Source organism: Heterodontus francisci, chromosome 16, assembly GCF_036365525.1.
Source record: "Heterodontus francisci isolate sHetFra1 chromosome 16, sHetFra1.hap1, whole genome shotgun sequence".
Classification (NCBI taxonomy): Eukaryota; Metazoa; Chordata; class Chondrichthyes; order Heterodontiformes; family Heterodontidae; genus Heterodontus; species Heterodontus francisci.
This window is the reverse complement of record NC_090386.1, coordinates 60,997,136-61,069,224: the sequence shown is the minus strand read 5'-3', so window position 1 is coordinate 61,069,224 and position 72,089 is coordinate 60,997,136. Positions and strand designations below refer to the sequence as shown.

The following is a 72,089-nucleotide window of genomic DNA, read 5'->3' as shown; positions in this document are numbered from 1 at the left end:
GCATTCTGGCCAGGAGTTCATTGGAATTGTCAAGTCTGCAGGGGACTAGGGCATGGATGAGGGTTTGAGCAGCAGACGGGATGAAATATGGGTAGAGGTGGGAAATGTTATGCAGATGGAGGGCAGACTTTGTGATGGACAAAATATGGGTTTGGAAGCTCAGGTCAAAGTTGTAGAGGATGCTGAGGTTGTGATCTGTCTAGTTCCCACCTTGTCATTCTCGTCCTCTCTGAAACTTTTGACACAGTTGTCAGGCAAACCCCCTACCTGCCAAGAATGAGGAAAATGAATTTCACCACATGAACATTGATTTTAAACAGTTCTTGGTGAAGAAAGAACTTGTTTTAAAAAAAAAAAACAATTGGAGACTTTGGCTGGAGAGAGACATTAGCATATCCACAGACAGTACGTCAAAGAACAAAGGGGCTATTTCCTGTTCCAATTTAATCCACAATGGACTTTTGATTACCAAATGTTGAAGATGGAAAGGCTATCATTCCAGGTTAACTGCTGAGGTGACTGAATATACAAACAGACATGGTCGGGCCAGTTTGATCACATGGCTGGCTGACTGTTGAAGTTTTTTTTTATTTGAACTTCCAAGAAGGAATTTGAAAACAGAAAGCTGTTTTCTCCTGGGCTGAGAATACCTCTCTCCTGTCTGCTCTCATCACGCTTTCACCAGCTTCGGAAAACATTGAAAACACATGAACTCCAAAAGAGAAATGTCTCCTACAGTGAACAAGGTTTAAGAAGAATACTGGGTCCCAACGAAAAACAAGACTACCTACAATCAAGGACCCTACAGTGAGCTCGAAGCACAGTAAAAACACCTCTTTATAGATTGCCTCAAACCCCTCCATTTTACTTTTCTTCTCTTTTCTATTTGCATGTGTGTATCGCGTGTGCATGCTAGCGTGGGTGCATCGTATATCTGTGGGTTTAATATATTTCACTTTTCTTTAAACCTAAGAAAAACCTGGTGTGCTAATTTCTTTGCCTTATAATTGGAAAGCTGTGAACAAGGATTCACAAAGCTATGTGGCCTGGTCCAATCTGCACCTTCTCCTTTGTTATCTCTTGCCCCACCCCCACCTCACTTGCTTATAATCTGTGACTTTTCTAATATTTGTCAGTTCCGAAGAAGGGTCACTGACCCGAAACGTTAACTCTGCTTCTCTTTCCACAGATACTGCCAGACCTGCTGAGTGATTCCAGCATTTCTTGTTTTTGTTTCACAAAGGGGGAGCTCAAAATGCAGTGTGTTTAAAAATAAAACTCTTTTACAATAAGACCAGGTGAAAACAGTAAAAGATCCCGAGACACCTTTTTCACCTGGTCGTAACATTAGGTTAAATGAAGAGGGGTGGGAGGAGACTCATGTGGTGTATAAATGCCAACATAGACCAATAAAACCAAATGGCCCATTTCTATGCTGTAGACTCTATGGCCCCAATCTTGACAGATGTGGGTTGCGAAGGCTGGGGGAGGAAAACCCAGAATTTCAGATTTCCTTGCATCCTGTGGAGTTTTGACTTCATAGCGTTCATATTTTTTTTCTGCCAGGGTTCCTGCCCAGAATTCTGCCTAATTGACATACTTGGCTTCCAGTCAGACAGGGGACACTTCAGAGCATGCTGTAACTGCAAGTAGGACGCTTGCAGGTGCAACTGCGGGTGTGGTAGGGGGTCCAATCCTCGATCCTGGGTTGTGAGGTCCGTTTCCTGACTCCATGGGGGTCTTTGCTTTGCAGGGGGTGGGGAATGGGCGGAGAGTCTGATTCAAGGCAAGAAGGATGCCTTCCTGGTCAACAAGCAGTGATGTAAAGATGCTTACTCTTTTCTCGAAGCTGTCCTTGCTTCCCTTCATCTGCCAGGTTTCCCATGCCCTGGCCAGCCAGGGTTTAACCTACAAAACCAGTTAAATCTGAGGCTGCCAGCCTCATTATAATATTTAAATGAACAAATCATCTCCTGGGAGCAGATTGGCTGCCTGCTCCTGTATCACCTTTGTTAAACTTGGAAGTGGGTAGGTTGGAGGCTGGTTGGGTCGGATTTGGGGGTTATTTTGGTGAAAGGGTGTAAACAGGTGCTAAGTGGTTAGTGTGATAATAAGCCATGTCTGTTTGAAAGTTTGGTTTTAGCACACAGTTTTGGGCCTAATTGCTGCTTACCATAATTTGAACTTGCCTGGAGGTGCCAAACCAGAAACCTGCAGGTTTAGTACTCAAGCACTGTTTAGTAGCAGTTTTCATGGAGCATTATATGTGGGCTCCACACATTCACTTCCACTGAAGATGTGGAGTGTACTGGCTGACACAAAACGGCACATTTCAGGATAGCTCAGGCATCGAGTGAGAGGGTGCATAGGTACTTGGATGCAGCACTGGAAGTCTTGGTTGAGGAGGTCCAGAGGGGCAGGGGTGTCCTGTACCCACAGGAGGAAGGAGTCCACCTCTGCTTCCTGTCCCTTGTGTCCCTCTTTCCTGCAGCAGCTGGTGCTGCTCTGCCTAGCCTTGGATCCTCCTCCTATTCCTCCTGCAGACCAAGGGGGTCCCCTAGCGAGATGCTGATTACTAACCACTCCTTTGGTGACTCCTACTATAAGTTCCCTAATGAGGTAGAATAGCACACCACTTACTCTTTTTAGGCAAAGTCCTCAGAAAATCTCCAGAATAAATGTTGATAGAATGTTGGTTAACTCTTGACAAACTGACCCAGAAAGTTTCCTGACGTGTTTCAAAGGTTTTCTTCAAATTTCCTGCAGCAAATGAACAGTGAAAGGTGAGATAAAAACAAGAAATGCTGGAAATACTCAGCAGGTCTGGCAGCATCTGTGGAGAAAGAAGCAGAGTTAACATTTCAGGTCAGTGACCCTTCTTCAGAACTGGCAAATATTAGAAATGTGAAAGGTTATAAGCAAGTAAAGTGGGGGTGGGGCAAGAGATAACAAAGGAGAAGGTGTTGATCGGACAAGGTCACAGAATAGCTGACCAGAAGGTCATGGAGCAAAGGCAAACAATATGTTAATGGTGTGTTGAAAGACAAAGCATTAGTACAGATAGGGTGTTAACGGACTGAAAATGAACAGCCGCAAGTACAAACATGAAAAAAACAGTGGGTAAGCAAACTGAACAAACTAAGATGAAATAAAATAAACACACAAAAATATACATATAAAGAAAGAAAAAATAACTAAAAATAAAAGTAAAATGGGGGGCCTGTCATGCTCTGAAATTATTGAACTCGACATTCAGTCTGGCAGGCTGTAGTGTGCCTAATCGGTAAATGAGATGCTGTTCCTCGAGCTTGCGTTGATGTTCACTGGAACACTGCAGCAATCCCAGGACAGAGATGTGAGCATGAGAGCAGGGGGGAGTGTTGAAATGGCAAGCAACCCGGAAGCTCGGGGTCCCGCTTGCGGACTGAGCGGAAGTGTTCCACAAAGCGGTCACCCAGTCTGCGTTTGGTCTCCCCAGTGTAGAGGAGACCACATTGTGAGCAGCGAATGCAGTATACTACATTGAAAGAAGTACAAGTAAATCGCTGCTTCACCTGAAAGGAGTGTTTGGGGCCTGGGATAGTGAGGAGAGAGGAGGTAAATGGGCGGGTATTACACCTCCTGCGATTGCAGGGGAAGGTGCCATGGAAAGGAGAGGAGGTGGAGGGGGTAATGGAGGAGAGGACCAAGGTGTTGCGGAGGGAATGATCCCTTCGGAATGCTGAAAGGGGAAGGGAGGGGAAGATGCGTTTGGTAGTGGCATCACGCTGGAGGTGGCGGAAATTGCGGAGGATGATTCTTTGGAGATGGAGGCTCATGGGGTGGTGTGGGAACAGAACTATGGGGATAGAACAATGGGAACATTTAAAGTGAGCTGCAGAGGCAGCTTGTCAGCAAAAGCAGACTAACAAACAGAAACTACCAGGACAGCTGTATACTGCTTAATAATAACCCTTTGTATAACAGTCAGCCTAACGGTTCACAAGGAGATAAGGGGATGGGAAACTGGAGTAAGAAGTTAAAACAAATTGGCAAGGCAGTACCCCAATCAGGCCCCGACACCAAGAAACTGCAGAAGTTTGTAGACCAATTGGGAACAAAGAGTAGGTGTTACTGATTTGCATGAATAACTATAATAAGGCTTGATTTGGCGTGAAAGGTGGGTTAGTTCAGTGTTAGTTCAGTGTGTGTGCTGCTTTTAGTTTTAGTTTAGTGCAGTTTAGTTCAGTTCATTGTTAAGTTTTCTGAAGATGTAACAATTAAGTACTGCAATAAAGTTTCTTAAAGCTACAGTCAGACTTCATCTCTCTTTGTGCAACTAATGGTATCCAACAACTTGGCGTAGTCAGCAGGATTGCTGGAGGATTAAAACTGAAGCCATAGACATCGGACCTATATCAGCGCCCCAGAGGTAAGGACTCTTCTTTACGTTAAAAGTCCTCGGTCGTTGTCTAAATTTCGGTTCCCTGCCACGCGATCTCGAACTTTTCTTTAGCGGCTCAAGACCCCTTTATAGACATCTAACTTGGCGGTATTTGGCGAAATACCTACTCGGCGGAAAAGCCTAACGGCTCGAGACCTGCTTCCCTACTCGAATTGATAAAATGACAGACGAAGGCAATCGACAGTTACCAACTACCGTCAAAGGGGGGCGAGCCCCACCTGACGTTCCCGAAGATGAAATACTCCGGCACTTAAAAGCATATGTGGAGCAACAGTTTAATTTGGCTAAAACGTACACTGAAATTTGGCAAAAATATGACACCTCCACGGGACAGTGGTCCCTGGAAGAGATAAAGAGAGTTTGGGTAAGGATAAAGAATGGACCCAATGGTCCTTGGCCGATAAAGGCCAGAGGGCTCCATGACAAAGTTTATGGCAGAGTGACATAAAGGACTATGTTTTAGAGTAAAAACAAGTTACTGTGTCTTTGATTTGAATGTGTGAATGTTGGAAGCTTCCACGAATGGATTGAATGTCTCTGGGATGGATAGCTTGTGTTCTGTGGAACTGACTGTCGCTAACTCTTTGTTGTCTGGCTTTGATGTTGAAAGCATGGGTCTATTAAGTTGTTTGGAATTGATTGGGTGAGAAAAGTGATTGTTGAGTGTATTAATTTCAATTTAAGATTGTACACCCAATAATGGGATATAAAATTGAATTATATTTTAAGTTAAAGTTTTATTTTTATTTTAAAAGTTGGTTTTGCAACCGTGAAAAGGCAAGGAACAATTTTCTAAGAGATAAGCTTCAACCTTGAAGGTCTGAAGATGTCTGGCAAAAATTCAATTTGAAGTTTAAAACACTGCTTTAATTGGAAACTATTAAGGTTAATTGACCTGTTAAGTTGAAAAACTGGAAATTTCATTTGTGGCCACAATGAACTTTCAAGTTTATTATGTCAAGTTTTGGAGGAGTCTTCAGCTCCGGACACAAGACTCGTTCATATAACATTGGCAGTTTTGATTTTTAAATATTTATTGCAGTGAATTGGAATTTGGAATCATCTTTGTTATAAAAAAATCCTGGCATTAGAAACCTCTTACAAAAGATGCTAAAAATTTGAAAACAATTGCAGTTTGATCTAAAATGCTGTCTTTCCTGATGGAGGTGCTTTCCTTTGAAGTTGATAAGTTACTAATGATTTTGTTGTTTTCAAACCCTAAGGATACCAAAAGGATTGAAAAAAGTTTAAAATGGAGTAGTTCTTTTCGATCAGAAAAAAAGGTTATGTAAAGTGACGCAGCTGAGAATGTTTTTCTCTGCCCCCCCTACCCCCCCCCCGGAGACAAACAAAGAAATTAACCCCGCTGCAGCTATTGTTTTCCCATTTAATCCACCACACAATTTTTGCATTGCTGAGAGTAAAATTTATATATATTGGTCATTATTAAATTTTTCTTCTTTCTTCTTCTTCTTCTTTTGGGCCTCCTTATCTCGAGACCCACTGGGCTCAGGGGCGGAGCCACAATGGATTCTTTGTTTTTTTAAAGCAGGTGACGGCAGGTTCCAAGGCCACGTGAGAACTGATGCCACAGCAAGAGATCCAGCAGCTTTGAGAATTTAAGAACTTAATTGCAGACATCAAATGTCACAGCATCTTTATCAATGAGACAAAGTGCTTGAGAAGGAGAGATAGTTGTAAGCACTTCTGTCTTTAACATACAAAAAAATACCACCAAGTCTGGGCATAAGAAATTGGAATCAATAAACAAAATTTAATTGATATGAGTGGTTATTTAAAGCACTCAAAGGGAAATTTATGTGATATTTAAGAGGACAATCAAAGTTTTAGAAAATAAAAAACACAAAAGTCTAAGTGGTTTACTGTGTTGGATATTAGCAATGGGTTCTTTACGTTTACATTCCAGGGACAACAGTTCACCTGGACGTGTCTCTCCCAGGGATTTTATAATAATCCATTGATATTCCACCTTCCTCCAGAAGGTCAGAGTGAAAGTTAAGCTGAAAAAGGCACAGATAATGAAGGAAAAGGTTTCTTATTTGGGAATAGTAATAACACAGGGAAAGCATGAGACAGAGCAAAAGTGAATGCAGACAATCCTCGAACTCCCCCTAGCGCAAGATATTAAAGCTCGAAGATAAAAAAGTTCAGTTCCTATTCCAGGTTGTGAGATTAAACGGACAAGAAGCACCAACCCCCATGGTTGCCCCCACATCCAAATTACTGATCAGTAAGGTTACGACCCAGCAGCCACAAGTGACTGGTCTCCCTTGCCCTGCCTTAACTGCAGACCAGAAAATGGACTTGCGATAATAAAAACTAATAAAATTGTATATGACAATATAAAGCTTGAGTTGGTACCGGTAATATTGAATATCTCAGATTGGAGGCAAATTGATGCGGGACATGTACCAGGTTGGATCAATGAGACCCAGTTGGAATATTTAGCTAGTCACACAAATGATAAAATTACCAGGTGCCAACTCAGAAAACTTAAGGTATGGAAAGGTCAGGAATGTGTAAATACAGGATCTATGAGTATTGGAGTAGTGTTGGGAATACCTGTAATTCTGAGAGATAAGTTAGGGATGCAATTACATGAAGTAGAAAATATAGGGGCAGAATCAAAATGTGGATTTAATGCACATTTGCAAATTGCACCATGGAGACTAGGAAAGCATTGTCAGGGCTAACCCATGTGGCCTATATGGAAAAGGGGAGATATTGCTTAGCCACCACAGCAAAGAAGTGCCAGTATGGACATAACCGTACTTGTCCGGTGAGCAACAGTACATTTTGGTTCAACCCACAATTACCAACCTGAGTAGGGAAGATGGAGTTGGTAGAGATACATAAACAAAAGACAGAAACGATAACTGTGACAGAAAGTATTAAGGAGGATTTGACAAATTACCTCCGGGAATATGAATATACTATTCAGCCATTGCCCAGATGCTTGGGTAAAGAGAGACAGCAGCTAGAAGTCATTGCTGTATTATACTACAATCTGGAACAACAGTCGAAGATGCTACAAGATGAGATTGACGAGATAAATGATTCTACCTGGTGGGAGGACTTATGGAACTGGGGGCCAAACGTGCAGATACACCCCTGGTTTAGAATTATCTCCCATGTCCTGATAGTGGTTTTGGGTATCATGGTGTTATATGTGACCTACTTAATTTGGCAACTTAAGAAATTAATTAGGCGATGTAAGAGGATGTATGAACACAGGTTGGACAGCTACCCGAAAAGCAATTAGTGTTCAAACTTGTTCTATAAAAGGAGAGACAATTAGTTATGCCATAAAAGGGTAATTGTATAACCTTTTCATATATACTTAAAATGAATTAATGAATGATCAATGGACTCTAAGAATGGAATGTTTGTACAATCGATTATGTAATAGTGATGCTTAAATAAAATTGTAATTGTACAAGTGTACTACCTTTTATGTTTTTGCTTATTAAGTGCTGTTGTAAACAAGTAATTGAAGCCCTTGCCAAGCTTATGCCCTTACAGAGTTTCCGCAGGCCCCTCTTGTGGCACAAGCAGGCAACATATTGAGTGCGACCCCTCCGGGTGTTGAAGGCTGTTTCTAGACAAATAGATACCATCAAAGACACCTAGGTGGGATCAAGGGAATGATCCTTAAAGGTGTTTGAAGAATCAAAGGGGGGACTGTGGGAACAGAACTATGGGGATAGAACAATGGGAACATTTAAAGTGAGCTGCAGAGGCAGCTTGTCAGCAAAAGCAGACTAACAAACAGAAACTACCAGGACAGCTGTATACTGCTTAATAATAACCCTTTGTATAACAGTCAGCCTAACGGTTCACAAGGAGATAAGGGGATGGGAAACTGGAGTAAGAAGTTAAAACAAATTGACAAGGCAGTACCCCAATCAGGCCCCGACACCAAGAAACTGCAGAAGTTTGTAGACCAATTGGGAACAAAGAGTAGGTGTTACTGATTTGTATGAATAACTATAATAAGGATTGATTTGGCGTGAAAGGTGGGTTAGTTCAGTGTTAGTTCAGTGTGTGTGTTGCTTTTAGTTTTAGTTTAGTGCAGTTTAGTTCAGTTCATTGTTAAGTTTTCTGAAGATGTAACAATTAAGTACTGCAATAAAGTTTCTTAAAGCTAGTCGGACTTCATCTCTCTTTGTGCAACTAATGGGATCCAACAGGTGGAAAGTGAGGACAAGGGGAACCCTGTCGCGGTTCTGGGAGGGAGGGGAAGGGGTGAGGGTAGAGATGCGGGAAATGGGTCAGACACGGTTGAGGGCCCTGTCAACCACAGTGGGGGGGGGGAATCCTCGGTTGAGGAAAAGGGAAGACATATCAGAAGCGCTGTCATGGAAGGTAGCATCATCAGAGCAGATGCGTCGGAGATGGCGAAACTGGGAGATTGGAATAAGTCCTTACAGGAGGCAGGGTGTGAAGAAGTGTAGTCAAGGTAGCTGTGGGAGTCGGTGGGCTTATAATGGATATTAGTAGACAGCCTATCCCCAGAGATGGAGATAGAGAAGTCGAGGAAGGGAAGGGAAGTGTCGGAGATGGACCATGCAAAGGTGAGAGAAGGGTGGAAATTAGAAGCAAAATTGATAAAGTTTTCCAGTTCGGGGCAGGAGCAGGAAACGGCACTGATACAGTCATCAATGGTGAGTGAAAGGTGAGCGTGGCTTTAAGTAGCACCCAAAGTCCTCAGTAATGGGTTGCTTTCTCCTATTCAGCTGCTCGCACTAGGAGAGGGTACTAATTCAAGTGCTAACCAGCCAAATGCCATGCATCCTCTTTAATGACATGCTAGCAGGCAAATTAAGTGTCCTTTAACGTTTCTCTGGGGGGCTGTTCCTAGTGCGTGCTACCAAGATGGCATCTTATGCTAAACCTGAGTTGCAGCTCAAGACCCCATCTTGGCCATCTGAGAGGCTCTTTAGAAAGATTGGGAAAATTGACCCCTTAAAATTTTAGCATCTCACTTAACCCCAACCTACCTGTTTTTGGATCTTAAAAGTCACCTCTATGTAATTTTACATAATCATCTTCTAACACCTCTCCTTTGTTCTCTGGCTTGCTGGGACTGCCTTCTTCTAGTTTCTCTCTTAACAATACAAGCTTTGAACATGGAATATTGCATAGTGTGATTTCAAAGTATTTGTCTACATCACCATAATTGCACTTTAGTTAGCAACACCTGAGTATTTGAAAGGTACTATTTAAATGTAAGTTCTTTATTTAATTGTCTTTGGATGCTATTTAGGTCTGGAATCATCTCATCTCTTGCAGATCTAGCTTCGTGCTAATATCATGTACTGTATCTCCAGAGTAATGTGTGATGTATTCTATATGAAAAGTGAATTAATTGATCAGTAGCTATGTGATTATGTTAAATAATGCTCTTCGTCCTTAACACAAACGCATTCTGCATTCCATCTGAACACTGAAAATTATTAAAGTGAGCATGAAAATTATCTGTGTGATGCAGGCTTGCCCTGCCACACACCTTCTGTTGAAGTATAAAATAAGAACACTCCATGTTGTCAGGTGCCTTAGCAATGAGACAAACTGTCAGCATTCACTGTCATTACTGGCCTCTGAAACAGACCGCAACTTCAGGATGTCGGGCATGTGCAGATTAGCGTGGAAATCCTGAAGTTGCAGCCAATCACTCTGTGCTCTGCCACAGGCTAGACAGTGGACCGCCCCCCCCATAACACCTCCCACCCTGATACAGCCAGCAATCATTGAAATCAGTGAGTACTCCAGCTCTCCCACTTCCATATTGCTGTTTGAACAAGGTGTAACTTTTTAACAGGTTTCAATCAGATGTAAATGGGGTTTTAATGGCCATGTGATTAATAAAATTTGATGAACAAGAGAACCACCCTGAGAAAATAATTTTATAAGCATGGATCACAGAATCACAGAATTGTTACTATGCAGAAGGAAGCCATTTGGCCCATCGTGTCCACACCAGCTCTCTGAGCAATTCACCTAATGCCATTCCCCCGCCTTCTGCTTGTATCCCTGCGCATTCTTCCTTTTCAGATAACCGTCTAATTCCCTTCTGAATGCCTTGATTGAACCTACCTCCACCACGCTCTCAGGCAGTGCATTCCAGATACTAACCACTCGCTGTGTGAAAAAGTTTTTCCTCATGTCAGTTTTGCTTCTTTTGCCAATTGCTTTAAATCTGTGCCCTTTTGTTCTCAATCCTTTCACAAGTGGGAACAATTTTACTCTATCACTCTGTCCAGGCCCCTGATGATTTTGAATACTGCTATCAAATCTCTTCTCAGCCTTCTCTTCTCTAAATGATTAATTAGTAATGATTTTAAGATAGCTTTTTTATTTAAAAAAAAAAGATTTTTTCGAATATTTTAGTTTCCACATTCACCCCATTTGTATGTCCCAATCTTTAATTTGGTCGGTGTAAAAATTTATTAAACTAGTTTTATTTCACTGCTTTTTGTTTCTTGTTTGTGTGGCTGTAAAAATCCTTATATGTGATTGTTTGCTTGGACAGCCGGATGACATCACTCCAGCTCCATGCTGGAAATGCCCAGTCAAGAACGCTGCAATCAGTTGCTGTACCTCTGCACAGTGATAAAGTTAAAATTCTCATGAGAGAGATGGCTAGATCTCTTAGCGAGCCTTAATTTGGGGTCAGCAGTGAGCACACTTGCTTCAATGCTGACCGCAAATGTTGGGCCGTTCTAGTTGGTGACGTTGGCCCGGCGTTTGCAGCAGTAATGATGGCGAAACTTTGAGTGTTTGCTGTCATTACTCCACTGAAACTGACAGTAGCTTCGAGAGTCTCCATATTCGCAGTGAAACACGGGAATCCAGAAATTGTCAGTGATTTGACGCTTCTCCAAAGGGTGTGCTGTTGAGGTCTCCCCAAACTGCAATCAATGGGAAATCTATGAACTGATGAGAATTTCCACTCTTATGCTGTTAGTCTTAATGTAAAATCCTTTGAAAAAGTTATGCTTTGTTGAATGAGATGTAACTGGGTTTTTAAGGGATTGCTAACTTCATAATTCCTGCTAAACACTCTCTCTGGCCCTGAAAATCTAATTTTATAGTTGTGGAATGTCAAATCTCTCCACTACGACAAAAAAGATCCTATTTTTGTTTAAAGTTTGTTTATCTTTAGTTTTGCTTTTACCTTATATCAATTATAAATCATTATTTTGCTATTTGAAGTTTTTAATTAAAAGTACCTCCAGGTTTGCTCTTTGTGAAAATATTTCTATGTGATTGGCTATTTACCCCACTTGCTGACATCACTATAGGATGCCGGGAGATTCCCTTGACTTGGCAACAGATTTAAACCCCTTTCAAGAAAGAGGAATTCCACGCCTCAGAGATCACCATACCTTGGTGAGCAGCTTTCTTTGAGGTCAGCAGCGAGCACCATTGCTTCACTGCTTACTGCAAAATCTTGGCCAATGTGATCCTTTTTTCATAGTGTGATCTTTGCCAGAGAGAAAGAAAAATCTATGTTCCCTCCAGGTAGGGATCAATACCCATTAGCAAATTAGATTCTGCCATGTAAAGGCACGTGCCATATTTTTCTTTTTATACATTGCTAAATATATTGTGAATCTTCAAACTGTATTTCTCCAAAGATATGCATATACTTTTCCATAAACAGCACTTTATATGCCAATTTTTGCATCTGCACTTCCAAAACTGAATATATTCAGCACAAACTGATCCTACAATTTTTTTTGTATTTCCAGATGAATCATTAGTTCTTGCAGTATTACTGACATATTGAATCAGGTTTAATCAGAGCTGCACACTCCCATTTACTTAATTTAAATGATACAAACAAGAATTAATTTGTATGTTGGCATCAGTTCAGATTCATATTCTAGTGCATCTTGATTTACTTCATGCAATGTACGACTTATTAAGGTGACAAGAAAATAGCTGAATTTCACAATCAATCATTACAGGCTGTAACAATTAATACACAGTAGTGGAACATGCAACCCTTTTACTAAATAAAACAATCCATTATCTTTCAAGATTCTGTAGCTTTACTTAGAAATTTTTGCTTGGCCTTATTTGAATTGTTGTTTTTGACTTTTTTCTCTCATTTACTTACATGGGTTTCTTCTGATGCTTTACATCACATCCTCATTGCTTATGTCCCGTCATGTCCACCAATGGTCAGCTCTAATGCTTCATTGCTAAAATTAATGCTTTTCTTAAAGGAGGAGTGTGAGCTCACCTGCATAGCTTCTCCCCCGTTGAATAAAGTGTGCTGTTCATCAGAGGCTGGGGGAGAGCTATGGCCGTGGTAACTTGCAAGGCTGGAGGAGAGGTCATGCATGGTTTCCTCACATGTATTTTCTTGTTCATTTCATACTTCTATCTCACCTTACACAATCTGAATGACAAAATGCTTTCACCAGCCACTCGTCTTTCTTTGCCATCCCTTCATACTAAAAGCCAACCCTTGACCCTCTGCTGAAGATGTGGAGATGCTTCTGCCACTTCAAGAAGAGGAGGCCAGCCTTTCTGAAGGTGCATCTTCACTTGATCTCACCTTCGCAAGCACCAGCTCAGAAACTGGCGCCACATGTATTTTAAAGCTAGGCTATATGATGGGTGTTAACATGGTCAGCACCACTGCAAACATGCAGGAGCTAGAGTAGGGGGATAGGTTGCCACAGGTGCCAGCTCGCTGGAGAGTGAGATTGCATACTAGCTTTGCTGCAGAGGACTGAGATGCTGACTTCGAGGGCCCAGGCTATCAAAGAAGGCTGATGAGCATACACTGGGAAATGCAAGGTGCACTGAGCAGCCTGCCAGTGAACCGGTGCACAATAGCTCAGAGCATAGAGGAGTCCAGTTCCAACTTGTGTCAAGACTTTGCACAAAGCACAGAGACTATTCTGTCCAATATGGAGCAATCCATGAAAACGAAAGTGGCACCTGTTGTGATGGAGCCTCAGCTGACAGCTGCCATGGAGGTTTGGATGTCTGCCATCTTGAGTTTGGGAGCTATTGCTGACAGAGGCTTCCATGGCATCCCATCATTCCTGTACTCTGTTCTCGCTCAGCTATAGGAGTACTAAGGCCCAGTCTTAGGAATGCCTTGGCTCCAATGACAGAAACACCTGCTTTCCTCCCTCAGGATAACAGCATGCCTGCTTCACTGCTACTCACTCTGCCAGTACTATTGTTAGTGCCGCACAGCCAGGTGGGCCAAATGCTTTGTTCACATTGAGATGCTACAATTTGGAGTTGGGCCCTCAAAGCCCAAAGCTGCTCAAGGTTGCCCACCATGGCTATCTGAAGTATCCTCAATGGAAGTTTAGCCTTCCACCTTCCAAGTGGTAGCCACTGGGGAAATGCTTTGTGGGAGCACTAGGATAAGTAACTGAGCACAGAAGACCAGTACTTTCACAAGGGTGAATCATAATTATTTCTGTTAACTATTAGATACGGATGGAATGGAGTTGTTTCATCTGTTTTTGTGTTCTAGATTTGACATTGGTGTTTATATCTATAGTAAAGTACGGGCAAGACCCATAAGCTGTTTTGAAGGAAGGCAATCAGGTTGTGGTAGTAAAGACGGTGGTGATAATAATCGTGGAACTGCTGGTGTATTGGGGATGGGAGAGATGATTCCAGTGCAGTGCTCTTTGAGCTGCTGTAAGAGTTCTGGTAGCCAGAGGCACTGGTGGTCCATGTAGCTTTAGCACTTCTTCCTCTTAATGCTCCTCCTCCTCCCACTTCTTCGCTACTGCTCCTTCTGCACTGCTTGCTACACAAATGGTGGTAAGGCCTAGTCAGTCACAATGGCAAAGTTATGGACCATGCAGCAGATGACTGCAAATCTGGCTACCTGATCAGAGCTGTACTACAAAGCTCCTGCCAAATGGTCCAGGTAGTGAAGGCATTGCTTGACCATGCCAATTCAATTCAATTACATTTCTGATGGCAGTGTGACTCTTGTGGCAGGGCAGCTCTGCAGCTGTCTCTGGGTTCCTTTCAGGATTTATGAGCCAAATCTGAAGGAGATATCACTTGTTGCCCAATAGCCAGCCTGTAACCTGATGATTTGGTTAGAACAAAGGCAGCACTGAGGACCGGTGAAGGATGCATGCGTTATGATTGCTGCCAAGAAACTGGGCACCAGGCATGATGTGCTGCCTGTGGACACCAACCAGCTGGGTGTTGAGGGAGTAGAATCCCAGTTTGGTGATGGACAGCATGCAAGGCAATGTGAGTGCAATCTATGGCACCTTGGACCCTGAGGAAGCCTGCAATGTGAACATAGCCTAGTGCTTTCTCATCCTGTTTTTCTCTGTCTATAGTGCATCTGTTCCTCCTGGCACAGAGAGCCATGCTGGCCTCTCTGATACAGCAAAGAACTGCAAACTGTGAGATGTCACCTTCTGCAGCCTGGTAAAAATATATATATATTGTGTAGTAATTTTTATTATCAATGGCACTTAATTTTGAATTTTATTTTATACACCTGTGCTTAAACTCATCTCTGTGAAAAGTTTTGTTCACTATAAGCAGATCAATACAACTGAACATCTCCTTCTATAATTCTCTGTACTGATAGCTCTGCAACCTCCCTACTGTGAACGTAGGAACATAGGAGCATAGGAGCAGCAGTAGGCCATTCAGTCCATCGGGCCTGCTCCGCCATTCAATATGATCGTGGCTGATCATCCACTTCAATGCCTTTTCCTCACACTATCCCCATATCTCTTTATGTCATTGGTATTTAGAAATCTGTCAATCTCTACTTTAAACATACTCAATGACTGAGCTTCCACAGCCCCCTGGGGTAGAGAATTCCAAAGATTCACAACCCTCTGAGTAAAGAAATTTCTCCTTATCTCTATCCTCAGTGGCTTCCCCCTTTATTTTGAAATTGTGTCCCGTGGTTCTAGACTCCCCAACCAGGGGAAACATCTTAGCTGCATCTACCCTGTCTATCTCTTTAAGTATTTTGCAGGTTTCAATGAGATCACCTCTCATTCTTCGAAACTCTAGAGAATACAGGCCCAGTTTCCCTAGTCTATCTTCATAGGAGAGTCCCGCCATCCCGGGAAAATATCTGGGGAACCTTTCGTTGCACTCCCTCTATGGCAATAATATCCTTCCTAACGTAAGGGGACAAAACTGCACACACTACTCCAGGAGCAGTCTAGCCAAGTTTCCATACAAATGAAGCAAGACTTTGCTACTCCTGTACTCAAATCCTCTTGCGATAAAGACTAACATACCATTAGCCTTCCTAATTGTTTGCTGCACCTGCATGTTCGCTTTAAGTGACTTATTGATGAGGACACCCAGGTCCCTTTGTACATCTACACTTTCTAATCTCTTACCATTTAAGAAATACGCTGCACATCTGTCCCTCCTACCGAAATGGATAGCCTCACATTTTTGCACATTATATTTCATCTGCCATGTTCTTGCCCACTCACTAAGTCTGTTCAAATCCCTTTGAAGCCACTTTGCATCTTCCTTACAACACACATTCCCATCTTGTTTTGTACCATCTGCGAACTTGGAAATATTACATTTGGTCCCACATCCAAATCATTGATATATATTGTGAACAACTGGGGCTCAAGTACTGATCCTTGCGGTACCCCACAAGTCACAGCCTGCCAATGCATGAATGACCTGTTTATTCCTATTCTCTGTTTTCTGCTGTTAACCAATCCTTAATCCATGCCAGTAAATTATCTCCTATCCCACGTGCTTTAATTTTGCTAACCAACCTCCTGTGGGGGACTTTATCAACAGCCTTCTGAAAATCCAAGTATGCTATGTCCACTGACTCCCCTTTATTAATTCTGTTCGTAACATGCTCAAAAAATTCCATGTTGACCATGCCCAGTCAGATCATTATTGTCCAAGTGTCCATTTATCACATCCTTCAGAATCTATAGAATTTTGGAAGATGATCACCAATGCATTCACTATCTCCAGTGCTACCTCTTTCAACACTCTCTGAGATGTAAAATATCAGGTCCTGTGGACTTATCAACCTTCAGCCCCATTAATTTCTCCAATACAACTTTCTTACTAATACTAATTTCTTCAATTCCTCATTCTCCCTAGTCCATTGGATCTCTAATTCTGGGAGATTTCTTGTATCTTGCTCAGTGAAGACAGACACAAAGTAATCATTTAGCTTCTCTGCCATTTCTCTATTCCCCATTATAAATTCTCCTGACTCTGCCTGTAATGGACCCACATTTGTCTTAGTTAAACATTTCCTTTTTATGTACCTATAGAAGCTCTCTACACAGTCTTCCCCACACTCTTACAGATAGCTAGCTGCTCTTGCAAATTTCCTATTGATGAAGAATAATAACCAACAGAGAAACACTCCCCCTCTGATCCACATAATTAATCTAAGATAAAAAGGTTAGATTCACATTGAATTCAACAGTTCAGATGTCAGCCTGCTCTGAGGAGCTTGTTACCTTCCGTTGTTCTACTACTGATACTTTAGTTATGATTTGAATGCAAAATTAAGGGCAATGCAGTCTTATGTGCACGTGAAAAGCAAACCTATAAAAGTCTAATTCTGATTCTGTTGCTGCACAGTTATGCTAAGTTATTGTTCCAGTGAGATTAAAGCTAACATAAATAATTATGTAATTTACTTCAAATAATATTTCCTATTTTACATTTAAAAATAGGAGTGGTGAAATTCAGTTCCATAGCACCTAGTTTTTCAGCGCTTACGAGTGCTGTTTTCCCTCCAAAATGGTATTAGCCACACCGGATGGCATTTTGGTGAGGGTGTTTGCACACTGCAGGTAGTGTCTGTCAGAAGTAAGCAGAGGAGGCAGATCATCAGGTCAATTGGCATGTAATGTGGATTTGATGCCAGCGCTGCAATTTTGGAGCTCAATGCTCCAGCTAATGCGCTCTCTTAACCGTTAGCATTAGGAGGACCCCTTACCAGTATTATAAAAACGGATCATCAACTACTTTCAACTTTGTTGCTGATTGATTTCTATAGGCTATTGCTGTGATTGTTGATATGTTTGGTTGTTTCCAGAGTTGTTTAAAGTGGTTGAAATTTACAAGCAGTCAAGGACTGGTGCAGCACAAGTTGTAGGACTTTGGCCTGATTTCAAGGATTCTGCACAAACCACTTGCTCCCAGACATGGGTGCAGCTGTTTTGCATCCCCTTTGGATTATAGCATGACAGAGCAGAGGCAACACAGAGCAGAACAAGCTGCTGCAAGAGGGAGGAGGGGAAGAAGGGCTCTCAACAGTAGGCTATATCTGTCTACAGTGGCACAGTGGCGCAATGGTTAGCACCACGGCCTCACAGCTCCAGCGACCCGGGTTCAATTCTGGGTACTGCCTGTGTGGAGTTTGCAAGTTCTCCCTGTGTCTGCGTGGGTTTTCACCGGGTGCTCCGGTTTCCTCTCACAAGCCAAAAGACTTGCAGGTTGGTAGGTAAATTGGCCATTATAAATTGCCCCTAGTATAGGTAGGTGGTAGGGAAATATAGGGACAGGTGAGGATGTGGTAGGAATATGGGATTAGTGTAGGATTAGTATAAAATGGGTGGTTGATGGTCGGCACAGACTCGGTAGGCCGAAGGGCCTGTTTCAGTGCTGTATCTCTAAACTAAACTAAAACTAAACTAAAACATTCAGGGAGCAATTCTCTGACCTCATCCTTAGAGAGGAAAAGCATGTCAGATGTGCCCTCACTGAAATGTTCTACCTGCTGCAGCCTTGGATCAGGGTGAAGTCGGAACTGTCAGTACCTGGGGGAGACAGTGGTGCAATGGTAATGTCTTTGAACTAGCAATTCAGAGGCCCACACTAATGCCTTGGCAACACTGGCTGAAATTCCACCGTGGTTGGTGGAATATATATCTAATTAACTAATAAAAATCTGGAATTGAAAGTTTGCCTCAGTATGGTGATGACGCTATCATCAATTGTCATATAAAACCTATCTGGTTCACTAATGTCCTTTTAGGGAAGGAAATCTGCTGTCCTTACCTGGTCTGGTCCACCTGTGACTCCAGGCCCACAGCAATGTGGTTCATTCTTAACTGCCCTCTGAAATGGCCTAGCAAGCCTTTCCATTGTCAAGGGCAATTAGGGATGGGCAACAAATGTTGGCCTTGCCAGCGACACCCACATCCTATGAAAGATAAAAAAAGGTGGACATGGCCATGGACTTTTATCCAATGGGCATCTTCCAGGCTGGAGCAGGCAATGTTTACAATACCTCCCAATTTGCATAATGGAGGTCACTGAAGTTTTGTATTTCAAGAGAGCGGAATACATTTAATTCTCTCTTGTCAGAGAGAAGGTGGAGCGAAACATGGTTTTGCAAGGAATGCAGGCTTTCCTATGGTGCAGGGTGCCATTGGCTGCATGCACATCACTTTGCAGGTGCCACATGTCAACTCTCAGATAAACCACAACTGAAAAGCATTTCATTCTCTCAGCATCCAGCTGGTGTATGACAATATGCAGCATAGCATGCAGGTCAATGCCCATTATCCTGGCAGCAGACATGATGCCTTCATTTTGCGGCAGTCCGCTGTAAAATTTGCCCTTGAACCACCATGACAAACCAGAGGGCTGCTATTGAATGACAAGGGTTATCCTTTGATGACATGGCTCATGACTCTGGTGTGCTACTCACATACATGTTGGCAGCAAGTAGAGAACGAAAGTCATGCTATCACACAATGTCATTGAGCAGATCACTCCAGTGCTCAAGCAATGCTCCTGCTGTCTGGACTGTTCTGGAGGAGCCCAGCATTACTTGGCAGAGCACGTGTCAAGATTTGTGGTGGTCTGCTACATGCTGCACAACCTCACCATCATGAGGGCGCAGCTCTTGCCGAGCATGTGGGGAGGAGGAAGGGAGAAGGCAACCAATCTTGCCCTATTCTGGCTGGGCTGAGCATAAATGGTGCATCCGACTCTGATACCAGTAAACACAACCCCAATTCCATATTCACCAATAGTCCCACACCTTATCTTCCCTCTGTTACTGATCATCACAGTGTCTGCTTGGTCACGATGAAAAAATAAAAGCCACCCCAAATAGACATTCCCAACTAAATTTAGAAATCAAACCATGTCAATGTTAACTAATCACCCTTGTGCATTCCCCTAGTACCTGTCTTGCATGTGCTTTTTCCTGTTGGAGTGCTCCTAAGCAGTGCTACCCCAATGGTTGCAGCATGTCTGGTGGAAGGCTGCTGACTTTCATCATGAGAGACTGCAGATGGCCTTGCAAGATGACTTCAAGCAGCTCTAGCCTACAAGTCCTAGCTTTGGAGTGCATGATCTCGGCATGGGGGGGCAGTGGTCTGGGCTGGCTGGCTGACGGGGAACAGCGAGGGCATTGTTGTGCAGTGTCAGTATCTGAGTTGGTGGTTGAGTGTGAGAACAAGTATTTTTTATTCTTTCATGGCATTTGGGTGTCACTGGCAAGGCCAACATTTATTGCCCATCCCTAATGACCCTTGAGAAGATTGTGTAAGTACACCTACAGTACCTTTTTAGTAGGGAGTTCCAGGAATGTTAATATAGTTCCAAGTCAGCATAGTGTATGACTTGGAAGGGATCTTGCAGGTGGAGGTGTTCCCATGTGCCTGCTACCCTTGATCTTCTAAGAAGTAGGGGTCGCAGGTTTGGAAGGTGCTGTTGAAGGATCCATGGTGAGTTGCTGCAGTGCATCTTACAGATGGTGCATACTGTTGTTATTGTGCACTGGTGGAGGGAATGAATGGTTAAGCTGGTGAACGAGCTGCTTTGTCTGGGATGGTGTTGAGCTTTTTGAGTGTTGCTGGAGCTGCAATCATCCAGGTAAGTGGAGAGTGTTCCATTCCACTCCTGCTGTGCCTTGTGGATGGTGGAAATGCTTTGAGGAGTCAGGAAGTGAGTTACTCGCCGCAGAATTCCCAGCCTCTGACCTGCTCTTATAGCCACGGGTATTTATGTGGCTGGTCTAGTTAAGTTTCTGGTCAATGCTGACCCCAAGGATATTGGTGGGGGAATTCAATGATGGTAATGCCATTGAATATCAAAGGGAAGAGAACGAGAGGGCACAGATTTAAAGATTTGGTAAGAGAAGCAAAAGTGACATGAGGAAAAACTTTTTCACGCAGCGAGTGGTTAAGGTCTGGAATGCGCTGCCTGAGAATGTGGTGGATGTAGGTTCGATGGAAGCATTCAAAAGGGAATTAGACAGTCATATGAAAAGCAAGAATGTACAGGGTTACGGGGAGAAGGCAGGGGAATGGAACTGAGGGAGTTGCTCTTTCAGAGAGCCGGTGCAGACATGATGGGCTGAATGGCCGCCTTCTGTGCTGTAACAATTCTGTGATTCTGGGTTGTGGTTAGACTCTTATTGGAGATGGTCATTACCTGACATGTGTGTGGTGTGAATGTTACTTGTCACTTATCAGCCCAAGCCTGAATGTTGTCCAGGCTTTACTGCATGCAGGCATGAACTACTTCATTATCTGAGGAGTTTCAAATACAACTGAACACTGTCCAATCATTAGTGAACATCCCCACTTGTGACCTTATAATGGAGGGGAAGTCATTGATGAAGCTGCTGAAGATGATTGGGTCTAGGACACTGTCCTGAGGGACTCCTGCAGTAATATCCTGGGGCCTCCAACAGCCACAATCATCCTCCTTTGTGCTAGTTATGACACCAACCAGTCGAGAGCTTTCCCTTTCATTCCCACTGATTTTATTAGGGCTCCTTGATGCCACACTCAGTCAAATGCTGCCTTGATGCCAAGGGTAGTTATTCTCAGCCCATCTCTGGAATTCAGCTTTTTTGCCCATGTTTGGACCAAGGCTGTAATGAGGTCTGGAGCTGAACGGTCCAGGCGGAATACAGACTGAGCATCACGGAGCCGGTTATTAATGAGTAGGTGATGCTACCTCCAGTTATGCGCTACCTTGCCCTACAAAATAGAGGAAAGTGTGTCAGTGAGTATGGTGCATTATGTTTGGGCAATGTGGCTGTCATAGTTGAATAGCTGGCAGTGTGTGCAAGCTGTGAGATGTGGGTGTGAGGCTTGATGCAGTGCTAAATGTGTGAGGGTGATGTGAAGCTATGAATGTCAGGTATGAGTCACCATTGATAGAGATTTTTGGCAGGTGTTACAACCAAGGCCGGAGGAGTGCACTGTTTATTCAGTCCTACTTCTCCACAGGTCACAGCATATCAATAAATTTTTCCACCTACCGAGAAACAGGCAATTAGATACTCTATTTGTCCCCCAGAATAAATCACACCAACCAGGTTTCTTTAATCAACAACAAAATTAACTATTTATTATAAAAACAAGTCTTAACCAGTAATGAGAGAAATCTATATATGAAAAGCTCATTATTTCCCTAACCCTCATGCACACACGCATACATTAAAAAAAAATGGTTACCCGGGGAAAAAAGGATTTTGGGTATACAGCTGTTTCATAGTAATAAAAGGAATAATAAAATAATTTAGTTTGTCACGTTCTCATAGGAGGTTCTTCGGTTTGGTGAGGCGTCCTAGAGTTGAATAGTCAGATGCCACTCGAAGTCTCTCCAGGCGAGATTGACGACCTGTCTGTGATGGGTAGGTGTTCAAGACACTTCAACTGCAGCAGGCCACATAGGTCTTTCAGCAGGGGTGTAGCAACAGATCTGCTTAGATCTTGCAGTAGAAGTATAGCAGTAGAAGATTTCTTCAGATTCCAGGATTTCTTAAAACACAGGAGGCAGCAGGAACCACACTGGATGCAGAGATTCTTCAGCGATCAGAGGCAATAGGAATCTGTCACCTTTCAAATACAGAGTTTCTTCTCAATAGATGCAGGATTCCTTTACAGAGAGAGGTAATATTTTTTCCGAAGAAGGGTCACTGACCCGAAACGTTAACTCTGCTTCTCTTTTCACAGATGCTGCCAGACCTGTTGAGTGGTTCCAGCATTTCTTGTTTTTATTTCAGATTTCCAGCATCCGCAGTATTTTGCTTTTATTACAATATTTTTTCTGGGTTTTCCTCTCTGATCTCCAGGAAAGTCAAAAAACAAATTTCAAATACCTGCTGTTTGTCCAATTCACTAGCTTTTTAAAAGGTCCAAAGGGAAAGCAAAACCTTCCTGAACAGTTCACATGTCCAGACATAGAGTCTCTCTTGTCATTCAAAAGAGCTCTGAGGAGGTCAAACCCCTTGCTGGTTTCCTTGAAATTATCTGCCTTCCTGTTCTTGTGCACAAGTTCAGCTTCCTTTCAAAACATCCAAAAATCCTTTGTAACACAGTTAAAGTGGTGGCGGTGTACTGCATTGAACAGTATGTGAAGTTGAATTTAGTGAGCCCATCATGAGTCCAAACGGCGGACCCAGAAATGTGTGCCGTTCCCATTAGTCATGTGGGTGGCGGTCCATCGCGATCATGCAGCAGGTGGCCACTTTATATATAATGGAGGCATGGGGTCCAGCCAATCACACGGCGGGGGCGGGCTGTGAGACTGTGAGTATGGGGTTGGGCGACTCCGGAGCGGGTGCTGACGCCATATTTAAAGCCCTGCCGGCTCTGCTTGCATTGCTGCCTTGGACTGATTTGCTGCTTGCTGTCCCCTACTGAGACCCCCACTCCCTGGAGTCACAGGATGGCCGCACAATTTAGCAATACCTCTCTCTAGTTTCTACTCCAGGCTTCAAGGGAAAGGCGGGAGGTCCTCTTCCCCAGAGATGGCAAGAAGCGGTTCTCTCTGCCTGACCAAGTAAGCCTGGATGGAGGTAGCTGAGGTGGTTGGTGGCTGTGGGGACACCCCCTGGATATGGCTACAGTTTCACAAGAGGGTCAATGGCCTCCTTTGCTCTGCCAAGGTGACTGCTCCATAACTCTCCTTTTTTAGGGTCTGCAGGTGGCTCCACAGGAGGAAGTGGGACAGGAGGACAGATGCACTACAATAGTGATGGAGGAAGGGTTTAGATATCACCTCAGCCTGACAGATGAATCTTAGCCATGGGCCATCTTCTTTCACAGCTCATCCCTATTAACTCCCTGGGAGCAAATGGGAGGCTGAGCTATATAGGATAGCCTAACAGGGGACAAGGGGCTGATACTAGCAGAACTGTCATGTTGATCTCTCTGCAAAGTAGGACTATCTCCCTCTTTCCACTTGCACAAGAGGGCCCATAACAGGAAGAAGTCATCCCAGACTGGCAGAGGCATTCCCGATCTTCAGCTTCTCTCCATGGCAGAGAATTAGCAGTGACCCAGGGTGACCACACCATATCTGATGGAGAGACTGGAGTCTCTGCGCAAGAGAGTGAGGATTGTCTTCCATCGACATACAGTTCACTTCTGAAGATCCACATCACGCATGGTTGGCATGACAAGATTGCACAGCCTAATCCACACATGTTTGTGTTCTCTCATGCAGGTCAGTGTCCTCCGGAGGCTCAAGCAGAAGGGGGACAGCATCAACCTCTGAGGAGGAACCACAGTCAGAGGAAGCACCATCCCATGACTCTTCAGCAGCCTCCACCAGTGCAGATACTGTCACCTTGGTGGGCACCCGTTTGGCTGTAGAATCAGGGTCACAAGCTGGTGAGGACACTGCACATGCGCCTGAGCAGCTGGCTGAGGCTGAGACAGCCGAGGTCACTGACAGTCAGAGGACTGTGGGTGACCAGGGTCATGCTGAGCCCCAGGCTGATGACGAGCCTCTGGTGTCAACAGTACAGGGCATGCTGGAGTTGCAGAGAGAGGTGAGGCAACATCTGGTGGAGCTGCCAGAGGCCATGCGCAGTCATGAGCGGACGATGGAGGCGTCCATCCATGCAATGAGTGCTGCCATGTCTCAGGCATGTAAGTGCCTAGCTTCCTGCATCGAGAGGTTGATGACCCTCGGAGAGCCAGATCCCACAGTTGTGCAAAGACCTACACACCATCGCCTTGGCCATGAGCTCCACGTAGCAGGGGAAAGGCAAGAGAAGGACGAGGCGCCTGGAGTCTTCTCCAGCTCCTTGTCCTTCTACGGTGAGCAGGGAGGTTTAAGTGAGCTTTGAAAGGGAGGAGGAGAGGCTGACCTTCACAGCTGTGGACTCCCCTCAGGGTGCACCGAGTGTTGGCACCGGCTCCTCAGCCCCTCCGCCACTGAGCCCAGTTCCAGTAGCCACGATGCCTGAGGAGAGTCCTGCACCAATGCATAACGCATGGTTTAGCTGGGCAATAGTCGTAGATGTTGACATATCAGAGGATGCTCTGCATATCTTACACATATAGAAAGACTAATGAGGAAGTGCTGTAAATGGCTGAAGAGGAAATTAGTGCAAACATCAAAGAAATAAATATACAATACTTAGGTCACATCATTAGAGCAGAAGGTAGACAGAGACAATTATGGGAAGGAAAGATCAATGGAAAATGTAGGAGAGGGAAGCAGAGAAGAAAATGGATGATGGGTATAATGGACTGGATGCAGTTGACCTATGCAGAATGTGTAAGGACAGAGTAGGACAGAGGTGGAGATCCATGACATTCAACCTTCTGGAAAGAAAATGACACCAACGAACAAAATCATAGAAGACAAATAGAAAGGACGTGACAAATTGCATGCATTGAGTTGAGTCTTTATTGGTTTTTCCATGAGTGGCCATCAGGTTGGCTGGAAGCGATAAGTTTGAGATTGTCTCTTGCCTCCTTGGCCCGTCGCTCAATCTGCCAGGCCTCCAGTACAAGGGCTTTAACATTCAGTGCTGCTTGCTCACCTCCCTCCTCCATGTTTTCCCTGTCAGTGGTTCAGTGTCATTCAATCATGTCCTCGTCATGCAAGGTCTCCCCCCTCTGCAGTGTTAGATTGTGCAGAGCACAGCACCCCATAACAATACACGAAACTCTCACTGAAGCATACTGCAGGGCTCCACTGGATCAATTCAGGCACTGGAATCTCTAATTCAGCAGCCCAATGGCCTGCCTGATGGTCGCATGGGTGGAGCCATGGCAAGTGTTTTACTTTTCCTCCGCTGTAGTGTGTGGGTTCCTCACAAGTGTGAGTAGCCAAGTCTTCAATGGGTACTCCTTATCCCTGGTATCCATCCCTGAAGACAAGTGGGGAACCTGAAAAACTGTGGCACCAGGGACTGTCCAAGTATGTGGACGTTGTGGCTGCACCCTGGGAAGTGAGCACACACCTGCAGGAAACTCTTTCGGTGGTCACAGACCAGTTGAGCATTGATGGAATGGAAGCCCTTTGTGTTGATGAAGGTGGCTGGCTGGTCCATTAGAGTCTTGATGGCCATATGTGTGCAATCTGTCACACCTTGTACCTGGGGGAATCCAGCAATGGCCCTCTTGGCCTGACTGTCAGAGTCAGTCTGGTAGCGCACATGGTCACCAGTCCTCTTGAACAGGGCATTGGTCACTCTTTGATGCAGCGGTGGGCTGCTGCCTGGGAGACCCCACACATTCCCCGGTGGATCCTTGGAAAGATCCAGACGCATAAAGGTTTAGTGACACTGTGATCTTCAGGGCCACTGGCAGAGGGTGATCACAAATCCTATAGATCGCAACATATCCTGCAGCAACGCACATAAGTCGGTGATGGCCTCCCTGGAGAGCTCTAGTCTTCGCTGACAATACCGCTCGGACATTTGGAGGTAGCTGATTCGAGTCCAGTACACTCTCTGGCATAAGTGGGTCCTTCTTGGCAAGGCTGGCTGAAGTTGCTCTCATCGTGGAGCTTCACGAGTAGGCACAGTTGCCTCCTGGCCCTCCCTCCGTCAGAGGCACTGCATCATGCTACAGGGGTCCCAAAAGACAGAGTGTATGAAATGAATGCGTTATGATCATTGGACCTACAGAGCACTGTCAATACAGAGACTACCCTGCCTTGGCAGCTGTGCCTTTGCTACTTCTCCTGGCAGACTCCCTGACGGCTCTCAATGCCCATCCTTGCTGATAGTCGACCCTCTCAACCAGCAGTATGGTCACCCGATACAGCCACCCAAAATCTCGCCCTCCCCACCCCTTGCAGATCACCTGAGACCATGCTTACCCGGCACTCCCACCCGAGACCCGACTCAGCTATTCTTTTCCGAGACCCTGCTCAACCGGCACTCCCACCTGAGACAATGAACACCCACTTGCTGAGCGCCCAGCACTGTAGACCCTATGCAGTGCTGGTCATGGTTGCCTACTCGTCACGGTACCGAGGCCGTGCCTCGGTGTTGCCAGCTTTTAAAGGCCACGAATCCGAAGGAATGTGAGGGCTGCCTGTCATCCACTAAATTCCAAGCCCCCCATTGAATCTTGATGAATTAGATGCTAATGTATTAAAACTAAATGTTCAGCAATTAAATTGCATTCCCATTGCGTCAGGGTGGCGATGCTGCCTTGGTGCTTTCCCACCACTAACAAAATCTGGGACCGGCATCATGATGTCGGATTTCCAGGCAGATGCATCCAAAGCAATTCGCCAGCCCTCCATGACACCATTCCTGCTCCAAACGGCTGTACTAAATTCAGCTCTAGCTATGCAGTTGGCAAGATATGGCATTTGAAGATATATTCACTGACCTTGATCACTCATCTAAATTCATTGAACTTCTTGCTACACTGCATCTATGTCCTCAGGGCTAGGCTCCTTGCATTGGCTGCTTTGGCTATCTGGTCCCAATGCCTTCTGAGAATTTGTCTGCAAGCCTCCTGGCTCCTTAATAAGATAGACGACATCTCTCCTGCTCTCCATCTTCTGCATCAAGGCCTCCAATGCAACATTGGAGCCCACTCTCTGTCATGCTGTACCATTCTTGTGTCCTTCCCAGGTTGGAATCAGTTGTAGAATGACTTCCATCACCTGCTCCAGCCAGAATGCACTTCCCCTTTAAGAGATACAGGCTGTCTTTAAGAAGTGCTTTATGTGGTGCTGGCCTCTCACAATTTTGCAATCCCTGCTAAGGCATACAGCCACTCAACAGCACACTTAGTGCTGGCTGCATGCTGCAATTATTTAAATTAGCAGGCAGTATGAAGTCTGTGTGCTGCCTGCATCGCAAGCAATAGGCATGAGTTAATCACGCATTGCAATCCCTGTGGCAATTTTCAGGGGTTATCAAATTTCATGGCCAGTGTATTTTATTTTGGGATGCAGATTATGGAGCCAGAGAGGTTTGGGAATATAAATGATGGAGCAGGAAGGGAAACAAGGAAGAGCACTATAATGTGAAAATTAAACTGCTTTATATAACAGTCTTCGTTGTGTTATTTGTGTTAGTTTGCTTACTTAAAGAGCTAAACTAATAAGAAGCTTCTTACAATTCTTTAGCTCTCCAGTGCTCCTGTGCTTTTTGTTTTGAAAATTTAGTGTCATTTGCCAAGGTGGCATAAAAGGAATTTGACTTTTTTGAGTCCTAAAGCTTTTTCTCTTATTAAGGATTGAAGCTGGTATGTAAATAAACAGTCAAATCATTATCAAAACTATCAGTTTTATAAGGGATGTAAGAAAGTATGAATGAGGCATGACTGGTAAAGGGATATCAGCTTCAGGAATAAATTAGAACATTTCTAATAATGATAATGCAAGAGATACAGCAAGATCTGTTTATATATATATAAAAAACGACATTCACTTCAAATGAATAACATTGAAAACATGTCCACATGTCCACCCACTTGCTCCTTTGTACAAAATCACTTCTCAGTATTGCACACAACACTTATGCTGCCATCCGCTCTACATACCATTGGTCTCGCTATTGATCTCCAAATAATGCAAATTGAAAGTATTCAATACAAATATGGACAGAGTGTTTGACTTTAAATGAGAACCTAATTCATCTTCATGCTCTTGTTCAATTTTGCCCTGTTCTCTAACCCTATTTTACTTCAACACTACAATTGTTCCTATTTTTCTAACTGCAGCACTGATGAAAGCGGATTAATTTTTACTGTAGTAGTATTACTCTTCTCAACAATGATAACTTCAACAACAATACTTTTCCTGCACTAACCATTGCCTTAAAACTGACCCTGGAAAGTTTGTCTTTACTCTTTATTTAGCAATAAACAGTGCAAGTAATAGTGAATTTGGGAATCACAATGTAAGTTTTCTTTTGTTTAGGTAGGGGCTTAGTAGGGTGTCTCCAGTACCATGGCAGTTTTCCTCAACAGAGCCCTGCTAAGCTTTCTGCTGCTTGTCCAGTGTGACCAGCCCTACACAGTAGAGTTTTCGGGTCCAGTGTAATATAGAACCAAGAGGGAAGTGTCCCAACCTCCATTTACAGATCTACTCTTCCAAGTTCCTGGATCATGCACACTATCGAGACCTCTTCCCATGATAAGACTCCAGGAAGACTCCAGGTCATTGTATGAGTCCAGTCACTGTTCAGCTACCTTGACTTCATCAAAACCCAAAAATAGTAAAAGCAAAATGTTGATTGTATCAGTGTTTTTCTTGTTGGTCGGGCTGTCTGTGTTAATTCCTACAAACCAACAAAGAAAAGTGGACAAATGAACTTGAATGCTGAGTCTAATATAAATAAAAGATACATTTTGGGGGTTAGTGTTTTGTGTGTGGAGAGTGACGGAACAGGGCAGTTGTGAAGGAAAATAAGATGGTAACATTCTGTCATTTCTTTTTCAGAATTTTTCTCATTTTATGCTCTTATTGCTGATTGCCTGTGCATTGTCTCTCCTGTCCTGTATTCCCTCATACCACCTTTTCACAATTTTGCCTGTTTTTTTCTCTCGCTTTTACATCCTCTAGACTCTTTAATTTCTTTAGTCAAAATCATAGAAACAGAAGTAGGCTATTCAGCCCCTCAAACCTATTCCAACATTCAATTAGATCATGGCTGCCCTGTCCCTCAACTCCATTTACCCACCTTTGAGCCATGCCCCTTGATACCTTTACCGAATAAAGATCTGAGTCTTGAAAATTTCAATCGGCCCAGCATCCACAGCCATTCGACAAAGAAAATTAGAGATTTCCACACCCTTTATGTGAAAAAAGTGCTTCCCGTTTTGACTCCTGAACAAACTAGATCTAATATTGTGTTACCTTATTCTGGATTTCTACACCAGAGGAAATAGTTTCTCTCTATTTACTTTATTGAATCCATTTTAAACACCTCAATTTGATCAATTAGATCATCCCTCATCCTCCTAAACTCAAGAGAATATAACCCACATTTATGTAACCCTTTAAGCCCTGATATCATTCTGCTGAATCAACACTATACAGCCTCCAAGGGCAATATATCCTTTCTGGGATGTGCAGCTGAAAATGGATACAGTTTTCCAGATGGGGTCTGAACAAGGCTCTATATAACTTAAGCATTAACTACTTCCGTTTGTATTCCAACCTTCTTGAGATACGGGCCAACATGCCATTAGCCTCTTTGCTTCTGTGCACTAGCTTTTAGTGATTTACGGACCTGAACTCTCAAATCTCTTTGCTTCTTCACAGTTTCTAGTCTTTTGCCATGAAAAAAATATTCAATTTATCTTTAGTGGATCCAAAGTGGATTACCTCACACTTCCCTCAATGAACTCCATCTGCCACAGTTTTGCCCACTCACTTACACTGTTTATGCCCAATTGTAACTTTCTGCTCTCATCTATACAATTTACTGTCTCTCTGAATTTAATGTCATCTGCAAACTTGGATATCTAACCCTGTATTCCTTCATTTACTTCAAGTCTTTGATATATATGGTGAAAAGCTGAGGCCCCAGTATAAATCCTTGGGGAATACCACTTGTCACAACCCGCCAATCAGAAAATGTTCCCCATATCCCTAATCACCATCTACAACTTTTCAACCAATTACTATCCCATGTCACAAGGTTATCTCCAATTTCATGTAGTCTCATTTTTTCTAATAATATCTTGAATTAATGACCTTGCTCCGCTCTGCCATCTTCCCAGGGATCCATGGTGATCTTCCCCAGTTTCATCCGAATTCTTTCCTGCCCCATTCACTCCTTCTCATAATCCTTAATCACTGTCTCCTCTCTGTGCTCTATCTGCTAACATTCACATAATTTATCTTATTCTTTTATCAGTTGTGTGAATTATCACACAATATTGTGTCACAAGAATAATAGAGATAGATACACATTGCAGACATAAAAATTTACAATTGGCCATACAAAATAACAATTAACATTATTTATAGGGGACATTCAATGATCACAAACTGGTTTACTTGAGACAGTTATGCTTATCACCATTGTAACTATTGGTCTAATGAAGACTGGAGAATTACTCCATTATGAAAAACAATTACACCCTGCTTTGCTGAGGTGGCAGTATGTGGTTATAAATATTGTCAGCAATTATGCTGTCATGCGTTTCTGAACACGTTCTGGTACTATGATGATCATATATCTTGCACCTCATGTCCCTCTGATATTGCAATCCCTGAAATCTGGATTGAAATTTACCCTCCCGCATATTCTGTAACTGTGCTGTGAAGATAAAAGGATAGAGGCACAACGTAAATGGTGTCCCTCTCATCCAAATGAATCTTTTGGATGATATCTCTACACGAGAAATTGCCTCTACTGACTGACTGGAAATTACGGTCTATTCCCTACATTTGGCTTCACTTGCCCCTTTTCAGAATCCATGCTCTCCTCAGTCAAGCAGGCTCAACAAAACACACCTCGTTTTCCTCAGCGAATAGAATGTTTTGATCCCAACAACGTTCACATTAAAGAATTATCTGTTGTTCTACCCACAAGCGTGAAATTTCTTTCCTCCACGCCCAATGTGTGTGGCTGCTTGGATCGGTTGGCTTTATCGTTTGTTACACTACAGTATTTTCTCAGCGATGGAAAACAGTCTCGGGAGTCACAAGTGAGTTTTCTTTCGAATTAGTGGTCAGCAATTTCCAATTGAGCTCCATACTGTAAACAAACTTAAAATGTCATTAATTCTTTAACGCTTTCCAATTAATAATGCTCAGTAGGTTGTCTTCGTGGTAAAGAAGGTTTTGCTATCAAAATTTTGGAGTATCTGTGTGCGTGTGAATTTGTGTTATCCGGAGGCGTTAGGACCTAGGGTTGCAGGCGCCTCCGCTCCTCAGTCGCTGCAGCTGCTCTATGAACAGCTCGTCACTCTGCATACAGCATTCAGACTGTAGCGAAGGAGCGATGACAGTCTCCTGTCACTCTACTCCAACACGGCCATCGCAAACCACTCTTGACAAGAAAACTGAGTAAGACAGCAGATGAAAATCGGCTTCTCACGAAGTAAGTGATACTATCAATGGACTCACGTTTTTGCCCATTTTTTGGGCATTAAAACATTTAAAATAGTTTAAGGCACAACTCAGTAATTCCTTTGATTTGTTACTAATAATATGAAATGCGCCGATGTTCACATATTAGACACTGGAGAAATACTCAGAATTGAGCAATATTTCACGACTTATTGTATCCCGTGGAAAAGAATGTAGATTAGAAGCTGGAAGATGTACATAAACTAGTACTCCATATTTGGAAAATAGAAAAGGTCTGCGCAAATGAATTAAGGCGTGTGACAAAGTAACTTTAAACGACAGTGTCTTTTTCCAAAGGAAATAGTTAGTAATGGTTCATGGGACATCATGCATGAAATGCCCCTCTGACTGGGAGTTTGTTAAGGAGAACACATTGGGATCTAGCTGCTGAGTTCCACACATCGCTTTCCTTCGAATTTGACTCAGTCATTTGTTTGAACGTTACGAAACGAAGGAAAAGCGAAGTTTGCGGCGCATAAACCTGTCAGCGAGAAAACTTCAGTTACAAAGAGCACTTTGTGTACATTTTACAACAAAACTTGAAGCTCGAGCTTTTTTGTTGAAAAGTTGATTTAAAATGTCTAAAATTCCTTAAGTTATGTTGTTGCTATTTTGAACACAGGGTTCAGTCGCGTAATGGATCCTCAAACCTAACGCACCTCAGTGCAAGATATTAGGAACCATGGAGAACATAACAAGTGTGATCGAGTTATTAAACAATTCAATGAACCAGACTGAAGAAATGAAGAGGATGCCTCAGAATCCTCTCAAGTACCAGGTAGTCACTATCCTTTTGGCCCTGTTGATCTGTGGAGTGGGGATAGCGGGGAATATCATGGTTGTGCTGGTGGTGCTGAAGACCAAACACATGAGAACTCCCACCAACTGCTACCTGGTGAGCCTGGCCATCGCAGACCTGATTGTCCTCTTGGCAGCGGGTCTACCCAATATCACAGAGAGTGTGGTCGCCTCCTGGGTCTATGGATATGTAGGCTGCCTTTGCATCACATATCTTCAATACTTAGGCATCAACGCGTCCTCGTGCTCCATCACCGCTTTTACCATAGAGCGTTACATTGCAATCTGCCATCCCATCAAAGCTCAGTTTATCTGCACCGTGTCCAGAGCCAAGAAAATAATCGCATTTGTTTGGGCCTTCACATCTGTGTACTGCGTAATGTGGTTCTTTTTACTGGACATCAAGCAGATCCAACACGCTAATGGCATTCAGGTGGTTTGTGACTACAAGGTGTCGAGAAACCATTACTTGCCCATCTACTTTCTGGACTTCACTATATTCTACGTGATTCCTTTATTCGTGGCCACAGTTCTTTATGGACTCATTGCTCGGATACTGTTCCTGAATCCGATCCCCAGCACACCCCAGGATACAGCCAATAACTCCATTCACAAGGGGCGCACCAGTACCTCCAAGATGTCCTGTCGCCGCAACAAGGGCGCGCAATCTTCAAGAAAGCAGGTAACAATCCCGATTTTTTACACAGCTACTAAACTACTGGAGGACGAATAGGCGGGCAAACATGTCCTTGAAATCATTCATAATAGATCACAAGCCAGGTTTGTTCCCTGCAATAGCAGTATATCAATTGAGATTTTACTATATATTTTTACCGACACAATCGTACACAAGTTATCTTTTTCGACGAAACTCTCTGTAATATTGTTGAAGTGCCTAAAATACCGGAATAGTAAACCAAATTTGATATTTTTCAACGCTTTGCTTGGGATCACAAAAACTCCCCCCTCTTCAGTACTCAGAAATAAACGAATACCTTTTACTTCCACGAAATGCAAGTTTATAATTTAGCATTTGAAATGCTGGAAAGTAGAATTCTCGATGGTTACAGTAGGTGGCGATATGAGTCCTCTCTAAAAACGCAAATCAAAAACACTGTATTCGTTGTAATCTTTCCTCAGATAATCATTGCAACCCTGAGTTTTGAATTCATTTGCCGTTAATTTAACTCCATTAACCAACATGTTACAGCAAAAAAAGAATGATTGACTACTTTTAAAATTCATCTTGGAGTGCAACAGGTTACCTTTGACACGAGTACTTGCTTTTTGAGGCAGCACCGAGTTATAAGGTGCAGCTGCACACACTTTAGTCAGGAAACAGCGACACTGAACATCTCAACTTTAATTTCAAATAAAACATATTACAACTAATACGGAGTTGAAGCGACTACCTCTCGATACCAGCCTGCTCACTATTATACTGCGATTTACCTACGCTTGTGAAGCGAAATATTTTACAGCAACACAAAGCATGTAGTTTGTTGCAGGATTCAAGTAATGGGATTTCTGAATCAAATAGTAGGAAAGGGAAAGTTGCCACAAGAATATCGGTGAATGAATAGATATTTAGGACCATCTTGAAAGACCTATAATTCACACAGATTGTTTCAATATTACTTTGCATATAGCTTTGCACGCTGCTTGGTTTTATTGCTATAAAAGCTGTATATATGTCAATGCAGTTTTACATACAGTAATTAATTTGATCTCTGGTTTGTTTATGTCTTTAATGCCATTTGGAATTTCTTTCAACCAAGTTCCCTTAGTAGTCCAAAGCGTTTATTTATTGGATAGCTGATCCATAAAGATCAGAAAGATTCCACATTTGATCAGAGATCTGTTCTAAGTTTGTAATGAGAAGCTTAAATCACACCACAAAGTTAACCTATTTCAGGCAATAGGGCATGCTGCAATTGGCATTAACACTCATTGGTGACTGAGGGTAAAAGTAGTTGTGCTCCTGCTCCTGACTAGCAGTTAGTGACTGTTGTTGGAAGTCATGTGAGTATCGGATAAAAATGTGATCCCCTCTGCAGGCAAATAGTTTGCTGACACTCCTTGTCAATGTTCCCACATGAATAATGATTATTTGTTCAAGATAGATTGGTACCTCAGAAAGGTGACAACACTGTCAGAAGATGAAGGAACAAGAAAATAAAAAAAAATCTTCCATTGTTTTGATTCCGTACTTCAAGTATTGTTCACTGATTTTCAACAAGATTTCGAGTTGGAATTGGCATTTAAGCATGCCACGATCGTTTATTGGTGAGGTGTTATTTTCTGATGCATCTTTTTTGTATATCCATCCCCTTGTAATAAAGACAAACCTTCCATTAGCCTTATCGATTCTTTTTATACTTGTGCACAAGCTTTTAGAGATGTGTGTACTTTGCTCCTCCACAGCTCCTAGACTGTTGCCATTAAGAACATATTCCAATTTTTCTTTCACAGGTCCAAAATGAATTACCACATCAGATTCCATCTGCCACAGTTTTGCTCACTCACTCAGTCTGTCTATGTCACTTTTTAACTTCCTTCTTCCTTCTCCCATCTCGACAACTTGCTGTGTTTCCTAATTTAATGTCAGTTGCACACTTGGATATACAACTTGCTATTCCTTCATTCAAGTCATTGATATATATGGTGGAAAGCTGAGGTTCCAGTACAGATCCATGGGGGACACCACTTGTCACATCCCAACAAGAAGAGAATGTTGCTTTTTTTCCAGTTTTGTCTCCTGCCTACTAATCAATTACCAACCTCTGTTTTACCAAATGCCTTCTGCAAGTTTATATATACAATATCCATAAACTCTCCCCATTCACCATGTTAGTGACTTGCTCAAAAAAATTAATCAGACAAAATCTATCCTTCACAATTCCATGCTGACTCTTTTGGATCAGCCGATACTTATATCTGAGTGCTCAGTCAACCCATCTCTTATGATAGATACCCAGTAAATTCCCCACAATTGGTGTTAAACTGGCAGGTCTATGGTTGACCAGTTTCTCTATCTCTCACTTCTTAAATAATTCACAATGTTCACAATGTTCCAATCCAAAAACATAATTCCTGATTCTAGAGCTTTGAAAAATTGTGATTAATGTATCTTTAATTTCCTCACCTATCAGGTGCTGGAGATTTGTTTATCTTAAGCCTCATTAGTTTTTACATGTACATTTTTTCACTCATGTTAAGATCCACCCCTTAGCTTATTTGTTTAGCTTCCCTTGTACCAATGGTATTTTATCCTCTTGCCCCACTGCGAAAATGGATGCAAAGTACTCATTTAGCAAACCTGCCTAACTGAATTTGTACAAGACATAAAAACAGTGTCAAGGAGAGGCAAAAATGCAATGGAAAGCCTGCACATTGATAAGCCTTTTCTTTTCTTTTGGGCCTCCTTATCTCGAGAGACAATGGATATGCGCCTGGAGGTGGTCAGTGGTTTGTGAAGCAGCGCCTGGAGTGGCTATAAAGGCCAATTCGAGAGTGACAGGCTCTTCCACAGGTGCTGCAGAGAAATTTGTTTGTTGGGGCTGTTGCACAGTTGGCTCTCCCCTTGCGCCTCTGTCTTTTTTCCTGCCAACTACTAAGTCTCTTCGACTCGCCACAATTTAGCCCTGTCTTTATGGCTGCCCGCCAGCTCTGGCGAATGCTGGCAACTGACTCCCACGACTTGTGATCAATGTCACACGATTTCATGTCGCGTTTGCAGACGTCTTTATAACGGAGACATGGACGGCCGGTGGGTCTGATACCAGTGGCGAGCTCGCTGTACAATGTGTCTTTGGGGATCCTGCCATCTTCCATGCGGCTCACATGGCCAAGCCAACTCAAGCGCCGCTGACTCAGTAGTGTGTATAAGCTGGGGGTGTTGGCCGCTTCAAGGACTTCTGTGTTGGAGATATAGTCCTGCCACCTGATGCCAAGTATTCTCCGAAGGCAGCGAAGATGGAATGAATTGAGACGTCGCTCTTGGCTGGCATACGTTGTCCAGGCCTCGCTGCCGTAGAGCAAGGTACTGAGGACACAGGCCTGATACACTCGGACTTTTGTGTTCCGTGTCAGTGCGCCATTTTCCCACTCTCTCTTGGCCAGTCTGGACATAGCAGTGGAAGCCTTACCCATGCGCTTGTTGATTTCTGCATCTAGAGACAGGTTACTGGTGATAGTTGAGCCTAGGTAGGTGAACTCTTGAACCACTTCCAGAGCGTGGTCGCCAATATTGATGGATGGAGCATTTCTGACATCCTGCCCCATGATGTTCGTTTTCTTGAGGCTGATGGTTAGGCCAAATTCATTGCAGGCAGACGCAAACCTGTCGATGAGACTCTGCAGGCATTCTTCAGTGTGAGATGTTAAAGCAGCATCGTCAGCAAAGAGGAGTTCTCTGATGAGGACTTTCCGTACTTTGGACTTCGCTCTTAGACGGGCAAGGTTGAACAACCTGCCCCCTGATCTTGTGTGGAGGAAAATTCTTTCTTCAGAGGATTTGAACGCATGTGAAAGCAGCAGGGAGAAGAAAATCCCAAAAAGTGTGGGTGCGAGAACACAGCCCTGTTTCACACCACTCAGGATAGGAAAGGGCTCTGATGAGGAGCCACCATGTTGAATTGTGCCTTTCATATTGTCATGGAATGAGGTGATGATACTTAGTAGCTTTGGTGGACATCCGATCTTTTCTAGTAGTCTGAAGAGACCACGTCTGCTGACGAGGTCAAAGGCTTTGGTGAGATCAATGAAAGCAATGTAGAGGGGCATCTGTTGTTCACGGCATTTCTCCTGTATCTGACGAAGGGAGAACAGCATGTCAATAGTCGATCTCTCTGCACGAAAGCCACACTGTGCCTCAGGGTAGACGCGCTCGGCCAGCTTCTGGAGCCTGTTCAGAGCGACTCGAGCAAAGACTTTATAAATAAGCTTATATACAAGTTAAAAGATGTAAAGGGACAAAAGCAGTCAAATCAAAGAAGGTATGGAGATCCAAATTTTGAACAGGCATAGCTTTCAACAGCAACAGCACTGTATTTATACAGCACCTTTAACATAATAAAACATCCTAAGGTGCTTCACAGGAGCATTATAAAACAAAATTGAACACTGAACCACAAAAGAAATTATCAGATTTGATGAAAAGAAGCTTGGTCAAAGAGGCAAGCTTTATTAAGTGTATTAAAGGAGAAAGGAAAGGTAGAGGGGTTTAGGGAGGTAATTCCAGAGCTTAGGGCCTTGACAGCTGAAGGCACAGCCACTAATTCTGCAGCAATTAAAATGGGGGATGCTTAAAAGATTTGAATTAGAGGAAGTCAGATGTCCTGGAGGTAAAAGCAAAATACTGCGGATGCTGGAAATCTGAAACAAAAACAAGAAATGCTGGAGGGTGGAACTGGAGGAGATTACAGAGATAGAAAAGGGTGAGGCCATAGAGGGGTTTGAAAATAAGGATGAAAATTTTAAAATGGAGGCATTGCTTAACTGGGACCCAATGTAAGTCAGTGGGCACAGGAGTGATAGGTGAATGGGACTTGTTGTGAGTAAGGATGTGGGCAGCAGAGTTTTGGATGACCTCAAATTTACAGAGGGTAGAGCATGGGAGGCCAGCCAGGAGTGCGTTGGATAGTCAAGTTTTGAGATAACAAAGGTATGGATGAGTGTTTGAACAATATATGTGCTGAGGCAGAGGCAGAATTGGACAACGTTATGGAGTTGGAAGTAGGTAGTCTTAGTGATGGTATGCATGTGTGGTTGGAAGTTCATCTCGGGGTCAGATATGACACCAAGTTTGTGAACTGTCTGATTCTGCCTCAGACAGTTGACAGGAGGAAGGATGGAGTACAATGAACAACAATGTGTTAATCACTAACATTAATCTATTGAAGCCTTGTGCAGCAGACAATTCACCACCTAACAACATCAAATTCATAGTCAATAGCAAGAAGAATTAAAGCCAAGACATGTCAAACCTACATTATCTGCACTCCAATGACTAACTTTCCAATTATCTAGCACAACTTGTGTGGGATTAGGACTTGTGTGAGATATTACTTCATTGTATAACTCACGAACAACAATATCTTGTATGACATAAATCAGTAACACAGTCTCCTGCATGGCATCAATTGGCACCACAAACCAAGAAAGATTAAAATCAAATTATGTTAAAAGTATTGCATGTTTATTCCTGTACCTGTGATATTGCAGTATCAAAAAGGTAAGACCAAAATGTGGGAATGCTTGATTATTTATAATTTTCATATTCATTTGGGAGGGTCCTATAAAGCAGGTGATTTAGCTACTTGATTTAGGAATGATTATTACTTGAAACTATATATCTAATAAATAAATTTAAAAGCTTAGCTTAACTAATGTTATGAGTAAAGTCAAAGGAAATGTCACAAAGTAAAACCTCATACAATATTGCCAACTGTATTCAGAAAGAAAATCAACTATAAGCATATGTGTATCTCATGAAATTGTTTGTCTCTAATAGTGTCCATCATAATTATTGTCAATGTAGTGTTTTGTAGTGTAATATTTGTTTTCTTTCTTTCCTTCTCTACTTTCTAATCGGTCATTTACTACTTTCCAATCACATCCATCATGCTCCATAAATTCTTTCTCCCTGCCCTCAATAAATCACTTCCAAATTACATTACATTAAAAAAACTGCCCAATCAAATTGCACCACATAAGCGTTTCCACGGGTTCAGCCTCCATGTTAGCTAGATTGTTTGCTGTACATATTTGCAGATGGCACTAAAATAAAGGGCATAGTAAGTTATGCTGAGGAGCGAAGGAAGCTGCAATGGAATATTGTTAAGCCAGTGGAATGGGCAAAGAAAATAGCAAATGGAATTCAATACCAATAAATGTGAAGTGGTACTTTCGTAAAAGAATATGAATTATACTTTGAATAAGGGAAGATGGGATGGTGTGGAGCAGCAGGATTGGAAGGTGCAGATTCATAAGATATTGGAACCAGCATCTCAAGTGCTTTAGGTGGAAAAGAAAACTAATTGAACACAGGGTTTTTATAGCAAGAGCTATAGAATATAAAAGTAAAGATGCCATGGTGAATCTATATAAAACCTTAGTAAGACCATAGTTAGAATCCTGTGGCAATTTTGGGCTACACACTTTAGGAAAGATGTTGAGGCAATATAAAGGATACAGCGTAGGCTCACTAGGATGGTGCCTGGTCTGAGCAAATACGAAAAGCGTCTTAAAAATTTAGGGTTGTTTTCACTAGAACAGAGGAGATTATAGATTTTATTTTTATCTTCACTAGTATCCAAGGAAAATACTAATTCTTTAAAATATATGTGGTCCAGATTTTCTTCAAGTAAAAAGTACGCATTCCAACAGTCTCTCAATATTTGAAAGAATAGTTCAGCAGGAATGATAAGCACAGATCTATCAGTGATTCACCATGGTTTGTTATAAATGCACAAATAAAAACAGAGAATAGTATTAGCCATTTATATAAGACTTTTGTGTAATACACTGTAATTTTATGCTAATATATCAGTGTAACTTAATTCAATTTATTGCTTGAGTTTTATTTTGGCAAAGTTGAAATATCACAATGACAGGTTTTTCAGATTACTCAGAATAAATACTCAAATCATTCATACAATAAAATATAATTGCAAAACAAGCTTTCAAATAACTTGAAAAATATTAACGTTAGGTCAATTCAATATGACAATACCAGAGATCATTTTTAAGTGTTTGCTAATGGCTTTATGCTTAAAACAGCTTTTATAAAACTTTGTTTTGTAAGCACTGTATATACATTCGTATTTGGGGAATTGTTTACAAAACAGATGTAATATGAAAATTATGTCCTAATAGTTTTTCCTTCCTTCGGGGCCTAATTAAGTTAAAAAGTTTAGTTTAGTTTTAGTTTAGTTTAGTTTAGAGATACAGCACTGAAACAGGCCCTTCGGCCCACCGAGTCTGTGCCGACCATCAACCACCCATTTATACTAATCCTACACTAATTCCATATTCCTACCACATCCCCACCTTTCCCTATATTTCCCTACCACCTACCTATACTAGGGGCAATTTATAATGGCCAATTAACCTATCAACCAGCAAGTCTTTGGTATGTGGGAGGAAACCGGGGCACCCGGAGGAAACCCACGCAGACACAGGGAGAACTTACAAACTCCACACAGGCCAAACTAAATATTTCAGTTAGTTAAATGTTGTAGATCATTTAAATGGAATATTCAATTATGCAATAGTTTGTAGTAATAGGGTGGTAAATCATCTTGGACTGTAAAGTAAAATAGGAGCCAGCAAATTGTCAGCCTGTTTTATACGCCACCCAATTTTCTTTTCCATTGAAGGCGAAATTCCATTCACCCAAGACAAATTTCTACCCCTCCTCCCCCCACAATGTATCAAATCATACAGGAAAAGTGAGGATTATTTCACCGAGTTCAATCGAAGAAACTGCTGCCATGTTGTTGAAACAAGCTTTTCATCCCATCATATTTGTCATGTCTGTGGAAAATGTTAATCTTTTTGGCTCATTCAAGTTAGCCATAACTATAAATTTCCCAGATCTTTTTAAAAATACATTGTGGATTTTTCCAGGTGTTCTATTCCTTCCATTGAGTCTTTCATATGCTGGCCTTTGATGACTGACTCGGGATTTTAGCCTATGATTCAAATATCCAAAATCAAAATGTCAGATTGTCCACTGATATTCTGAAAAACTGGATGTTGTTCATATTTATTTGTTGCAAGAATACTGAAACTGCTGTAAATCACATTCCACATCCCAATTACTCAAGATTGTCAGCCTTGGCTCACTGGGTAATACTCTTGCTTCTGAGTCAGAAGATTGTGGGCTGAATTTTATAAGCTCGCCGCCAAGAAGGCGCGGTGCACGCGCGACTTGTGCGCCACTGCGCCCCCACAATATTTCGCGTGGAGGCTCATTTAAATGGAGGGGGTGACATGGCCACCCCCGATGATGTGTGGGGGCGGTCGGTCTGTCCCAGGCAACGGCATCCGGCACCACCGCGCAGGCGCCGACGCCATTTTTAAAAGGCTTCAAACCTTTCAGCCGAATTTACATTTTTGAAGATACATTACTTTTACATTGATTGTATAACAGCCAATAAAAGCTGAAAGCCCCTCGACCACCACCCCCCACCCAATGATCACATACTTTATTTTTGGCCCCTTCCCACCAAACAAAACCTAATTCCCAAGCTGAACATCCCCCCGCCCCGTCCTTAGTGACCTTTTTCCTTCAACCCCTTCCCAACATCCCCTCAGCCGATCGAAAAAAATTTTTCCGCTCCCCCCTACTGTCCTCCCCCTCCCCACGAGTGTGTCACCTCAAATCTCCGAATGGAGATCTGATGGCGCCGGAGCTAGGGCTACTGGCTGGAGTATCAGCATGGGACGGACGTCGGGTCAAGGTAAGTTATTTTGCATTTATTTTAATTCATTTTGATATTTAAACGAAGGCTCCACCGTTCAGTGGTGATGGGGGGGGGTAGTGGGGGGCGGGGGTGTGCACCAAGGTCTCGCTGTCGCCAGCGCCGGTAAAATGCAACGGGGCCTTCCTGGCAATGGGGGTCATGGCAGGCCTCTCCTGGAAGAATTTCCCAGGCCCACCCACCACGACTCCCGACATCGGAGGGCTGGTGAAATCAGCCCTATGTGTTCGTCCCACTCCAAGGACTTGGGGCTGGACTTTGTGCTCATCCAGATGGTGGCTTTCGTGGCGGGGAGGGAAGTGGAGAATCGAGGCAGCATTGCCTGCCACAGAACCCGACGCCGTGAATCCCAGATCTGATTCTCCCGGGGCGGGATAGGCCGACGACAGCCTTCTTGCTCAGAGACCAAATAAGGGCCTCTTCCTGTCATTGCTGGGATCTTACCAGCAGCGGTGTGGGGGGGGGGGGGGCTCTGCCACATGGGGAGGACGCCTTGGAAAATGAGGCACCCTCTCTGCTGTCTTGGGGAGCGTCCCTCATTTGTGGGCTATTTGTGGCCCACGGAGCACCCCTACCGGGAACATATGTACCTCCCGGATCCCCATCCCCCTGGACCGTACCCCCTTCCGAACTGGCACAGACGACTCCGCCTCACCTTCCTCTTGTCCACGGTTCCACCCTGCCGATATTGCTGAGCTGCTGGCTCTGTGATTGGCCGGCAGCTCCTGGGGGCGGGATCCCTGTCCCTATTAAGTGTTTAAAGGGACAGGGATCCCGCCTCCTTAAAGTTTGACCCCAAAATACCAGAGGGACTCCTGGGGCCTGAAAAAATGCAGAGGCGGGGTTCCCCGTGACTTTTCGGCTGGCGCTGGGAGTCCTGTATAAAAGCCAGCCTTTGAGCACAAAAATCCTAGACTGACACTCCAGCGCAACACTAAGGGAGTGTTGCACTCAGATGTGCTGTCTTTTGGATGAAATGCTAAACTGAGGACCTATCTGCCCTGTCAGATGCATGTAAAAACTTCTGTGGCACTATTTTGAAGAAGAACATGGGAGCTGTTACCAGGGTCCTGGCCAAAATGTATCCCTCAATCAACATTGTTAAAATAAATTCTCTGTTCATTATCTTTTTGCTGTTTGTGGGACCTTATTGTGCACAAATTGGCTACCACAGTTCCTCTGTTACAACAGTGACTAGACTTCAAAAGTGCTTCCTTGGCAGTTGGCACTTTGAGACATTCTGAGGTTGTCAAAGACATGTTATAAAAGCAAATTCTTTCTTTCTTATTTTGATTACTATTTATGATGCAATATTACCATTCCTGGTATTGATGCTTCAGATACACTTTCCTGTTTTTATCTGGTTATTAATTTTATGGTTTTGAGAATAAGAAATATTTGGTTTTCTCTTTCTAAGTAATTTCCTGCTTCATTTAACTTACAGCAAATATAATGACTCAATGTAGAATATTGGTAGTTTTCGTCCATATATTCAGACATTACTATTTGCTCTTTTTTCCTTGTGGGAATTAGCTGCTAGGATAGCAATTTTCTTTGTGTTACCATGGATAGAAAATGTTTCTGACTCTTACGTGTTTATATGTAATCCTGACTCCTAACTTACACAAACTCCTGGTAATTAATAGCTGCCCTTTTTCCTCTCTGCGTTCTGGATAACCGTTTATTTTGAAGTGCCTTACCGTTTGAAATCTTACATTGATTTTTCTTAAATAACGGGACTCTCCTTTCTTTTGCTACACACTGAGTGAGGCCTGATTACTTACCCACTTATTTTCCTTCCTATTAAGTGAACAGACATTCTGAAGTAGTATCTACCATACAATAATGACATATTCTTCTTGTCTTGTCGCTGCACCTTCCCTCACCACTGCTCCACACAGCTTCTGGAGAAATCTGGGTGGCAGAAATTTGGGCGTAGCATTGTGGAAGAATTTGCAGGCTAGACAAAGTCTGACAGGGACTGCGACATGAACGGTCCTTCTGTGGCCCCCACAATAATGACTATGAATAATTTTAAAAAACACTGTTCAGTCTTCCCAAATGAGTTATAGCTAATAATGGTATGGTCCTGAGATATTATGAAAAAGTGTATTAGACTTGTAGCAAGCAGACTGCTTATTGTCCTCAGTGCCAGATTCGCTCACTAGTAGTACTCTTGCCTCTGAATCAAAAGGTTGTGGGTTGAATTTCCACTTCATAGCCTGGAACACATCACTGAGGTAGTACTGCATTACTGGAGGTACGGTCTTTCATATGAGCTATTAAACTAAGGCTCTGTTTGCCTGTTCAGATGGACATAAAAGAAGCCACAACACTATTTTTGAAGAAGAGCAGGAAGTTCTCCCAGTGTGCTGGCCAAAATTTAACCATCAGCCAATGCAACAAGAACAAATTAACTGGTCACTCATCTCATTATTGTCTGTGGGGTCTTGCTGTGCACAAATTGACTGTCACATTTGCTTACAAAATAACAGTGATAGTGAAGCACTTTGAGACATCCTGAGAGTTTGAAAGCTGCTATATAGATGAAAGTTTTTTCTTTATTTTCTCTTGCTCTGCATGCACGTTTTTCTAGTAATTTGCATTGTTAAAAGTGTTCAGTGTTCAGGCAAGCACCTGATTTTTTTCTTCCTTGGAAGGAAGGAAAAGTGTCCATCCATCAAAAATAGTTTCTTATCTGTATAGAAAACTGTATCTTTTTGGATGGTGATTTACCAGAGAGTCCTCAGAGAAATCAGTTTACCTATTCAAGAATTAATATTAATCCATTTGATAATCTTTTCTCATTTTTATGCATTGCTTTCCAGGTGACTAAAATGTTGGCAGTGGTGGTTATCCTTTTTGCCCTCCTTTGGATGCCCTACAGAACCTTGGTGGTTGTCAACTCTTTCATGCATACACCCTACTTGAATACCTGGTTTCTGTTGTTCTGCAGGATGAGCATATACCTAAACAGCGCCATCAACCCTGTCATTTACAACCTAATGTCTCAGAAATTTCGTGCTGCCTTCAAAAAACTTTGCAAATGCAAACAGACACGGGCAGAGAAACCTACTGCTTATAATGTGCCTGTTTACTACAGTGTGATGAAAGATATGTCACATGAAAGTCCTGATCATGATCTAACAGAGCAAGAGAATATCAATGGCTACCCAATTTCTAACAAGAAGTTAAATTTTAACAATTCCTGTTGTGACACTAACACAGTTAGTATTGCCTGAAGCAGTAATAATCTTCTTATAAAACTAGTATTAGAACATTAAATACCTATTTGCCAAGCATATGGTTTAAATGATCTATTATTCCCCTTTGCTTATGCATCATAAAATACTCTTTAAAGGAATGTTAATTCCTTAATAGTTTTAAATTAAAAATATACTAAAAGATTTACAGAAACAGTTATGTTTTTCAATTTCAGGCACCACTTATGTTTTAAATTATAATAAATAAAAACTTTGATTTTATGTTTGGAAATGAAGGCTATCATATTAAAAGCAACTGGCTTGATGAGTTGAAACGATTTCATGGTTAGCTATTTGTAGCAAAATTGTAAATATGATTTAATACTTGAGTTCACACTTCAGCTACCAATAACAGAGGAAATTTTCTACACTCCTTACTCCTCACATAGTTCGTTAGTAATTGAGTCACTGAAACATGTATATTATCTTAGTAATTCTGATATAATATGATGCAACGCCTAATTACCAGAACATGTAGATTTACCACGTCATTGGATTAAGAACAAGAAAAAGTCCAGAAATCTCCTGAAGTTCTTCCATTTTAAACATTTGTTAAGGAGAGCAGTAGTTGCTCATACAGGGACAAGTATAATACCACAATAGCTCTATTACTATCTAGCTTCCCTGGGTGATAACAGATATTGAAAACTGGGTAATTTCAGGCAGGCCACCTAAAATAAAGCAATTTTTGAAATGTCTGCTGTGTTCTTTGAATCCTTATTTATGGTAGCTTTATGACAATCATAAATAAAAATAAAGTGCCATTTCTCCTTGTGATTAAATGATTGATAAATGATAATGTTTTTCAATCGTTACCTTTTTTGCTTAACATAAGCCAAGGATTTTACATTATTTAAATTCAAAATTAAAATGCATGCAACAATACAAAAAATGCAAAAGCAGTCCAATATATCGGTTTAACATTTACCTTTTTCTATTGCACCCAAACTTCTAAATCCAATCCTTGTAATTCAGAGAATGACTTTCTGTTGTGAGTTTTTAAATGAATTATGCTGACGTGTGTAATTTGCTAATGTTTATATAGTAATGTCCTCAAGCAAATGTTGCAGCTCTGCATATTTATTAGGACTAGGACTTTAAGAGAACATCACAATGCACTTTCTGTGAATGTTAATATTAAGTAAATATATTATAAGTTGATTTATTGAACAAGTAATAAATAATTGTCATTCCTTTGTCAGCACTGTGCATACTGAGCAATTGTTTTTAAAATGCAAGTGGATCACATGGCATACAACAAAATATAAATATTCCTACAGCTTTTAAGTAGTTTTGTGAATTTGGTTGAGGCTGGAATGCCAACAAGCTTCCGAGTCATGTCTGCAATTATTTATCCTGTGAGTGTGAACCAGCAATTAAATGGTGTTTGGGAGTCTTACATGTGTTTACTTTATTTGTATAGTATACTGATTTAATGTATATCTCAATAGAAAATGCTTTCCACTGGAATAGATCTGTAATCTTTATATGTAGTACAAATCAAATGATTCCATAATTTGTTGTACATGTCTTGAATTGTAAAGTAATAAGGCTGTATGTAATGTTGAGTGAATGTTCTTGTACTTAAACATTTATCCATTAAAGTGATAATCTCTGGTTGATATCAGAAAATCTAACATTATAGAATTTTGTCATTTCTTAAAGCCCATTGCTACGACCCTCCTTATTTTCTCACCTATTAGCTTTCAGTTCATAATCTTTTTAATTGTTATTGTCATTTTAGTTTACACTTGTAAAAATATTTTACATTTCAATTATAACAAACTTGAACTTTTTCAGTAAAATGGCAAAGAAAGATTAACTTTTGTAGTTTGTGATTTTGAAAAAATAACATTCAATAATACTCGATTGTAGATCTTTTGACAGAATTAGACACACAGGAGGTGAAATTGGTTGCTACCAATACTGAGAAAATGGGCTTATAGTGAATTGACAGCCTATTTTATATTGTGCCTGATTTTTTTTTACATTGACCTGAGATGGGCTGCTGATTTGCTATGAGGCTATCTTGTGCTTCTGTCCAGAACAATGTCACCCTCGTAATCTTAATAAAATTTAGTAAAAAATAATAATTCAGAAATTCCTTTAGGGTCTGCCAGTGTTCTGTTTGGTTTAAAAGTGACGACACCTTCATCCATCCCTTCCAAGTCAAATGATAGCCAGGGACAGGGTCACTCTAGGATGCGGATGACCTCGCCTAAGATTGCATTGGGACCCAGCATACCAATGGAACACTGAGCGTTTGGAGGTTTACTGGCCTTCATAACGGTAGTGGGTCCTATTGAGTTGTCCGTGCTGAGCACCAAAGATTCTTTTGTAAATTTTTGCATATTGGCTGGCTTGCTCAAGCAGCTTCAGGGACAATGGCAGGGTTTCGGGGATAGGCCTAGGGAGCACCCCCTGCCCACCCCACCATGCCCATGGACATGTACCACTCTGGGACTTGTGTCTACCTGTCCTATGGTAATTAGGTGCACACTTAGGAAAGAAATTCATATCTTTGGTTTGCATCTTTGATAAAGTATTCACTTGGAAAATTATAATTTTCCTGTTGATTTCCTTTTGATCATTCTGAATGATTAATGGTTGGAGTTTATGAGTTAAAACCCTTGCAGAACTGAATTAATAACTACTTTTGCAAGGTTCTTGAGATACCAGGAAAAATAAAGCCATAGGTCTGTTGTCAGGCCATATTTGAAAGAATAATGAACATTGTAGTTTCATGTCAGTGGTTTTTGTTACAGATGTGTGAAGACCATAAATGTTGATCCCTGAGGCTTTAATTGCAGATTTTGTTTCAGCTGTGACAAGGTTAGAAATATCATGGCTGCGTATTTCATTGTGAAACTGATCCAATATTTGAGTATATTAGGATAATTGGATCTTGCATGACAATTTAAAAGAGTCAGTCTTTTCTAACCTCAGAGAATTACTGGATTAAAAACTGATAGAAATAAATTTAGAAAGATTGCTCACTGCTATCCTTATTATGCTTAATGTAGTCAGAGCTGGAAAGAGTTCAGAAGTTTCCACTTAGGACCAAGCAAGCAAAAATATATTAAATTACAAAGGAACAAAAAGTAATGAAAATTGGTTTCAGACTAAAGTTAGTTTAAGACATTTAAAATGTACGCAGAAGTAAGAGGGGAATAGAAAAACAGAATATATACAGTAGCAAGAAGAAATGTTTCAGGGGTGTTAAGAGTGGAATTATTACAGAACATGCAGATGCATTCACAGAACTCATCCAGATACACCATCCAGTCATCATAGTTTAATTTTATTAATTATGCTTCTCTTTAGATCCTGGATTGGAAAGAACAACAAACCACTTGAATAAATGTGATACTATGTTCACTAGATGTTCGTTATAATTACATGTTTTGTTGCTATGCTATTATCAACAATGACATCAAACAATAGGGCCTGATATTCTGGGAAAATGTAAGTATGAGTAATGAATTTCAAGCTAAACTAACAATAGATGATTCATTGATGTTTAACACTGGTCTGAGTGTGGAAAATGAGTGTGGAAAAAGGCCTTTAATAACTAATTTGTGTCGGGGGCAAATTTGCTATACCAGCAGTGACTTCCATTCATATTAGCAATCGGAGGAATATATGTCCATTCTTGTTAAATGTAGCGTAGAGGAGGTGCAAAACCGTGCATGGTATCTATTTAATGTGTTTACTTATGAGCAATGCAATACCACTAAAATACATCAAATACAGCAATATACAAACAATTAAAAATAACAGTTTGTATTTCCAAAGTTACTGCTAGAGAAAACGTCTCTCTCCATGGTTATGATATGGTTTACAAATCACTCATTTCTCTAAAACTTCTGCCAGCAGTTAGGATTTAACTCAAATTTTGGTTTTCAGCTGAATGACTTCCCCTCTGTGAATTGAAAAATTATGCAGCATACAGCAGACCTTAGAAAATTCGTAGGCTGTAAAGCGGAACTGCACCTGAAGTACCCAGACAGGGTGGGCACTGTTCACATTCCATCAGAATTCCAATGGAAGTAGGAGCCTTATTGCACTTTCTCTCTGCTTCAGTTTGGGGGTTCCTGAAAGATTTTTACAGTTATGGCTGTGAAGGGTAGCCCTGGACCCCCAAATACCGTCCATCCAGTCAGCCAGCTCCCTCAAATAGGCTGGCATGTGGATTTGTACAAAATGTAGGCATTGTGGCTGGTGCCAGGGTAAATGACAGTCACCTAAATTATTATGTTCTTGTGACTGGAGAACATCTGAATGGTAATGGAATAGAATGCCTTGCAATTCACAGATGACACAGGGTTGTGGTGAAGCATCCTAATGGCTGTATTAGTGCGATAATCAGGCCCTGCACTTTTGGGAAACCAACCACCTGGTAAAAGTGCTGTATCCTTTTGAGCTGCTGCCTTCTTTCTTTGGAGAAAGTGATATAAATGTTGTCCTAAGAAACAAGGTTGCAACTTGATGCACCGATGGGCTGACATCTGTCACATGCCACTAGTGGTGGCTGGAAAGGGTCTTTTTTAAAAATTCATTCATGGGATGTGGGCATCACTGGCCAGGTCAGCATTTATTGCCCATCCCTAATTTCCCTTGAGAAGGTGGTGGTGAGCTGCCTTCTTGAACCACTGCAGTCCATGTGGGGTAGGTACATCCACAGTGCTAGCGGTTAGATACAACTGAGTGGCTTACTAGGCTATTTCAGAGGGCATGTAAGAGTTAACCACATTGCTGTGGGTCTGTAGGCCAGACCAGGTAAGGACAGCAGATTTCCATGCCTAAAGAACATTAGTAATCAGATGGGTTTTTACAACAATCAACAATGGTTTCATGGCCATCATTAGACTAGCTTTTTAATTCCAGATTTACTAAGTGAATTCAAATTCCACCTTCTGCTGTGGTGGGATTTGAACCCATGTCCCCAAAGCAATAGGCCAGGTTTCTGGGTCACTAGTCCAGTGACAATACCACTACACCACTGCCTCCCCAAGTGGAATAAAAGTTCAATGTGGTCATGGCTTTCATCACATTGGGCCGGGCTTGTTTGAAAGACACGCCAGTAGATGGCACAACTCAGTGGCAGCTGCTCACCAAAGTGTAGAAAGTAAAGGGAGGTCTCTTCAGACATGCCCAATTAGTTGCTTCTGGGTTAGATAAGATAGAGGGAATATTTAACTTCCACTCTAAACATGTGTGAAATTGGTGGAATGGCTGCATTGCCCATCCAAATTTGGTGTGGGGCCTCATTTAAATGCTGCCAGCAAGCTGCGGGCTACAAAAGGGGTGATGCATGGTAACTTGCCAGTTGTGGGAGGGTAGGAAACCATGTCTGATGTTGAGGGTATGTGTCCTGGATGGGGCTTCAAATGGGCTGGAGTTTACTTGTGGGCCAAACCAGAGCACTCCTCTTTTCCCCATAAAAATAAAAACTAAAATCTGTTGGTCGGTTTTCTGAGTGGCCTCCAGCAATCAGTTTAATGGCTGTCGATTAGGCTATTTACTGCCTGGTAACAATAGGAGGAGTATGTAGAGCTCTATTTGTTTGTACCTGAAAATTGAAAGTGAGATCCTACAACCAGTGTAGCACCCCAATTTCTATATTTAGGAAACCTTTATACTGAAATAGGTGGGTTCACTGCTTACCCATTTACTGGCGAAATGCTGCTGGTGAAATGCCAGTGGCGGCAGAAAGAGGCCCTTAATTGGCCACTTAAGCAGCTCATTTGGGCTCCAGGTGGGCTGGCCACCGACCAGTTTTCCTGCCACTGGCAACACAGCATGGCAGTGGGAAGAGATTGGGTACGCCACCTTTACCTCCTGTGCCATTTTGACAGCCTTCTCACCTCTCAGCCCGTCCCCAAAGAGCAGGCAAAATCCTGCCCAGTGGATGCAATGGTTATGATTTTCCAAAATATCCTAGATTCTAGAATATTCCCAGCAGATTAGAAGTTAGCAAATGTAACACTGCTATTCAACAAAGGAGGGAGAGAGATAAGAGGGAACCAGAGGCCAGTTAGTCTGACATGATTTGTTGGGAAAATGCTGGAATCTATTATTAAGGGAATCTTAACAATGCACTCAGACAATCATAGTATGATCAGACAAAGTCAACATGGTTTTACGAAAGGGAAATCATGTTTGACAAATTTATTAGATTTTTTTGAAGATGTAACTAGTAGGGTAGATAAAGGGGAACCAGTAGATGTAGTATACTTGGATTTCCAAAAGGCATTCACTCAAAGAGTTGTGAATCTTTGGAATTCTTTACTCCAGAGGGTTATAGATGCCCCATCCTTGAATATATTTAAGGCTGAGATCGACAGATATTGGTCTCTCAGGGAATCAAGGGATATGGGGAGTGGGCAAGAAAGTGGAATTGAGGCTGAGGATCAGCCATGATCATATTCGAATGGTACAGTATGCTTGAGGGGCCGTGTGGTCTACTCCTGCACCTAATTCTTATGTTGAACATCCTCAATTTTAATCATTCCAGCATTGCTTGCTGTGCCTTCAGTTGCCTAGGCCCTAAGCTCTGGAATATCCTCCCTACACCTCTCCACTTCTCTATCTTGTTTTCCTCTTTTAAGACACTCCTTTAAACCTGCCTTTTTGACCAAGCTTTTGGTCATCTGACCTAATATCTCCTTATGTGTTTTGGTGTCGTGTTTTGTTTTATAATGTTCCTGTGAAGTGCCTTGGAATGCTTTAATATGTTAAAGGCACTATATAAATATAAATTGTTGTTGTTGACAAATGAGACAGGCTTAAGCTAAAGATTGATTTCAGTTTTAAAGAAGGCCTCTTGCACTCACTTTAAATAGGTACTCAGCAGAAGAGCATATGAATTTTAGTTCTGGATCTGAGTAACATTAATGTACATCATTTTTGTGAGTGTAATGAAGCCTTTGTGTGTTTCACGCAGAACCAAGATCCCCTCCGAGTCACACACCATCCTGACTTGGAAATGTATCTCCTCACCACTGGTTCAAAATCCTGGAACTTCCTAATAGTACTGTGGGAATACCTTCACCACATGGACTGCAACGAGTCAAGAAGGAGGCTCACCACAACCTTCTCAATGGCAATTGGGACTGGGTAATGAATGCTGGCCTGTCCTACAAGGTCCACATCCCATGAGCAAATAAAGCAAAAATTACTCTGTGGTGCTTGTGTGTTCCAGCATGTAAGCGCTTCTTAAGCACAACATTGGAGAATTGGTCTCAAGGTGAATAATTGATTTTTGGATTGCCACAAAAAAGATTTTCATATTCCATAAATCGTCTTTCCCTTTGAACTAAATTGAAAGCAATTAACTGCAGTAACTGCAACCCAGTAATTCCCAGACAGCAGGAAAAAAATCCCACTAGCATATGTCAGGCACTGCCAGTTTAAACGATTGTTGTTTTGCATCAAATGGCGTGAAGGCCTCTCAGTGCTCATTTTAAACAGATGGGCAGCATTATTTTGTAACATTTACATAACAGTTGGCCAGTTTCATTAACAAAATTTTGTATTAAAAATACAACAAATATTTCATTTAAAAAGTGTTATTCTTTGTTTTGATGTCTTAGAGCTCATTTTAGCTCTTGATTAAGCAAATGGAAAAGAAAAGTGAGCAGGGTGCGCAATGGGTAGTCGATCCACTGCGCCTGCTTTATGATACCACTGAAAGTTAAATCATGTTTACTTTAGTTTGATCTACTGTAGTGTTTTTGTAGAGATAAGCCTATTCTTGCTGTTTTAGGAGTAGATTAAATATGTGTTTCTGTCGAATGTGAATCTAAAAGTTATTTTCAGACTAATCTATAGTTGTATGCACCAATGGGATTTTAATCCTTAATATGCTGAATGTAGGAATTGTAAATATTTGGGCTATCAAATGCTAGAAAAAACTGTTTGAGGATGTTTCCTTTGTACTCCTTGGCTTTTTAAAGATTTTTTTAAAATGTAAAGTTAAAATTGCAGGTACTAGCTGGCAGATTTGTCTTAAATACATCAATAAATTTGTGCCAAGTAACAATTGAGATAATTTCAGAGAACCTCCCCAAAAATTCTTGTGATAGATCACAGTAACTTTGGCAGCAGAATGGCAGAAATCAAATTTACATGGAGTATGAGGAATCCCCCTGACCCCAACATTCCACCCTCCCCCCAACCCCATCAAATTTATGACTGAGTGAACTTCCCCTGGATTTGTGTGGTGAATTTATACATTACTTTGGAAGCAACTCATTAAACCATCTTACTTAATTATGTGATCTTATATAAGGACAAATAAAGAAAATGTGTGTTTGTGTGCGTGTGTTTCAAATTCCAGGCCTCCACCCTGGGACCATTGCCCATCCCTACCGAAGTACAGGGCCAGCTCTATTGTTATCAAAGTGCAACTAAACCTCGCTCCCTTTACCCATTATTGTATTTTCTAATGACTTGCAACACCTTCAGGGCCTCGTTAGCATACATATATTATTTATCCAATACTCTCCACTGCTTTCCCTATCTCCACTCACTGCTCATGCTCACTTATGATGTATGGTTTGCCATGTGACAGCCCAACTACCTGTCTTGGAGGCTCTGCTGAGATGTGTGTATCTGAGCTGGTGGAGGGTGAGCTTGAATCCTCTGATGGCGCTTCCTCAGTGTGGGCAATCACCTCAGAGGATTCTTTGTCCTCCTCCAGCACCACCTCCTGAGAGACACTTGCAGAACCTGTGGGAGATGAAAAGCATGAATTAGAACTGACAAGATGAGAGGCTTCTCATTGTGCAGATCATCATTTTTCATTGCCTGCTGACATCAAGGGCTGAATTTTCCCAGCCGTATGGTGAGGGGCTGCAAGGTGGGAGGGCTGGTAACATGGCAGGGGAAGGCCTCGGGAGGGGAGCCCGAAGTCTTCCCATCACCATGGCATATTACCAGTGGCAGGAACCTCAATGGCATGGCCACCCAATTGAGCCACTTAAGGGCCTAATTAAGGGCCACTTGCTGCCCCGCTGGCATTTTGCCCACACCAGGAGGGCATTCTGCCATGTGGGCTCTGGGGGGGGGGGGGGGTGGGGAGGGGGGTGGGGAGGGGGGCCCTCCTTAATGGCCATTCCATTGCCCGTGAAGGACCCCCCCAAGCAGCAATGGCCTCCCCTGCAAATGAGACACCCATTGACATATGGTGCCCACCCTGATTGCCAGGGCCTGCTTGCCTGGCCCTGCCTTCCTGAAAGCAACTCACCCATCATCTAGGGGGCTTCGCCAGGGAGGCACCCTCTCCTTCATGCTGCAGCCTCAGCAGTGACCACTGCTAGTGGTGGTGCTGCTGAGGCTGTCGAGCTGCCGGCTCTCTGATTGGGGTGGCAGCTCTGGCGGGATGGGCTGCCATCCTCAATTGGAAGGTGGCCCCAGTGGCAGCCTGTTAATTGGCCACCACCCTTCTGGCGTGGAATTGGCTCCTGCTTGTGGCCCTGGCAGTGGTACGATCATCCCTTGAAAAATTCAGCCCCCAAGTCACCATGTGTGAGTGTTGTATGCCATGTGGCAGTGTGATATCTAATTCTGTCACCAGGGAGCTGGGAAACCCCATCTCTCCATTGCCAGTGGCCATGCATGATGAGACGCTAGTCCATCCTCCTCTGCAGCAGTCAGGGTAATGATGACTGTCGGGCCAACTCTGGTTCTCTGCCTCTCAGTCCCCAGGGCCTGATGGGATCTACCTCAGAATACTGAGGGAGGCAAGGGAAGAAATTGCTGGGGCCTTGACAGAAATCTTTGCATCCTCATTGGCTACAGGTGAGGTCCCAGAGGACTTGAGAATAGCCAATGTTGTTCCTTTGTTTAAGAAGGGTAGCAAGGATAATCCAGGAAATTATAGGCCGGTGAACCTTACGTCAGTGGTAGGGAAATTATCAGAGAGGATTCTTCGGGACAGGATTTGGAAACAAACGAACTTATTAGCGAGAGGCAGCATGGTTTTGTGAAGGGGAGGTCGTGTCTCACTAATTTGATTGAGTTTTTTGAGGAAGTGACAAAGATGATTGATGAAGGAAGGGCAGTGGATGTTATCTATATGGACTTCAGTAAAGCCTTTGACAAGGTCCCTCATGGCAGTCTGGTACAAAAGGTGAAGTCACACGGGATCAGAGGTGAGCTGGCAAGATGGATACAGAACTGGCTCAGTCATAGAAGACAGAGGGTAGCAAAGGAAGGGTGATTTTCTGAATGGAGGGATGTGACTAGTGGTGTTCCGCAGGGATCAGTGCTGGGACCTTTGCTGTTTGTAATATATATAAATGATTTGGAGGAAAATGTAGCTGGTCTGATTAGTAAGTTTGCGGACGACACAAAGGTTGGTGGAGTTGCGGATAGTGTTGAGGATTGTCAGAGGATGCAGCAGGATATAGATTGGTTGGAGACTTGGGTGGAGAAATGGCAGATGGAGTTTAATCTGGACAAATGTGAGGTAATGCATTTTAGAAGGTCTAATGCAGGTGGGAAGTATACAGTAAATGGCAGAACCCTTAGGAGTATTGACAGGCAGAGAGATCTGGGCGTACAGGTCCACAGGTCACTGAAAGTGGCAATGCAGGTTGATAAGGCAGTCAAGAAGGCATACGGCATGCTTGCCTTCATCGGTCGGGGCATAGAGTATAAAAATTGGCAAGTCATGCTGCAGCTGTCCAGAACTTTAGTTAGGCCACAGTTAGAATATTGCGTGCAATTCTGGTCGCCACACTACCAGAAGGACGTGGAGGCTTTGGAGAGGGTACAAAAGAGGTTTACCAGGATGTTGCCTGGTCTGGAGGGCATTAGCTATGAGGAGAGGTTGGATAAACTTGGATTGTTTTCACTGGAACGACGGAGGTGGAGGGGCGACATGATAGAGGTTTACAAATTTATGAGCGGCATGGACGGAGTGGATAGTCAGAAGCTTTTTCCCAGGGTGGAAGAGTCAGTTACTAGGGGACATAGGTTTAAGGTGCGAGGGGCAAAGTTTAGAGGGGATGTGCGAGGCAAGTTTTTTACACAGAGGGTGGTGAGTGCCTGGAACTTGCTGCCGGGGGAGGTGGTGGAAGCAGGTACAATAGCTACGTTTAAGAGGCATCTTGACAAATGCATGAATAGGATGGGAATAGAGGGATACGGTCCCCGGAAGTGCAGAAGGTTTTAGTTTAGGCAGGCATCAAGATCAGCACAGGCTTGGAGGGCCGAATGGCCTGTTCCTGTGCTGTACTGTTCTTTGTTCTTTGTGGTGTTTTACAGTCACTTCTCCGAGAAGGAAAGAAGAGTGTTATAAGTGTGGGAAATGGAATGTGTTGAGAGGATGGAATAACACATTTGTGGAGAGTAACTGTGAGGGATAGGTCTGAGATAGCAATAAGATGAGGGTGACTATCAGTGGTGGCTGGTCAGATGGGGATATAAGGAGGTGCCTCGAGAGAGAGGAAATGGGTGCACCTGTAAGGTGTGTTGGTCTGAGGACTGGGGTGCAGGAGAAGGTCCTGGAAATCAGAGTGAGGGGATTAGCTCTTGAATGTGGCATGCCACACACCTTTCTTGCACTGGTGAGGTCATTCAACCTCTTGTGGTATTGTATTCAGGAGCGAGGCACCGCATTTCTGTTGCTCATCTCCTCTGCCACTTCCAGCCATGCCTCCTTGTTGTTCAAGGTAGGCTTCTTCCTCCCATCTGGGGGAAACAGAATCTCTCTATGGGCCCGTACAGCCTGCAGCATAATGAACAGAAATGCATCAGAGAACTGTGGGACAACTTTCCCTTATTGAGGCTCCATCACTCAGGTTGCTGGCTCTCTCTTGATAGTTGTAGAATGGTCCCATTCTGACAATTGCAGGTTCCCATTAAATAGTGAAGCTTCAACAGTCAGGTGCAGTTTGTGATCATGCCAACCCACTCTAATTGGTCAGAAAACCCAGAAGTGGTTTGCTGTGGCTCAGTTAAAAAACCGCTGGAAAACCTATTGCTCAAACTTTCAGGTTCCTCACAAGCTGCCAGCCTCTCCTGTTGTGAACATTGAAATTCAACCCCATATGAGCAAATTGATATGTATCCTTTTTACATGAGTGATATAAATCATGAAAAATCATATAGATCCAAGCTGCACTTTATATTGCTTCTACTGGCACTGCACAGAAGCAATAAATCAGTATACGTGACTCCTCCAGACAGTTTCATATTTGCTGTGTGCATTAGGGCGCCCCATGGCGCAGGCAATGATCAAGAATTCTAGTCAGATCCATTAGTAGCAGTATGATTTGAATTAGAATATGAAGTCTGTTCAAAATCAGATCTACAGAAGCAAAACTTGTTGCAAGCTTGAACATCTATAAACTCATACTCAGGTATTGAACACTGAACATTCAGGAACTTTCTTTAGTCTTGATCTGTAAACAAAAAACATTGTTCAGTCTTGAATTTGTAATTTTCTGTCCTGTAAAAAAAGTCTTATCTCCAAAATATGCAGCTCTATAATTGTAAAGCACCAATTGCTAATGACCATATTTGTTGCACACCTGTTTAGATTGGTCGGTTGCAAGTGCCATTTATGACAACATGTAATAATGATTATTATGAGCCAAAAATGTTTAAAATTGTCTCCCTTATCACATTCCAATATACTTCTGCTTTATCACCAATCCAAAATATTCCATTCATAACTGCAAAGGAAAGATGTAGCAATAGTAATTATGTAAACCTTTTAGCATTCCTCATTACAGAATGCCTTTACATTTTTGAATGAATGTTGCATTTATTTACCTTATCAAATCTTTGCCTAAAACATCATTGCAGAAAAGAAGATAAATTCGGGGTTTTGGTTTGTGACTACTGTCCTGTTCCTTCACTTTGAGGTTTTGTAATTGATGGAGTACTTTTGATTGCAGGCATTTCCAGAGCAATTTGTCTGAACTGGGCACAGGGAAACATCCTTGCATTGAATAAGCATCAGACCATCAAGCTGCAGATGCTTTCTAGGGGACCCTAGGCAACATGCTGGTGCAGCCAATTTAAATTCCAGGCAAATGCCTTGCTGGCACTGGCCCTTGGTTAGGTCTTGTGCTTTGTGTTATGTTTATGCGGGTAGCTGAATATATTATGTATATCTGATTTACCTCAGAGCAATGCAGATATCACACTTGTATTAAATCACCAACTGGTTTATTTACAGCACTTTAAAATATCTTAGCACATATAATATCTCAATACAATGCTTTGTCAGAACAGTTTAGTAGAAAGTTTTAGCTCTGGCTCTTTTTAGTTTCAGTTTCAAACTCTTAAGCTCCACCTTGAGCAATCAAATACAGTGAACACAGATAAGTGGGCAGATTAACACAATCAAACCCAGATCAATCAAACACTACACTGTGGTGGTAAGCAATTGGGAGGAAAGGAGGTAACTTTGAAAGGGTAGCAATAATCAAGAGGCGGGGGCGAAGGCAGCGACTAGGAGAGAGGCCAAATAGTGGATGGAATGACCCATGATTTTAATGTGGAGCTGGCAGGAGTATTCCTGCAGCTCCAGGCTCCAAATTCAGGTAAGTATTTTTCTTTTAAACTCACCTTTTTGGTGGCAGTCTGCAGAAGTCTCTTTATGCTAAGGCTACATGTAGACCTCGTTTCCTGAATATAGCCAGTCCAGCGCCGGCTGCATTTAGGGAAACTAGTTTACTAAAGGTATTAACACAGGTATTAGGCCCCTATTTGCATATGCAAAGTGCCTTATGCCTGTTTCAGCCCTGGATGTCTCTTTTGATGCCTATATCAATATGTTGGGTAGGGCTCAACTGGCTCAGAATGTGCAGTTCACCTGCCAATTAGATGCTTTGAAGTCTGCTACACACCTGTAAAACCAATGCGGCAAAGTTAAAATTCTAAGCCAATATCGCAGAATGCTTAACATTGCAGAAAACTAAGTATTGAAGAGGAAAATGGAGAATAATCAAGGGGGAGAAGACTGAAGGCATGGCCTAAATAAGAACTTCTTGAGTACAGAGAAAAATAGAAAAATAATTTGGGGTGAGAATTCCAGAAGGCAGGACTGTAGTGATTGAAAGATTGGCCTTTAATATTGAAGCAATTTGACATCAGAAGAATTGAAGTTTTGGACAGGGATTTGCATTTGAACCTGATTGCTCAGAAATGGCGGAACAAGGCCATGGATCTTGGAATCAATTCACTGGAGCACTGGGAGCCTTTGGAATTCTGGGTGATGTGTATGTCAGCTCTAATATTCTAAATTGACAGTTTTGTGCAGGGACAACATATGATTGGAAGATCGGAGAGGACAGAGTTGGAAAATTCAATCCTGAATTTCTGATGCACGTGCATCGTGAAATGTTATGAGTGCTAATTTGTGTTTTGCAAGACAGAATTAAAAAAAAGCGATTTTCTAAATTACACATTACTGGCTAATTATATTCCTGAAGTACAATATTTAATTAAATATTAAATCACTTTGAATACATTGAGGTGAGTCACATTTTCCTGGCTGCCTCGCAGTTTACTCCTGTTGGTTAAACTGGTGGTATAAATAGTTTTCTATATCATCAATTTCACCTATTAAATGTTGAAATTTATCAGCTAGAAGAGTGATATACCATCAAGATAGTAAATTTCATCACATGTTTTATCACTACAGTAAGTATTACTGTATTGCACATAAGCCTAGAAATTCCTGTTCGGGTGCAACTCTGACAGAAAGTGTGAACTGTGGGAAAGCTCACTGACTACTCTCTTGACGTACATGTGCTACATAATCAGTGTATCCATGTTTGTACCTGCACAGTGTACTGACTGAGAAGATAATGGCATAGGCAAGGGTTGTTCAAACACCACCTGAAATTTCTATTTTTTATTAATAGGATCACTTCTTTTGAAAGAAAGCGCTTTAGATCACTTGATGGATCACACTGGTTAGAACATTGCAGCTGATCCCAAAACTAGCCTGGAGAGTGGTGGAGGCATAAAAATTGAAGGAGGAGGTAACTTTAATTGCTACTGGCCTTTCTATACTTACAGTGGATTTTGGTTGCTGGTTTCCTTACAGCAGTTGGCACAGCTTTGCAGCTTCCTGAAGCTGACCCAAAGCCTAAATGGGTAGTTCCACTTGGTCATTGCCAGGTAAGTAAGCCAAGGTCTGCAGATACAGTTCATGGCAGATACAGGTGCAGTCAGCACAGCCCTTGCGCCAGGTGTTCTTCCTGGCTTGTCTGCTTTGATCTTCTTTGCCTTCAAGCATGAAAGCCTGTGGTAGGGATGTTTTGAAAGCAAATCCCCCACTCACAGGAAAAGGCTCTTTTAAAAAATAATTGTGTACCATAAGGATTTCTCGCATTGTATATGATAATATTATTGACATTTGACACTCACTTTCCATGAGTTGGGCTTATGCTTCATTATCATAAATTGTGCAACAATATTGAAGCTAGACAGTGAGCAATATGAAGTAGAAAACAACATGGTGTGCCCACTGCGATTGGCAAGTCCTAATTTTCCAGCTCCTGCTTGCTCATTTACCACCAGCTGAAACATTCCTGCTGAACTTGTGATTCTGTGTTTTTAACCAAAATTGACTTTCCCTTCAGCAGTGGAATTGGGTTTGGAGGCGGGGAGAGCATATAAGCGGGCGAGATTGTGGCAGAGGGGCTCCCTGCCACCTTGCCGCCTCCATCCAAATTAAGTATTGGGCAGGAAGGCCTGTGAATGGCCTTCCCACCCCACCGCCAATTGAGACCATAAGTGGGCAATTAAGGACCAATTAAGGGCCTCATCCTGCGGCGCTGGAATTAGCCAAGTGGCAGGTGGGCCTGTCACCACAGGTTGCTTGCTGGCTCCGGGGTGGGGTGGGGTGGGGGTGGGTCCCTTGTTAAAAAGCACTTAATGCCTGAAAGAGGGACCCAGCATTGGGAAGGGGGAGGCCTGCTGAGACGCAACCCCTGCCCTTGCTGCCAACCCCCCTACAACCCCCTCCCCTGCGATCCCCACCCCGTGAAACCCCTCCTGCCCTGACTTACCAGTGGCCTGGGTCCATGGCCTTGGGTGAGTCGCGTACCGGCAGCAGCCACCATCTCTGTGGTGGCACTGCTCAGTTAAAGAGCTGCCGGCCTCCGCAGACAGGACTTCCGCCGCTGGGGTCCTTGATGTTAGGGAAGGCCCACTGCTGTCCACTTAAGTGCCTAATTGGTACTTGATCTGGTGGGCCTTCCCCAAAGTAGGCGACACTGGGCTCTTGCTGGCACTGTATGGGCAATTCGTCAGTGCAGCCCTGAAACAAGTGGCTATTAGACAGAAAGAAAAAAAGACTTAAGTGAAAAGCAATTTATCATTATGTTTGGGTGACAACAAAATAGTGGCTCATAAATTCATAGTAAACTCAGTTTTATGAACTTAATTTAAGATGTGATCTGGAACAATGTCACTGATATCACTTGTAATAGGAAGTGGGTTGATGAGTAAAAAGCTTTAATAAATAGTCATACACCCAGTTACAAACCAGAGGAAGGTACTAAAAATAAATCTTGCATTGGTACTTCCACAAGTCATCATTTGGCATTGTGATTTACTTATATGGAAATGTAAGTTTTATTTTTGCAGAGAAAAAAGTTATGTTATTTAACTATTTAGAAGTTTGAGGGATAATTTTTGCTATAGCACACTTTACACTGTACATTGTAATACATTTCTATGTCAGATAGCAATTTGGTTCATTTGCAGTTCCATAAAAACAATCTTCCAGAACTATTTTTCTCTTTGCCTGACTGGAGATGTGAAAAAAAGTGCTTTGTTTTAAGGAAATCTCCCGAGGCCACATATTCGCTCCCCTCCTCAAAAATAAAATGTGTTGTTTCTTTGTAACAGTAGAAGGCCAATAAAGTATTCAAGCACTTCAGGGCAAAGAATAAATCTGATTGTTATGTGTACTAATATTGTGAATGTGTTTAAACTACAAGGAATATGTAAAATGCATTGTTTGCAGTCTGTAAAATGTAATGGAGAATGTTGGAATGAAAAACCTACCATCTCTGCGTAGTGCTGCTGCAAGCTATCTATTTCTGTAACCATTCGCCCAAATCTAAATGCAGTATTATACTTCCCATAACCAGGACTGTAAATAGCAAATTTAAAATTGCTTATATTCCTTCCAATTACATCCTCTTCCCTCCACCTGTAAGGTGGTGTATGTCTTTGGAGGGGGCAAGATGATGTTCCTCTCGAAATGATTGAATGAATATGGTGCATTCTGGCTAATTTTGAACACATCATTTATACTGCACAAATTATGGATTTTAATGTAAAAATTACAGAAAAATAAGTGACACTTAGGGCAGAATTTTATTGTGCCCTTGGAGGTGGGGACAGAGGTGAGGGTGAACAAAATGGTAGGGGCCGCCCAGTTGCCCAGGCCCCCTGCCACTTTGTCCGGGGCAGGGAAGGCCGAGGATGGCCTTCCCACCCAAGCCAATTGAGGCCCTTAAGTGGCAATTAATGGCCACTTAAGGGCCTCTTCCTGTCTGTGGTATATTGTAATATCTTTTGTATACTGCCCTCTCTGCTACCCTCTCTGTTGAGAGGTGTAAATAAAGTTTCCAACATGGCTGTTCCCAGTAAAGACCTCATGTTAGTTTTATTCTGAATACATAACAGAAACATGGTGACGAAAGGATGGGATTGTTTTTTTTTGCATTTCATTCGAGAGACTACAGTCTGAAGAACATTCTGACACACTTTTTGGAACTTCCAAAGTCAATTTTGGGGAAGTTTGAGAGATTTGAACCACATTCCCCACCCCATAGCTAGGCCCTGCCTGAATGGCCTGGCAACCCCGACTCCACTCACCTTTCACAGGGTCCAGGCCGTCCTCGCTCCTGCAGGACCTCCTGCAGTACCGGCAGTGGCTACTGCTTCCTGTGATGCTGCCGGCACTGCAGAGCTGCCAGCCTTCTGATTGGCTGGTAGCTCTTGGAGTGGCAGCTCGTCTCTTAAACAGATGATTGCTGTGTGATTGCCTTTAAGAGCAATGTACCTTTAAGATTTTAGTATGCTAATGAGTTGAGTACCAGGATGCATTCATGTGACTACATGCCAGTCTCTGCTACTCTAACACGAAGAGGCAAGTCCTGTAAAATAATCAGCTCTGTACTGTATATAGTTGTTAGCTGTTTAATAAACCTGTTTTGAGATCTTCAACAGCTTGAACTCTACGTATCTCATTTATGTTGCATCAGACAACATAAAAAAGCTTCTCATTGCATGGTGGCAGCTGTGGTGAGGAGACAGAATCCAAGTTTTCAGACCACAAGAAAACAGCTTTAAAAACTACCTAGAGCTGGAAGAGGAAAAAATAAAGAAAAATACTCGCCTAAATAAGGAAGGAAGAAAACACTCACCTCCAGCTGCAGAGACAGAGCTCTGAACGACGGACTGCAGATCAATCACTGTGATCGGGTGAGTCAGTCTGCTGTTGGTAGAGAACTTCCTATTTAAAAAGAAGAGAAGCCTTGAAGTCCTTAACAGATTGATTTTTTTTGTCTCTCAAAGGAGTCGATATTCGGGGAAGACCCAATCCCTTTCTTGAGCTGATCAAGTCTACGCCATTACTGCACTCAACAGTGAAAAGCGTGGGAATCCTCCATTCATGCAGCTTGCAGCTGAAGCTACAAAGAGAAATCCATTAAATAACGCGAAAGCTGCAGACCTTTCATTCACTCAATTTGAGTTTAAAAAGATCTCATAAACCTACACAACCATGAAGAATTGCCTCTTGAGCGGCTGGATAAGCAAACTTTAGGGGGGAAAAAGCACTTGAAATACCAAAGAAGGGTCACTGACCCGAAACGTTAACTCTGCTTCTCTTTCCACAGATGCTGCCAGACCTGCTGAGTGGTTCCAGCATTTCTTGTTTTTATTTCAGATTTCCAGCATCCGCAGTATTTTGCTTTTACTTGAAATACCTATTGCACAGCTGTATAAACAGACTAGAGTGCTGGAGGCTAGACAAACAGAAAAGCTGCTCCTCCCAATCAAACCAGCCAATCTAAAGAAGATAAATTTTTAAAAGGGAAACCAGTACAGAGTCACAGAACCAGGTCTCAAAGCATCATTTAAAGCAAAGGAACAGCAAAAGCATGGATTCCAATTTTCCCAGCATGAACTGGAAAGCCTTGGATACCCCATACCAATTTCAAACTGTTCCAACAGAGAATACAGTTATGCTTTACAGACCAAGTAATCGCCGAACCAGAAAAACAGGCTATAAAAAATAATGATAGCAATTGGAAATGAGGGATTGCACAGAATAAACACCTCTGTATTATCTGAACAGGCCCAGAAAGATCCCAAAACAATATGGAAAGTGCTAGAAGATCAGCTCCGATTGAGAGTGAATTTTCAAATTCACGGCTTGGAATTGATGTCCTACAGGCAACAGCCACAGGAATCAATAGACCAGTTCGTAAGCAGATGCTGTAGTATGGGCAATGAATGTGACTTCTCAGAAGCTGAGCTGTCAGACAGAATAATGGAGCTGGTGATTATATCAACACCCATTGAAGCATTCCAGAAAGACCTCTTGGGGAAAAAGAAAGCATAGCATTAACGCACTGCTGGAAGGTGGCATGGAATACGAAGCCATTGTAGCTGGACAACAGTACCTACAAGCACTAGGTGCAACCAACAGCATTGGCACCATAACCAGGTCAAAAAGAGCAAGTAAGCTGCATGGTAAGTGCGGTCTGTCCCACTCACGGCGAAATTACCCTGCATTTCAAGACCTGTGCAAGGCATGTGGTGTAACAGGACACTGGACCCGTCTATGCAGGAATTCTGGCTCAAAAGACGCAGCCAGAACATGGTAGGACATGGGCCAACAAAAGACAGGTGCAACAACAGTGCAACAGTAGCAAGGCAAGTGCCAGAGACTTGCATAAATGCAAGCTGATACACAAAGTCACAGGCAAAGCAGCCCTGAGATAAGACTCAGAGAGAAGTAGTTCTCAGACAGAATATGAAGAGGCATTCCACACTGTAAACCTGACACATCACGTTGATGAAGTCAAACAATTGGAAGCCTTCACCTCCTAGCATCACGTGCCCAAAGAAAGCTGCCAAACATATACTCAAGGACAAGAGTGACACAGGAGCTAGTGCAAATATCCTAACAGTCCAAATCCTCAAAGATATGTACCAGAGTCACTGGAGATTGATGATACAACCGACAACTGCCAAACTCTCTACATACAACGGGTCGCCCATCCTGTGCAGTGGCACATTAATAATGCAATGCAGATATGGCAAGTCGGCTTGGAAACCACAAAGGTTTTACCTAGCAGACACGAGCGGGCCAGCAGTGGCAGGAATACAAGCAGGGAAGGATCACAGTATCATAACTATTCATGACAGCATTGCCGAGGTGAAATCTCCAAGAACCGGAACTCACTCGCAGACTCTGACCAGCACCAAATGGTGCTGTCTGGAAACCCAGCAACAGCGCAACTATGCCGTGCCTTCACTTCTGCTCTCTAGAGAATCGCCAGCACAACAACGAGCCAGAACAGGCAGGTAGCTCCATGAGACCAAGTACTCTTCACCCAACGAGTCCTGAACCTCAAGCCCCAAGCCTTCAGACAAGGAGGATGAGGAGAGGTGAAGGACATGCAATGCCTTGAAGAGGCAGAGGAGGAATGAATTGAAGCATTGTCTATTGGCTGCTCGAGATGAGGTGCTGGAAATTTCCAAGGATGACAAGACCCCAAAAGTGGTCATCTTGAGAAAAGCAGCAGAATATGCTAGCAGGCTGAAGGCAGAGCAACAAAAACTGAGTACATAGAGGGAGAAACTTCAGAAAAAACAGCAACAGATGAAATGCAAAGTCCCTGAACAAGTGTTGTCAAACCACCAAAATGACCTATGGACATTTGAGCCTCCATAATTGTAAAGTTCGTAATCTTTATACTTATGTAAATAATTTTCAGGTTATCTAATTTTGAGTGTTTCTTACTTTTAGTATAAAAGACATCTTTGGAAAGAAGGGGGATGTGTGATTGCATTTAAGAGCAATGTACCTTTAAGATCTTAGTATACTAATGAGCTGAGTACCAGGATGCAGTCATGTGACTACATGCCATCCTCTCTCTGCTACTATAACACCAAGCGGCAAGTCCTGTAAATAATCAGCTCTGTACTGTATATAGTTGTTAGCTGTTTAATAAACCTGTTTTGAGATCTTCAACAACCTGAACTCCACACATCTCATTTATGTGGCAGTTAATGGCCTGCCCGCTGTGGAATGGCTTCGGGGGTTCTGGCAGAGGACTGAGGCGGGGTCTCCCCTCGCCTCTGGCCTGCTGCTGGGAGCCCCATCTTCAGAATAAAATGCAACCCTTAGATTCTGTATTACTCGACAGATTGACCAAAACATCACTACACCATTTAGATTCAATCATTTTCAACAGATTTTCACTGTGGCAAAAGGTAGCAAGGAAAGAATGGGGCCTATTAGAGATTGAAAAGGTAATCAACGTGTGGGGAAGCAGAAGACGTGGACGTGATTCTTAATGTATACTTTGCGTCTGTCTTCACAAAAGAAGGGGACAATGTAAACAATGTATTTAAGGAGGAGGAGTGTAAAGTATTGAATGGAATAAGCAAAGTGAGTGAGGAAAAATTAAGGGGTTTAACGTCTTTGCAAATAGATAAATCACCAGGCCCAGATAAAATTTATCCTAGGCTGTTAAGAGAAGAAAGAGAGGGAATAGTGCAGACTCTATCATTTTCCAATCATTTCTGGCTACATACCTGGTGCAAGAGGACTGGAGGTCTGTTAACATTGCACTGTTGTTCAAAAAGGGAGAAAACGGATAGCCCAAGTCAGTCAGCCTAACCTAAGTGATGGCCAAATTTTAGGAAAAAGTACTGAGGGACAGGATAAATCGTCATTTAGATAGGCACAGATCAATCAAAGTCAGCATGGATTTGTTAAGGGGAGGTCATGTCTGACTAACATGATAGAAATTTTTTGAGGACTTAACAAGGAGGGTCAATAAGGGCTGCATATTTGATGTTGTGTACATGGAATTTAGTAAGGCTTTTGACAAGGTCCCACATGGCAGAGCAGAAAGAAAAATAAAAGCCATGGGATCTAAGGGAAAGTGGCAAATTGGATCCAAAATTGGCTCAGTGGCAGGAAGCAAAAGGTAATGACCAATGGATGTGTTTGTGACTGGAAGGCTGTTTCCAATGAGTTTCTGTAGGACTCATTACTAAGTCCCTTGCTGTTCATGGGAAATGTCAATGATTTACACATAAATATAGGGAGCATAATTAAAAAGTTTGCAGATTGTTGTACATTTTACTGAGTAAAGCTAACATGTGAACTCACAGCAAGCAGACATTATTGAACAAACTATATTTTCACCAACCAAGAGAGAGGGCAGAACAGAGGGCAGTATAACAAAATGTTCAGCTATTACAATATATTACACTCCATCCCAACTTAAAAAAGCCTATACGTTAAAATGTAAAATGATACATGGACATAATTTCCCAGAATACAATAACAATACCTAAAATTTAACAGGTTGGTTTGCATGCTTCTTTTTACTGTCATTACGACTAAAATATATAATGACCAATATTTCCAGAGTAATTTACACATAAAAACATTTGTTTTTCCTTAACACTAATATGTTTTTAACACAAATATCATCATTTGACAAGAAGTAATGAAAGGAATATGTGAAGAGGGTAACCAGGGAAAGAGTAGGACCCATTAGGGACCAAGGGGGAAATCTGTGGGTGGAGCCAGAGGACATTGGTAGGGTGTTGAACGAATACTTCACATCTGTCTTCACCCGAGAGAATGAGGATGTAGATATAGAACTCAGAGGAGAGAGACTATGAGGTTCTTGAGCAAATTGTCATAGGGAGTGACAAGGTATTGGAGGCTTTGGCAGGCTTAAAAGTGGACAAATCTCCAGGTCCGGACGATTTGTGTCCCAGGATACTGTGGGAGGCAAGGGTGGAGATTGCAGGGGCTCTGACCCAAATTTTTAATTCCTCTCTGGCCACGGGTGAGGTGCCAGAGGACTGGAGAACAGCTAATGTGGTGCCACTATTTAAGAAAGGTTGTAGAGATAAGCCAGGGAACTATAGACCAGTGAGTCTCATGTCAGTGGTCGGGAAACTATTGGAGAAAATTCTGAAGGAGAGAATCTATCTCCACTTGGAGAGGCAAAATTTGATTAGGAATAGTCAGCATGGCTTTGTCAGAGGGAGGTCATGCCTAACAAATTTGATTGAATTTTTTGAGCATGTGACCAGGTGTGTAGATGAGGGTAGTGCAGTTGATGTAGTTTACATGGATTTCAGCAAAGCCTTTGACAAGGTCCCACATGGGAGACTTATCAAGAAAGCAAATGCACATGGGATACAGGGTAACTTGATAAGGTGGATTCAAAATTGGCTTAGCTGCAGGAGACAGAGAGTGGTGACAGACAGTTGTTTTAGTGACTGGAAGCCAGTGTCCACTGGTGTACCACAGGGATCTGTGCTGGGTCCCCTATTGTTTGTCATTTATATAAACGACAGAGATGACTATGTAGGGGGTAGGATCAGTATGTTCGCGGATGACACAAAGATTGGCCGAGTGGTTAACAGTGAGGTTGAGTGTCTTGGGTTACAGGAAGATATAGACGGGATGGTCAAATGGGCAAAAAAGTGGCAGATAGAATTTAACCCCGAAAAGTGTGAGGTGATACACTTTGGAAGGAGTAATGTGACACAAAAGTATTCAGTGAATGGTCTGACACTGGGAAGTTCTGAGGAACAAAGGGACCTTGACATGTTTGTCCATAGATCTCTGAAGGCAGAAGGGCAGGTTAATAGGGTGATGAAAAAGGCATATGGAACACTTGCCTTTATCAATCAGCATAGTTTACAAAAGCAGGGAGGTCATGTTGGAGTTGTATAGCACTTTGGTAAGGCCACAGCTGGAGTACTGTGTGCAATTCTGGTCGCCACTTTATAGGAAGGATGTGATTGCACTGGAGGGGGTGCAGAGGCGATTCACCAGGATGGTGCCTGGGATGGAACATTTAAGCTATGAAGAGGGGTTGGATAGGCTTGGGTTGTTTTCGCTGGAGCAGAGAAGACTGAGGGGTGACCTGATTGAGGTGTACAAGATTATGAGGGGCATGGACAGGTTGGATAGGGAGCAGCTGTTCCCCTTAGTTGAAGGGTCAGTTACGAGGGAACGCTAGTTTAAGGTGAGGGGCAAGAGGTTTAAGGGGGATTTGAGGAAGTACTTTTTTACCCAGTGGGTGGTGACGGTCTGGAATGCACTGCCTGGAAGGGTGGGCGAGACGGGTTGCCTCACATCCTTTAAAAAGTACCTGGATGAGCACTTGGCACGTCATAACATTCAAGGCTATGGGCCAAGTGCTGGCAAATGGGATTAGGTCGGTAGGTCAGGTGTCTTTAATGCATCGGTACAGACTCGATGGGCCGAAGGGCCTCTTCTGCACTGTATTATCCTGTGATTCTGTGATTCTGTGAATAACCTATTTCTTCTTCCTTCCTACATACTTTCAATTAACGTATCTGGCTTTTTTCTCTTTCTGTCTGGGTATCATCTTCCATTTCCATTGGCTTGACTCTGCTCTCCCAACAACTTAGACTGTTTAAACCCGAAGATTGACTTTTATTACCAACTCCTCTTCACGGTTGGGACTATGGAATTGATTGAAGTCAAAGATCTACAAAATTATGTGGGGCATTGATAGGATAGATAGGATGAAACTTTATACCTTAGCGGAAGGATTAATAACCATGGGGCATAGATTTAAGGCAAGGGGCAGGAGGTTTAGAGGGGATTTGAGGAAAAAAATCTATCACCAAGAGGGTGATTGGAATCTGGAACACACTACCTGAAGGGGTGGTAGAGGCAAGAACCCTCACAACATTTAAGAAGTATTTAGATGAGCACTTGAAACCCCACAGCATACAAGGCTACGGGGCAAGTGCTAGAAAATGGGATTAGAATAGATAGGTGCTTGATGGCTAGCACAGATACGATGGGCCAAAGGGCCTGTTTCTGTGCTGTATAACTCTATGACTTTATGTCCCTGACTCCCTTTGCTCCACTGGTGGATTCTGTGATACCAGAAAACTTTCAGTTTCTTTGTGACTTGTACTTTCTTTCTGACTTTCACTTGGGACTGTAGGAATTTGGACTAAAGGAAGTTTCCCATGCTCTCCCTTTGTCAGATTTCCTCTTTCAAGCAAATGACCGACATGACACTGATGGAGTTTCTCCCCAAACTTCAATTGTCATGTCAATGCAACTAGTCTTTTACAACAAATCCAAACACATACTTCTCCTATCATCTCGGTGGTTTCTCACCATAGCCTTTTAACCAGCACTGAACTCTCTACATTTCATGTCTCATGTATCATGACTTGTCTTCATTTTGTCCTGCTTTTCTCTTACTTTGCTATTGACATCAGGCTTTAGCAAACTAAACCTTGTCCTAGGAGCATGATTAAACACTAACTCATAAGCTGAACAACCTTTTGTATACTGTAGGGTTGCTCTGTAGGGAACAGAAAATTGTCTAGCCTGTGTCGAAAAAAAACATGGAAATTACTGCCTAGCTTGTCACCCAGCAAATATTTCCACAAAGACTCCTTCACAATTTGTACACTTCTTTCTGCAGCATCATTCAATGCTGAGTGATATGTTCGTATTATAGCATGTTTGACTCCAGTTTACTCAGAAATATTTCAGACTCTTCTGACGTAAACATTGGACCATTATCTGACACCAACATCTCTGGCAATCCATAAATTGCAAACCAACTTCTCAAAACTTCAATACATTTGGCACTTGTGGGCATAGACTCAACATTTATCCACTTACTATAGCTATCGATCAAAACAAAATACTCTTTCCCTTCCACTTCAAAGAAATTGACATGTACTCGTTCCCATGGTTTTTTCATGTTTGACCATGGAATGAAAGGAACCTTGGTTGGAATATTTCTCATTCTGAGACACATTTCACAACTTTTCACCAACTCTTCAATATCTCTATCTATCTTTGGATACCAAAAATAGCTTCTTGCTACTGCTTTCATACAGATGATATCTGTGTGCTCCTGACGAAGTTCCTCTAATAATCTGACTCTCAACCTTAGCAGAATAATGACTTTTAAACCCAGTAGAAGACAGCCTTGATCTACACTCAGTTTATTTCTACGTTTGAAATACTCCTGCAATTTCTCATTATCGTATTCTTTAGGCCACCTGTTCATGACATAATTGAGCACTTTACTGAGCACCACAACCTTTCGAGTTTCTTCACTAATTTCTCTGGCAGGCACTGACATGGCACTTGTGTATGTAAAGTAAAATATAGGTAACTGGCTAAAAAGGAATCATTCTTCATGGGAAATCTCAAAAGAAAATCCACATTTGCATGATCTGCAGACTTATGATATTTAATATCGTACTGTTGGGCCATCAAAATCACATCCATCTCTGAAGCTGTGCTCTCCTCTTTGAACAAAATATGATCATAAGGGCTTGGTGGTCAGTTAACAAAGTAAACTTCCTACATACAGTGAGGGGACGCAGTGAGAAGATATATTTGCCTGAGTGAGACATTGCTAGAGTGAAGCTGGAATTTGGTGCATGTGGCAATTCGGTGCAGAGGGGGATAGAGCGGCTCCTTTCCTATCTTTTTTCTTCTCC

At 42.5% G+C, this 72,089-nt stretch overlaps 1 protein-coding gene across 1 annotated transcript; it reads left to right on the top strand.

Moving 5' to 3' along the window:
• The first annotated feature begins 32,450 nt into the window (after positions 1–32,450).
• Positions 32,451–45,296, top strand: LOC137378471 (thyrotropin-releasing hormone receptor-like). Its single transcript, XM_068048801.1, has 2 exons — positions 32,451–33,248; positions 44,883–45,296. The coding sequence occupies exons 1-2, from the start codon at positions 32,451–32,453 to the stop codon at positions 45,294–45,296; spliced, it is 1,212 nt and encodes a 403-aa protein (XP_067904902.1).
• The last annotated feature ends 26,793 nt before the right edge of the window (positions 45,297–72,089 follow it).

Coding starts and splice junctions, on each gene's coding strand:
- LOC137378471 (XM_068048801.1), top strand. CDS start 32,451: ATGGAGAACATAACAAGTGTGATCGAGTTATTAAACAATTCAATGAAC. Junction 33,249..44,882: donor CGCAATCTTCAAGAAAGCAG/GTAACAATCCCG, acceptor ATTGCTTTCCAG/GTGACTAAAATGTTGGCAGT.